The 72,089-nt window shown below is 36.3% G+C and overlaps 5 protein-coding genes across 6 annotated transcripts; all 5 read right to left on the minus strand.

Annotated features, from left to right (window-relative positions):
* Positions 1-3,375: 3,375 nt before the first annotated feature.
* Positions 3,376-5,016, minus strand: LOC110868760. 2 transcript variants are annotated; one of them, XR_002552743.2, is made up of 3 exons: positions 4,630-4,991; positions 4,279-4,403; positions 3,376-4,169 (listed from the first exon to the last, which is right to left on the minus strand). XR_002552743.2 is itself a non-coding variant. In XM_022118014.2 (3 exons), the coding sequence occupies exons 2-3, from the start codon at positions 4,601-4,603 to the stop codon at positions 3,682-3,684; spliced, it is 813 nt and encodes a 270-aa protein (XP_021973706.1). In that variant the 5' UTR covers positions 4,604-4,730; positions 4,822-5,016; the 3' UTR covers positions 3,376-3,681. The 2 variants fall into 2 exon arrangements, 1 of the variants encoding a protein (XP_021973706.1); XM_022118014.2 differs by having other exon boundaries at positions 4,279-4,730; positions 4,822-5,016.
* Positions 5,017-9,494: 4,478 nt separating this feature from the next.
* LOC110868761 (protein COBRA) lies at positions 9,495-13,932 on the minus strand. The gene is made up of 6 exons (XM_022118015.2): positions 13,722-13,932; positions 12,686-12,765; positions 11,461-11,917; positions 10,909-11,068; positions 10,069-10,346; positions 9,495-9,958 (listed from the first exon to the last, which is right to left on the minus strand). Exons 1-6 carry the CDS (start codon positions 13,810-13,812, stop codon positions 9,669-9,671), a joined length of 1,356 nt encoding a protein of 451 aa, XP_021973707.1. The 5' UTR covers positions 13,813-13,932; the 3' UTR covers positions 9,495-9,668.
* A 21,394-nt stretch (positions 13,933-35,326) lies between these two features.
* LOC110868762 (protein COBRA) lies at positions 35,327-37,275 on the minus strand. Its single transcript, XM_022118017.2, has 5 exons — positions 37,174-37,275; positions 36,430-36,509; positions 35,864-36,320; positions 35,640-35,791; positions 35,327-35,526 (listed from the first exon to the last, which is right to left on the minus strand). The coding sequence occupies exons 1-4, from the start codon at positions 37,262-37,264 to the stop codon at positions 35,652-35,654; spliced, it is 768 nt and encodes a 255-aa protein (XP_021973709.1). The 5' UTR covers positions 37,265-37,275; the 3' UTR covers positions 35,327-35,526; positions 35,640-35,651.
* Positions 37,276-40,547: 3,272 nt separating this feature from the next.
* LOC110867007 lies at positions 40,548-41,225 on the minus strand. The gene has a single exon (XM_022116156.1). The coding sequence runs from the start codon at positions 41,223-41,225 to the stop codon at positions 40,548-40,550; it is 678 nt and encodes a 225-aa protein (XP_021971848.1).
* A 205-nt stretch (positions 41,226-41,430) lies between these two features.
* Positions 41,431-45,942, minus strand: LOC110868763 (protein COBRA). The gene is made up of 5 exons (XM_022118018.2): positions 45,852-45,942; positions 45,103-45,182; positions 42,114-42,579; positions 41,817-41,979; positions 41,431-41,706 (listed from the first exon to the last, which is right to left on the minus strand). Exons 1-5 carry the CDS (start codon positions 45,940-45,942, stop codon positions 41,544-41,546), a joined length of 963 nt encoding a protein of 320 aa, XP_021973710.1. The 3' UTR covers positions 41,431-41,543.
* Between the last annotated feature and the right edge of the window lie 26,147 nt (positions 45,943-72,089).

The raw sequence follows: 72,089 nt of genomic DNA on the forward strand, positions 1-72,089 counted from the left end.
GAGCTAGGGTTTTCATGAACACAAAATCAAGAATTGATACAATCAAACTATCAATTAGGGTTTACAAGTATTACAATAATCAACAAACCATTACCTTGAATGATTCTAGAGAAAGAGAGGAATCAAGAGTGATGAATGTCTTGCCAATGATGATGGTGGTGATGATTGCCAAGGAATCAGAGAATTGCAAGTACGTGTTTTGTTTTGTTTTGTGTAGTGATTAGTGAAAAGGGATTAGGGTTAAGTATCTCTAAGATTTCACTAATTACCCTCTACCCCCCTAAGTATCATATTTTACACATGCACACCATCTCATGACAATCTCATAGTTTCACCACCAAGTTCATATATTTACCAAGTCTTTCACAATTAACAAACAACCATGCACAATCACACAATACGATTCATTACATCAAAACGTATACAATTCCAAAGCAATCAATTGTGCAAGTAAACAACTAAGTAATAAATGAACGTGCAATAAATGCTAAATAGGAAATCTTGGAAATTCGAGTTGTCACACATAATGTGTTTTTGAGCTAGGAATTGTCAGTATGAGGCCTTTAACCCATGCTTGATCAGTTGTGTCTACCATATCATGTAGAATTATTGGTTTACACAATGATGGAAAATATAAACGAAGGTTTATCGTGCATTATTTCATAGGATCCATTCTTGCAAATTTGGAATCCATTATTAATAGAAAATCACCGGATTTAAAGGTATACTTAGATGTTTATTAGTCATGTTAGGGTCTTGGGATTTATAACGAAGTCGTTCAGAGGTATAAATTAACATGTCGACATGTTCAAAAATCCTACCATACATCTTTAACTAAATCCGGGTTTATAATACTTTTGTCGTACCTGACACGTGTCGTTATTTAATTGGACGCGAATTTTCGAGGTGTTACAAGTTAGGATGAACTCTCAACTAATAGTATCGTACACCTCTCGATATCCACCTTTTGGATCATTGCTTCGGATTTAGTCTTTTTAAGCCATGATGTAATCTCATTCACCATTAGGGGCCCCTAATCAACCTCACCAACCCCTCCCAGACTCGACTCCATGTCCCCTAATCAACCCAATGGAAGGTTGGGGATTTTGGTGAAGAAATGTTCATGAAGAAGAGGGTCACCCTGTGGGCTCCCTCGTCTGGGCCTGTTGTTCCTCACTAAGGTGTTGAGCTTATGCCCAACATGACATCTCCCTTATTGACTAACCTACAAAGTGAAGACTTGGTCAAAGATGTTCATCTTCCCGTCCATGATCAACGCCCACAAGTCACTGTTTCGGCAGAGAGCCATGCGATGTGACCTCTCACTCACATTTAATGCCTCAAACGGTATTGGAGTTAAAGAAAATTTAAGAACATCATGGGCGGGTAGCTTGCTTGCATTAATGAGAAAGATCTCATAATATACTCAAAGGGGAACAACTCCCAGAATAGTGCCCGAATGTTCTTATTGTCCAGCATACCGTCTAGCGATCCCTGTAGGATCAGGCCCATCTCGAGCAAGGAGCCTCGTTCATATAAGCAATAGAAGTTATCATAAAAAATTCTCTGGTAACCGACAATTAACTCTCAAGAACATTGAATTCCCACGTTCAATTCTAAGATCTTAACCAAACATTCCGACCAAAATGTTAACTTAAATCCATATCAAGGCACGAGACTTCTCACGCTGGAGCTTGGTCACGGATCCCCTAGCCCTCCGTTAGTAGTCTGGGATTCCCCGGCAACGGACATGTCACCTGTTAGTAGTCTGGGATTCGACAATTCATTATTAAATAGTTGGTGGAATGTTTATATTTACATTGCCATCTCTAATCAACCAAACGTAATTTTTATAAAAACAGAAAAACCCCCTCCCCATCGAGATCTGGAATCCATTCATCCATGGTAAACTGCCCCTTTGTCATCAAACAATATTTCTCTGGTCGCATTGAGATGTTCATGTTCCGACGATTGTTCTATCGATGAAACAACAAAAGGACCAAAACGATGATTCTATATAAGTTAATGTATATTTATCACATTATTATTTTCTTCACCACATAGCATATCATGGCTAAGTTAAAAATTTTGGCTAATAAGAATTGTCTTGTTTTGCTAGCTCTTTCTTAGATGATGTCACTTCTGCATCACTTTCTCTTCATTCTTTTCTATGAGCAATAAATGAATTTGTTATTCCTTAGCAGCATGTTTCACACCGTGCTCTGCTTAATATGTTTAAAACACAATTTTCTATTATAACTTTACGTTTAATTAACACTTATTATAATCATCTATGTTATTAATCCACTTTACCATCATCCATCAACTTGGTTCATTCCCTAGTGACATCTCATCGTCACACACCAACGAGTTGTCTTATATGTTCTTGTTGCCCCGAGGATGTGGTTTAGTGGGCCAAGTTAGGCCCATGTAGAGCAGGCCCAAGCATCATGAAAAAATAATAATTAAAATAATAATGTAAAGCATGGTTTGATAGCCTTCAGATTTCTTTGCCTTGTATTCACTTTATTCATTCACTTTATTCTTATCTATATTCTCTTTTTTTATTATCATTTTCTTTTCTGTATATTCTTTTATTAAATTTAAACCACAATTAAAGAACATAAGAATGAACACACAAATGTTAAAGTATTTTTTCATTGCATCACTTCATACATAAAAGATATATAAGAAACAGTAATGACACTTACATATCACATAAGCTATTAACTAATAGTCGGAAGTAGAGAAATGAGATAAGATAGGCCGCAACCTTGTATCTTTAAAGCATGAGGAAGACTAAACACACACCTTCATGAGTTGTTCGAGCTTTTAAAACAATTGTGAGGAATTGTAAACTGACACTCAAGACACATAATAGGATGTGGGTGACCATCAATCTTATAAATGGTCCCAAACTTCACATTTAAAAACAAAAAGATTCCTTTTCTATAATGGGAATGGGAATAGATTTCCGTTTCACACTGACATATCAAAGGAACGCAAATAGAATGCATTGAGTGACTACACATGTCACAATGGTAGAAACAAGAATGAGGATTCAATTCCAACTCACATATTTCACAAAAGTATTCACTCTTGTGGTTTTCAATTGGGAAGTAACTCAAGTGCATTGGATGTTTGTCATAAGGGTGCCTAATTGTCTTAGGAAGCAACAAAGCCCACTCCGGATGTAAATATACATCACAAATGCTAGAAAAGAAACCCAACTTATATCTTTCATGATATGAAAAATTTCTGAAAGATAAGTGACACATAAGACAATATTTTTTTGAACATGCTCCCCTTGACTATTGAAAGAAGATGATTTGGGTGAGATTCATGTGTGATTTTTGAACCTGCTCCCCTTGAAAAAATCACACATGAATCTCACCCAAATCATCTTCTTTCAATAGTCAAGGGGAGCAGGTTCAAAAAATATTGTCTTATGTGTCACTTATCTCTCAGAAATTTTTCATATTGTGAAAGATATAAGTTGGGTTTCTGTTGTAGCATTTGTGATGTAAATTTACATTCGGAGTGTGCTTTGTTGCTTCCTAAGACAATTAGGCACCCTTATGACAAACATCCAATGCACTTGAGTTACTTCCCAATTGAAAACCACAAGAGTGAATACTTTTGTGAAATATGTGAGCTGGAATTGAATCCTCATTCTTGTTTCTACCATAAGTGGAAAACTCGACAATAAAATGTGTTGAAGGACACCCTTGAGCCATTTGACATTAGAACAAGGGTATATTGTGCGTGACCTGGGTGGTTTTCTACTTTTGTTGGCAACCGAATACACCATACATGAAGAGCAAAGTTGCATTTCTCATCTTCATTGGCACGACAAGTGTAGAACGACATCTCCATGATTGGTCTTACACACCCGTTGCATAATAGTTGTGTCTTTTTCATTGGGTTATGGCAAATGCTCAAGTCATTGATTTTTGAGGAGGTTGACCCAATGCTTTCTGTATTAACTAAAATTAAATCATGTTGATGATTGATATGTTGCATGCTTACCTCAGCAGTACCATAAGTTGTAGGTCCAATTTCTTTGGAAAACAAATGTTTGGGTATGCTATAAGTTAGATCATGAAAAGGGAGATGCAGAAGATCAGGATAGTCGACATCGTCAAAATTTTTAATAGTTTGACCTCTACCTGAAAGATTGGAAACATAATACTTGGTTAATATTTTTTGAATGGTTAACGGAATGAAGCGCATGTGTGTGTGTGTGTATATATATAAAGATAAAGAATTAGTAATTACCAATAGACAAAATGGACATAAATGGTTCTCTTCTTGATGTCGCACAATCTAGATGTACATAACAAATACATTTCTCGCATTTGTATATCCAAAGATTCTTGTCGTAAAACCAATTATTACAAACTCTGCATATAGGATGATATTTAGCCTTTTGTTTTGCCTCTGGGAAGGAATATGAAAGGGTGAGCGGTGGATTGTAGTCTTTTGAATTAACAAAGTTTTTGGTAGGAAAATACAATCCACACCACATGGATGGTGAAGTTAGGACATGTGGTACATAGATAGAAGATCCCATCCCATTGTGTTCCTTCCTTCCCACAAGCATTAGTGCATTACAATAACATGTGGTACCTTAATTTGTCTTTTACAACACACGCAACTCTGACTGAAGCCACACACAATGAGGGCAAGAGGATGTGGGTCTAATGTGTGTTTTAATGTTGTTTGGAGCTCTACACAAAGAGAGAAACTGCATGAATCATTAACACATTCATAGTAGTACCTATATATAATACCCATTGATATCTTCGTGGCACCGCTTACAAATACATGAAAACTCATCTTGTGTAACCAATTCCTTCTCCTCCTCATCGAATTCTTCTACACCGTCTTCATTCTCCTGCAAGTCAACAAGCTTCAAAGGATGCTCGTGCTCAAGATAGTTTTTATTATTAATCTCTTTTAAGATAAAGATACAATGCTAGGGAGGCTCATATGTTACTTATACCAAGGAAAAGGAAAAGGAAAAGAAAAAGGGTGGTATGTGATATTATTCTAGGAAATCCACTGTGGATCTGCTTTATTATTTTGTACATTAGCCTTTTTTTTTTAAATTTAAAGCAAACCCTTGAGAACAAGAAAAAAAGATTCTAGTTTTTCTTATAACGGCAAAAAGAAAAGATTCTATATGTTGTTTTCTTTATTCTATAAAGTTAACCAACAATACAGAATACTGTATACTGTATGGTGTTTTCCTTATTCTATATATAAGAAAGTGTAAAATACAATTAGGGTTAACGTACGATGCGTACGACCGGTAATATAATGTGCGTGATTTTTGTTGTAGAACATGCATCCGTTTCAATTAGTCTGGGATTGATCAATTTCGCCCTATTCGTTTAAATTTCTTTTTGTTTTAGTTCAAATTGGCCATTGTTCTGTCAGTTTCATGGAATTGGGTTCAAATTCATCGTTGATTTTGAAAAGTTTCATCAAAATGACGACTCGAAATCAAACAGTAGAACAGATGATGAAGGAACATGACCAAGCTTTGATTCAGACTGTAGAACAGAAGATGCATGAACATGACCAAGCTTTGATTCGATGGAGTCAGCGGTCAGTAACAATGGTATCAAACCGTAGAACAGGGGATGCGATTTTGAATTGGGAGTTAGTATATGCGTGATTAATGTTTTTCAACATGCGTGATTAGGGTTTTTGAGTTTATAACGTGCGTGATTTACAAATGAACGTGCGTAATTATAGGTCGTACCGGTTGCACGTTAAGAGCTATTGTACGTTAACCTTCCCCTTCTGTATATAAATGGATCAAAAATTTTCATGGCATCTCTTTAAGTCTTTAACTTTTTCTTTTAAATCTTATAATCTCATTGTCCTACTTTAATTATTGAGTAAATTGCCAAAATTTTCCTTGAGGTTTGGGTATTTATGTCATTTTCATGCAAAACAACTTTTTTTTTTTGTACCATATAGTCCTTCACCTTGGGGATTTTTTGTCATTTTCATCCAAACATCTGACTTTTTTTTTGCCAAAATCGTCCCTGAGATTTGGGATTTTTTGTCATTTTCATCCAATCGTTTCATAGTAAAAATAAAGGAAATTAGATGTTTTGATGAAAATGGCAAAAAATCCCAAAAGTGTAGGACTATATTGTACAAAAAAAAATGTGTTAGATGAAAATGACAAACATGCTCAAACCTCAGGAACGATTTTGGCAATTTACTCTTAATTATTTTTCTTAACCAATTTAAAGCTACTAGCTATTAGATTGAAATATCAATTAAAGCTATTTTTATTGAAATTTGAAACATAATTAAAATTAAATTAAAGCTACTATCAAATAGAAGCATAAATTAAAGCTACTACTAAATTGAAGCATAAATTAAAGCTTTGGTTAAACTAATTATAGCACAAGCTCAAACCTGGATGATACTTTTCTTTGATAAGGATAAATAAAATAATGTAGTGTTATCATTTGATTAGGATTCGTTGAGTGTAAGTAACTCCCCACTATTTAACCTACTAACTTGTGCAGCAAACTAAACATGTCGTTTGGGCTCTGGATCTTTGCCATTGTGAGTGGGTCATCTCCAATCCATCGGTTTTTAAAAAAAAATTATATTGGGATGTTAAAAAAAATTAAGAAATATCGTGTATTTAGCTTTTCTTTAAAGTTTAAATATTATAAGTTATTTGATTAATTATATTATTAGGGGTATTAATTTGGGTTGCAATCAAGGTTGCTCCACCAACCTGGTTGTCAACTTTGGTTGGCATGAATTACTTTTTTAATTACTCAAACTTTTGTCTTATTGATTATCAACCTAACACTAGATCACCAATGAACATAGCCTTATTGAACCATAGATCGATCCAAAGTTACTATTATTAAACTAAAACATAAATTACAGTTAGAGTAAACTGTCAAAATGGTCCCTGAGGTTTGGTCATTTTTACCACTTTAATCCAAAACTCAAATCTTTTGAATCTGGGTCTCTGTGGTTTCAATTTTGTTGTCATTTTCATCGAAAAGCAAAATCTGGTCAGGTTTTTTAGTTAACATCCAGTTTTTTTGTTTTTTTTTCCTCCCTTTTAATGAAGGGCAAAATTGTCAGATTTTTTTAATTGTTATAATAAAATGTTAAAAGACCATTTTGCCCTTCATTAAAAAGGAAGAAAAAGACAAAAAAAACTGGATGTTAACTGAAAAATCTGACCAGATTTTGATTTTGAATGAAAATGACAAAATTGAAACCACAGAGACCCAGATTCAAAAGGTTTGAGTTTTGTGTAAGATTAAATATATTATGTATTAATATTTAATCTATAGCAATTATAATCATTTACATTATATAGATCAAAATATATAACAACCTATTAAATAATTAGTTGGTAATTGTTGATGGACCATATTACCCTTATTAACTAATTAGGTTTCCTCCTGGGTGCTTATATAAGGAGACTTATGTGGAGGTTAAGGGGTTAGACAGTTACACAATTAGAGATACCCCATAAGCATAACATCATCACGTTCGACCTCTCTCTCCTACGGCCGATACCCTTTTCGGTTTAATCAGTCACCATCATCAGTCAGCAGTCTAAGGAGGAACCAGATCACCTTGACAAAGATGTCGAACTCCATGTCGTCTTCTCTCACTGGATTCTCCACTGCACTGTCTGCGGTGACAGGTATGTTTTCATGTTTTCCATTATGTTTAAAACAGAACTGATCCAACATTTTGGACTAAAGTGACAAAAGTCACTAAACCTCAGGCTCCATTTTGGCAGTTTACTGTTACAGTTATTGTAAAATTATAGAAACTATGAAATCGATGGAAATGCTAAGTGTGTTATCAAAATAATGAAATATGATTCTTAAAAATAATATTCGGATGATGTTAGACTGTAAAGCCAATGTTTTACATATTAATATGAACCAGCCGGTGATACCTGTTATACCGGATACTGGACACAACACCGATACGCTTAAGGCTGGTAAAACGAGGCGATGGCATAAGGTCTAAACTGCCAGTAAATCCAGTTATACACGCTTAAATCGTTAAACTGGTGTACAAGATCTTTAAAATTAATTTTTAAAGTTTAAAAATCGATATTCTGGTACACTCAGGGGCTGTTTGTTTCAGCTCTTAATGGGCTCTTAATGGTTCAAACCTCTTCACTACTTCAGCATTTAGTGGTTCAGATTGTTTGTTTCCTAAGCAGATGTCTGAATGGTTCAGTCATTTGACTCTGAATAGTTAAGCATTATAATGAGTCTGAATGGTTAAGACCTCTTATCCGAATCAGTGAGACATTTGCCTCTGAATGGTTAAACACTATACTAGCTCTTAATGGTTACCTCTCACTTGTTTAGCACTTAATGGTTCAAACCTCTTACGGGTTTAGCACTTACCCATTCCGAAATTATCAAACAGCCCCTCAATGACATAAATCTATTGTACATTTTTATTAAACAAACTTTGTTTGAAAATTGAGTACTTTTGGATTATTTTTTATTATGGATTCCGAATCAAGTACTTTTGGATAATTTTTTGAGTTAAAGTTGCATTTTATGGAATTATAGAGTTAACTAGTCAACCCGGTTAAACCGTCTGATACAACTTGGTTCAACCGGTTAAATCATTTCAGAGCCAAATTCGATATGATTTATAAAAACCGGTTTTTAAAACATTGTTTAGCGCTAGCGACCTCCACTCCTCCCTCCACTCTAGGGTTGTTTAAAAAGCTCGCGGCTTGGAGCTTGCTTGGAGCTCACTCGGATTTAGCTTCGAAAAAGCTCGCTCGATATGAATTGGCTCGTAACGAGCCGCATTGGCTCGATTTGGCTCGCTTGTTAGCTCGGCTCGGCTTGTAACGAGCCGGATTGGTTTGATTTGGCTCGCTTGTTAGCTTGGTTCGGTTTAGCTCGGATTATTTTACTTTACATATTTAATTTTTCTATACATATAATATTTTATAAGAAAGTGATTATCACTTGCATGTATTTAGGAATGTAATTGAATATCTATGACACATTTAGGGGTTAATTTCCATGCTAATTAGCTTATATTATATTTCGTTGAAATTTGGAAGCTACATGTTAAATTTTCTTTTTACATCTAAGCCTAAGCAAGCCAATGTTAAATTTTCTTTTTACATCTAAGCCTAAGCAAGCCAAGCTGAGCTCGAGCTTGTCTTAGCTCGGCTCTTGAACAACCCTACTCCACTCCTCCGATTCCAGATAACGATGTAATGGCTCAATTTTCAAGCTTTCAAATGCGAAAGAAGATAAATTTATTAGGTAAATATTAAACTTTTTTTATTACCGTGTTTTTTTTTTCATTTACATATTTACATTGTATGAATTTACGGTACAAAAATTGAGCGTTACCCTAGAACTTTGTTCCATATCCACCATTAACTTTTTTTTTATTACTATGCATTACAACTTAACACACCAATGTCACAACCAGAGTTATATGAATTCATAACCAAAATCGAATATTGAATTTAACTTATCATTTGCATGTTTTTTAATTATACAACTGTAAACAACACTATAACTTCAACTACTCTACAAGATAATACATGTAATACCAACAGGTGAATTCACCTACATATCAAACAAATCTTCAAGGTCTGCTGCTGCTCAAACATCAAACAAAACAAAGAAAACAGCCGAACACGCCATCAATAACGCAAGTAAAGAGAAGCTTAAACGCGAACCAGCATTCGGGAGATACGGGTATGCATCAGGTGGCGGCATCACACAGTTATCACCGTTGAAATAAATTCTTCGAGGAAACGCCCAACCCTTTTCGAACGTGAAAGTCGATTTATCTTTGCGAAATAGCAACTCTGACTGTACGTTCCCCAACGGTCCAGCTTGGTTCAGAAAATCGTTATAAAATTTAACCCCCCATAGCATAGCAGTATCATCTGTAAACATTTACAAAAAAAAAAAAAAAAAAAAAAAAAAAAAAAAGTAAGAAATATTGCTTTTCAAATTTTAATCGTCCAGAACACGATTACTATGAAGGTCAACTTACTTATAGAAGAATAAGGAGTCAACGGTTTGTAATTAAAACTGAATATTTGCGTAAGATTGTCGAAGTTGGGGTGTTGAACGACTAAATTCCACTGTGAGTAATTCATCCGGTAGTTGAAATTTGTAATGGTGACCTTCACACGCCAATATTCCTTGTAATTAAGCTTTACGTGCCAGTGAACCCGAATCGGGCACATATGTTTCGTGCATTGAACCAGGGGTGTAAAGCTGTTTTTACCAGGACCGTTAACAACTGACGCTAAATATGGCGAGTTCGGGCTGCAAAAACAATCGTAAAAAATGAAAAATTGTTACTCGATTGCCATTACATAATTAATAGAAGTATTCGGTTTTTAGCCAAACACACCAACTTTTTTCTTAAGAAAAAAGAGTAAAATGCCAGTTTCGTCCGTTGAGGTTTGGCCGGTTTTGCAACTTTCGTCCAAAGGTTTGTTTTTCCGCATTTGGATCCAAAAAGGTTTGAAATCTTGACATTTTCATTCGGCTCGTAAACTCCATCCACTTTTCTCCGTTAAGTCATGGGTATTTTCGTCTTTTTGTTAACTTAAAGGCAATTCGGTCTTTTGAATACTTGTACATTATGCTAAATGCTTGTACATAAAGTGAAAAAGACTGAATTGCCCTTTAAGTTAACAAAAAAGACGGAAATACCCCTGACCTATTGGAGAAAAATGGATGGAGTTAACGAGCTGGATGAAAATGGCAAGATTTCAAACCTTTTGGATCCGGATGCGGGAAAACAAACCTTTGGACGAAAGTCTCAAAACTGGTCAAACCTCAGGGACGAAAATGGCATTTTACTCATGAAAAAAGAACTTACTTTACACAACTACCCGGGTGAGTAGCGTTATTTTGGCATCCGCATGTGCATGTAGGGCAGGGTACGATCGTCTCGTTGTAGAAAGAAGAGAGCGATACACAACAAGTAGGCGTTTTCTGAGCCAAAAATTGTGAATATGTACACGTAACATTCCATGTCACTGCCAAAAAAAAGATGTTAGCACATTAAAATCTTGGTAAATTGCATTTTACGTCCTTTAACTTTCAGCAAAATTTCAGGCGCTATCCTTTAACTAACGAAATTACAGCGGATGTCCTTTATATTCTAATTTCTTTACAGGCGGTGTCCTTTCTCCCTAAAAAGATTACAAAAATAAAGGACATCCGCCGTAAAGAAATTAAAACATAAAGGACATCTGATGTAAAGAAATTAAAACATAAAGTACATCCGTTGTAATTTCGTTAGTTAAAGGACAATGCCTGAAATTTTGCTGAAACTTAAAGGACGTAAAATGCAATTTACCCTTAAAATCTTTTAAAATTAAAGGTACAATAGTTGAATAATATACTAGTTTTATTCAAGTATACTTACTCATAGCTTGAGTTACTCTTCTTCCATCTGCGGTAATGAACTTTGTCGGTTTACCAACGATAGCGGGTCCACAAGTATAGCCAGGGCCGGGTGCAAGCAAGGTGAAGTTTTTGGGCGGCTTGACGGTTTTGTTGGTGGTTCCGGCGGCACCAACGCTGACCTGGAATGAGCTGGCGTAGTTGTTGGGATCTTGGGCCCACGAGTTGATGACACCGCCCTTGCAGCAATTAGCGATCTGCTGATTGTAAGGGGTTCCGGGTAATAAGTCTACGATGGTTGGAGTTTTCTTGCAGCAATGCGGTTGTGCGCTTTTATATTTTGAACAGTCTCCTTGCTCGGTGGCTTGACTCCCCATCATGGACCATATTACCTCTTTTTTGGCCCAGGTCCAACCTAAGGTCCACCCTGGCGGTGAAATGTGGCGGTATTGCTGGAAGTTGTACATTGTAACAACTGCCTGCGAGAATAACGATATTAATGCAGCTTATATCAGTAGATAGTTAGATACTAGTAACTCTAAGATTGAATTCTAATATATTATTGGTGATTATGGACTCTAAGGGGGTGTTTGGAAGTGCAAAATGCAACATAACCAGAATAAGCCTATGTTGTCAAAGACGCAAGGCGCAGGCGAGGCGCATAGGCCTCGCATGGAGCCTAGGCACAAGGCGCAAAAAAAGCGAGGGCTTTTTTAAGAAAGACACCTATAGAGGAAAAAAATTAAAGGATATATTATGCTTTGAAAATTAACACAATTCTACATATAAAATAAAGAAACTATTATAAAAGCCATTTAATTTTGGTGTTTTAATTTTTAAAAAAGATTAGTATGGTCTGGTGGTGGCTGATTAGATTAAAAAGGACAAGGAGCACATCTTTATCCAATGGTTAAAAGGTTGACTTTTCAAGTCAGTTGAAACAATGGTTTACAGCTGTGAAAAAGCTGTAAAAAGCTTAAAAAATAGCATAAAAAAAGAAAGGAGCGCCTGACAGAATTAAGCCCACGTTTTTCTCTCGCTGTGCGTGGTTCCGGGCGCTCGCCTGAGCACTGTTTTTACAAAAAAGCCCAGATTTGCGCCTAAGCTACCACCAGGCGCTATAGCCTCTCCTCGCTGCGCCTGAGCGCCTAGGCGCACGCCCGGTGCGCTTTTGACAACATAGGAATAAGCAATGCCAAACACCCTCTTAAACGGAAAAAAAAAAAAAATCATTACTTGACACTTACCACATAACCATCAGGTGTCCAACTAATAATATCCCACTTGATTGTGATGTTTCCATTCGGGTCAAGTGCATCGTAGGCTTCTGCAAATTAACAAACAAAAAGGTCGATACTTGTTCACCGACCACCGTCGAAAAACAAAACTTTGGAAAAGATTTGAGAATGGAAAATCATTATATGAAGCAACACGACGTTAAAAAGGAGTAACTAATTATTCATTTATCCACTAGAAGAACCTCAACAGCCAGATCCCCCCCCCCCCCCCCCCATGTAACAATTTATTACACTAACATGATCTGATCATTAAAATGTCACAATTCACAAACCCTTATTCAATCAAGCCATAAAACTACAAATCTTGATCAACAAAGATCCAATCTTTATGATTAACAAACCATAAAACTTAAAATGCTAAAACACCCACTAATCAACTTTCCCCAATACATCACACCATCTAAACCACAAATCTAATAAAGCCCTCAAAATCTCCCACACCCATCACTCAGTTGACCCATTAAAGTCCAAGATTTAATCAAAGAACATCAAAGCTATAAAATTTAGCCAAACCCAGAAACCAAATTGAATAAAGATGCAAACTTGAAACTTCAAGAACTCAAATGTAAACAAACCCATCACTCAAATGACCCATTAAAGTCCAAGATTTGATCAAAGAACATCAAATCTACAAGAATTAAGCAAACCCCAGAAACCAAATTGAATAAAGATGCAAACTTGAAACTTCAAGAACTCAAATGTAAACAAGCCCATCACTCAAATGACCCATTAAAGTCCAAGATTTGATCAAAGAACATCAAATCTACAAGAATTAAGCAAACCCCAGAAACCAAATTGAATAAAAATGGAAACTTGAAACTTCAAGAACTCAAATATAAACAAGCCCATCACTCAAATGATCCATTAAAGTCCAAGATTTGGTCAAAGAACATGAAAGCTATAAAATTTAGCCAAACCCAGAAAGCAAGTTGAATAAAAATGGAAACTTTAACTTCAAGAACTCAAATGTAAACAAGTATCAAACCTGTGCAAGTGAAACTGAATGAAGAAAGCAAGATTGCAAGAAAAATGGTGGGAATTGAAATTCTGGTGAGAGATCTGAAGCAGGAATCCATTGCTTGTTGTTAAGATCTGCTAGATCTGTGAGCAATTGCAGCCAGCTTTCTTGATGGAGTGTGTATGAGTGAGAGAGAGAGAGACAGAGAGGGGGAATTCCTCTGTTTCGGAATGCAGTGATTTGGTGGTTATTAAAAGAAAAGGTCTACTCAATTACCCACTCCTTATTAAAGGGTGCTACTTTCTACACCCCCCTATTTACTTTTTTCACCCCCCTCCTCTCACATACTTACAGGTGGGGCCTGCGTGGGACCGACAGTTTTCCTCTCACAAAGGGGGGTGTAATCAGGAAGGAGGGGGGGTGTGTATAGAATGGGCCTTATTAAAATGTGGGCGTTTCGGAATGCGTAGCGGAAGGTTTTTTTTGGGCGTTTGTTTTTTTGGGGCGTTTTTATCCTAAAAACGCCCCTATAGTGTCTATCTCTCACCTTTGGGGGTGTTTTTTTCAACAAAATTGCTTTTGGCGTGCTTTTTTCCACGCCCTGATTCATTAGTTTTGGTCAATCACTCTTGATCTTTCTTTTGTTTGTCCAATAAGATTTTTTGATGGTTTTTTAATTTAATTTTATTACACATTTTTTAACATAATGCCCCATATTCCCACTATAACCATTTTAGCAAATGCCCCATATGTCCCATTACTTACTGAGATGTCACATGACGCAAAACGTCGGATAAGAGCATTACCACTACACATGATCTTAGTTTGGTGTAATTTGAATTATATTGTGCGTTGTATAATGTGCAATAACCATAAGATGTCTTTTTCTTGGAAGAAGCCAACATAATTTTAAAGGCAATTATTGAAATAAAGTTTAAATAAATGTATGTTCTATATATGATATCATCTTAAAAAAAGAAATTTAAGTTTATCACGTATTAATTAATTTTACAACTGTGTTGAAATTATGGTGAAGCTATATGCACACCGACTATTCCCTTGTTGATTTGCTGATTTTTAGGGTTAAATTTTAGGATGGGTTGTGTGGTCTCAAGCCTTTAGAGGCTTTATCACGTCACGTAAGTACCACGTAAGCGACACATAAACATAGCGCTTTATCATTAATTTGCACGGTTTGGAATAACGCCCTCTATAAAGTCATTTTTTATTATATCAAAAAAAAGAAAAAATAATAAATAAACTCAAATCTGATTGGTTCAAGTAGTGGGCCTCATCTCCTTTTCCTCTTCACGCCCGTTGTGGCTTTTGACTTTGGCGGAGGCCAAGGATAGCGCCCCTTTGGCGGAGACGGGGTGATGCAGGGGCGCGCTTAGATAGCAGGGGCTGCGAGACCATACCGAGTGGTCTTATCATTTTATGCCTAATTTTAACTTTAATCATTATATGTGATGTAAACTTGAAATCAAGAAATTGTTTATGTGACACGAATAAGTAAAATCAAAATACGGAAAATTTCATTTTTCGCTCTCTAAACTTACAAATTTACATATATTTCTAAACATAAATTTTAATGTATAATGCTTTTGAAGCATTATTTAAAGAAACAATTAAGTTTATAAGTTCTGAGGGGATATATGACATTGTCTCATCAAAATATACTAAACTTATCACATACTATACTTGTATCCCGATTTTAATAATTTAAAAAAATTAAATACTGATTTAGTTATCATAAGAACAGCTTTTATACTTCAAGATAACTTAAAAATAAAAAAAAAAGTACAAAGGTAAAAAAATAAATTTAATGTTTTGTTTTGCTTAAATTACCTGCTATATAAAAAGAAGAAAAAATTACAAATTAATTTATTTAAATAAGTTTTTTGTCACGGCATTACATTAACCCAAAAAGGTAATACGGAGAAAAAGAGCATGAGAAAAACTCCAACCACATGATCGATCTAAAGGGTACACAGCACACCTTGCCGACAATAACATTGATGGGGAATATATATTTTTTTTAATTCATATCCTAACTAACTAATTATTTTATTATTCTTTAACTTATAATATCTAATTTACTATTTATTAAATTAAAAACCAATTAAAATCTTGTAACTCGAATTTACTTTGAAAGAAAACTCGATTGTAATTTTTCTGGTTTATAAATAGAACTAGCACGGCTCGACTCAATGTATTATATTTTCAAGTTATTATAGATGTATAACTATTTTTTAGTATTGGATGTTGTTGGCTAGTCTACTCGTCATTTATTATTAGAGATGTATAAATAGAACTTGCTGCCCCAGTTTTCTGTTATTATCAATAGAAGTTTTGCCGTTTAAAAAAATTTATGTCCTAAATTTAGGATGATGCCCCATGCCAACATGCCCATACTAGATCTACCGATGTTCACATAGCTTGCTTGGCTTATTATTTATAAACCAAACCGAGTTGGTCTAGGTTAGTTCACAAACCAAACCAATGATAAATATCTAATAACCACCAATGAAATTGAGTTATTCATTAGAGCACATCAGAATTAAAAAAAAAAAAAAAGTAAAATATTCATTTTAAAATCTCATGTACGTATTCATCTATTATTTAGACTCTATTTTTATGTATTTGATACTCTTTGTTTTGTTTACATTGTATTTCCAATTCACAAGATTAAACAAAAGTAAATTTTCCGGCATTTAAAAGAGTCAAATAAATCAATGAGACGACTGATTAACCGCTCCGGCTATTAAAACATTATTTTATTTTTATTTTATATAGACTTTGAAATTAGTTTTAAGTTGATATATAATTTATGAATAATTGAACGGTAAACGGTGTTAGCTTGATTAGTGTCGGTGGATTTATTAAATAATAATTATTTAAAAAGACAGGACATGTCCAGCTAGTGGTAGCTTCCTCATCTTTTGGACCCTTTCAACCTTTTTTGTTGCAAAACTTCAATTGTAACGACATTTTTGTACTTCGTAATTTGACAGAATAATAGATGTATCGAAATTCAACATTTCATTTTGAAGAAAAACTAGAAAAATTAAATTATGAACATATAAGTGTCGGGTACGTGTTTTGTGTCGTTAAATTCTTTGGTTTTTAATTCGACAAAATTGATTGAAAATTGATGGAGCTAATCAGAACGGTAAAATATGACCAATCTGTATACAGTCGATGCACGTTTGTGTGTGATCGGACTCTACGTCATGGCGTAATCATTTTGGGTGTGTGATCGGACTCTACATCATGGCATAATCATTTCGTATCTTGTTAAGTTTGGATGATTGTTTAGGCATTCTTTGTCGGTGATAAAAAGAAGGTGTAGGATATGATATATTATGATCACACAAGTAATTATATCTATATTAAATTATTAATATGTTAGATATTATTTTACAAGATGTATACATAATGTTTTCTATTTTCTAAATTTGTTATAAATCTTTAGTAAGATGTACTATTAAGCTATGTTTCATCAAACAGGCCAAATTTTTTCGAGCTATTGTATCATCAAATAAAACTACGTCAAAAAAATATCATTTAAAACAAATAAAGATGTTAGGTAGATAATTTGCAATTTAAAACACATACATGTCCTTAGCGAGAATTTGTAATTATTGTTATTATCGGAACTAGTATCAGTATTTGTTTTTATGATTTTCTATCAACACTGGTACCAATATTGTTATTTACGGAGCCGGTAATGGTAGCCGTTTTTATGGTTCCAATGTAAAACGCATTCTTTTGCCCGTATCATGACTTTAAATCAAGTGTCAACACCATACCGATACTGTCACGAACGCAACAGATACCAGCCGAATAACGCGCGAGGAAATCTTGCTAGTTGATATTATTAATAGCAACAAAAATGCAGGGGGAACTTATATGGGTATTGATCGACCGGTCAACCCAGGAGCCAACGACCCGAAAGCCATCAATTCCGGAGAAGATACGTGAGTGGAGATGATGGTGTTTCTTTACTCGAGGACGAGTTATTTTCAAGCAGGGGAGAATGATGTCGATCTCGACCGTAAACCCACCCTAGATTCGGGTCCAAAACGAGTTGCATGATTTATGGGATTTAAAAAAAATCCCAGTGGGAGTTTTATTTGAATCTTTTAGTTGCCTAACTTATTAGAGTTAAATGCGTGGTTGGTTCTTGTGGTTTGCAGATATTGCAGAGTTGGTCCCAAGAGTTTAACAATTAGAGAGTTGGTCCCGATAGTTGTACTTTTTGCACTCGTTTAGTCCTTATCACTGACCTTTGTTAAATTTTCCAGTTAATTTTTGTTAAATGATCAAAGTACTCTTATTAAGAAAAACAAAAATAAATTATGGGTCCCACCCTACCACCACTTCTTCTCCCCCATACTACCACCACCACCATCATCTCACTTACACCACCAGTGAACACCCACCACCACCACGACCACGACCACCACCCTCTCCCATCCACCACCACTATCGTCCCCCCTCCACCACCACCGAACACCCACCACCACTGCCTCCACTCCACTATAATAGTCTCACCTCCACCACCGTCTCCCCACCACAACAACCGCCAACCCACAACAACAACCTTCACCGTCAACCAACCACGACAACCTCCACTGTTTGTTTCGTTTGATTCGACCATTAAGGTAATAACACGTGACCTCGGAAACGGCGGCGAGATCGTGAACCACTCACAGAGAAACGGACCTAAATGGTATGCGAAACGGATGTGGCGATGGTGTGTGGTGTGAGTGGCTGTGATGGTTTAAAAACAGAACTTCGGTTTTCTTTTGATTCGTTTGCTTCGGCTGTTAAGGTAATAATGCGTAACAATTGAAAAAAGGTTTGATGATGATTGATTTGAAGATTTGAAAACGACGACTCACATTCAATTCCGTGAATTCTGGCCTTGCCGGATCTGTTGATTACTTGTCATAGATGGATCAAAGAAAACGAGTAAATAGGGGCGCTTTTTTGTGATTCAAATTGAAGGTTAAAACGACCAAATCGTGGTTTATTTTGAGTCAAAACGGGATCGTCAGATTTTCTGCAATTTTGCTGGGAAAAACTACAGTCGAAGAAGTCAACAGGATAACAAGCTGGTTAAATGTTTCAAATCATTTTTATTATTTTAATTGTTCAGGGGCAATTATGTCATTTCACACACACTAAACTGAGAAATCTAACTTGGATTAATGATAAGACCACACGAGTGTAAAAATTACAATTGCCAGGATCAACTCTATAAGGGGACCCGGGGTGGTTCACTAGTGATAGATTCTAGTGATGGGAGCACCCAATCAAATCATGCCATGTAAGCACCCAATATTCTATCACTAGTGATAGAAATGTAGGAGGGGTGGTATCACTAGTGATGGGATTCCAATGTACAAGTATTAATGCACAATGTACAAGATACACATTCATCCCCTTACATATTCAACGCGTTATAGCCATCACTCGTTACACTTCATCACTCGTTATATTAGGGGAGGCGGCGGTGTTCCACGAGTGATAGGAATGTATCACGGTAGATAACGACTCCACCCCGTCCCCCCTAATTATTAAACCCTTGGTAACAACTCTGCAATATTTGCGAACCACAAGGATTAACCACGCATTTAACTCGATATATTATTTGCTTGGTTTCTGTGTTCTTGGTTTATCCTCTTTTTCTTTTTTTTTTTTTTTGAGAAAAGGAAATTTTATATATATAGTTTTTGAATGATGATAATAGCTATTTCAAATTTAAAATAACTAGAAATACAACCCGCCACAATGCGGCGGGGATTCTTTAGTTATAACTAAGTCGATTTAGGACGCGCACGTTATGTTGAACCTATCAAACGGGAAAAAAATAGACGATGTAAAAACATTTACCCACACACGCACGCACGTTGCGTCATGTTAACTCGCAAAATTTAGAACGAAACGTAAAAACGTTAAACCAAAGACGCATGTTGCGATGTGTTAAGTCACAAAATTTAGAACGAACCATAAAGCGAAAATTTTGCGGAAAATGAAAACTATAAAGGACCAAAGTTGAAAGTAAAAAAAGTTGTGAGGATAGATTAAAAAGTTTTGTGTTTAAGTAAGAAAACAAATAGTTTTGGGTTAAAAGTGATTTATGAAATACTTTTGGGTGAAAAGTAAAAAAATCAATTAAAAAAAAACCCAAAGCCAAGGTTACAAAAACCATATGCATAACCATTTTTTCTTTGAAAAACCCTCAAAGCCAAGATTACAACACATAAGTAAAAAAAAATGGTTAAATCGCAAAAGATGGAAACTTTTGAATAGAAGTGAAAAATCAAATTAATCAAAGTGGTTAAATTGTATAAGATGGAAACTTTTGAATTAAAAGTGAAAAATCAAATTAATCAAAAGGGGTTAAATTACCAAAATTGAAACTTTAAACTTAAATTGTCAAATATTAAAACTTTAGGGTTAAAAAGGAAACAAATATTAAAACTTTAAACTTAAATTGTCAAAGATTAAAACTTTAGGGTTAAAAAGGAAAATTTTAATTTTTTTTTGAAAAACACCCTAAACCAATGTTACAAGTCATATATGCATAAACATGTTGGTTCTTTATAATGTTTAAATATATAACTTTTTAATGTTTTTTTATATCAATATATTATTTTTAATATTTATTTTTAGCTTATAGCATATTTTATTTTTTTCTATTTATTTTTAGCTTTTAACGTATTTTCTTTTTTTTTCCTTTTCTAAAATCATATTTCCTTTATCATTTATTTTGTTTTCAATAATTATTTTTTTCTTTTTTAGATCATCTTTACTTTATCAATTAATTTAATATTTCTTTAATAACTTATGTTCGTTAATTTTTTTCTAAAATTAATTTGATATTTCTTTAATAATGTTTGTTCGTTAATTTTTTTTTTCTAAAAATTTAAGTACGTAGTTGTGCTTAATTTTTACCCTCGATTAGTATAAGTTTTATTAAAAATGAATTTATATTAAAAAATAAAGTATTTATTTGGTATCGTAAAATGATACGAGATAAACTGAACCGATTCTTATGGTTTGGCTTTCAAAACAACATGCTACATTTTCAAATAACGTCTGTTTTATATTATCATTTGATTTGTTTCGCCGCAACGCGTAACGGAAAAAAAAACTAGTTATATAGAACTATCAGGTTAACAAATCGCTAACTAGGAGAGAGAATATTACATGAAAAGCATTGGGTTGTTAACTCAAAGAGGCTAACGCAACTTATAGTTTTTTGAGTAAGCTTCCGTTTTGCTCCCTGTAGTTTGGTCACTTTAATGGTTTTGCTCCAAACCTTTAAAAATAGCCAGTTTACTTCTATTTAACTTATCTTCGTTTCACTCCCCGTCTCTAACTCTGTCTAAAATGTTTGTTAAATGTATGGGTATTATGGCAATTATATATATATATATATATATATATATATATATATATATATATATATATATATATATATATATATATATATATATATATTTAGTTGATTTCTAAAATCCATTTATTAATATAGATATTTATTTATATATATAAAATGAAAAACTCATCTCTCCCTCGTTCACCCCTCCCCCCTCTCTCTATAACTTTCGATGCAACCAATCACCACCACCACCTCACCAACCACCAGCACCCAACTGATCACCACCGCCTGCCGACCACCCCAACACCACCTCCTCCCCTTCGCTGGTATGAAATTTGAGTTCTCCCCAAAACAACCAGATCTGAATAGGGGATTTCTCCCCAAACAACTAGATCTGAAAATCGATTTCTCCTAAAGACCTGTGTGGTCTGATATTGTTGCTGGTTCACCTTCTTTGGCCACTGCAACTGACGTTGGTGCTTCAACCCCCCCCCCCGATTAACTTTCTAAGTTACTTGAAATTAAACTAAAAACCCTAATCAGGGTTTTGAATACAAGCATTGAGTAAAAAATGGATCAAATAAGAGAATTGAGATGTGAATCTGAGTTAGTGATGGTTATCGGTAAGTGGCCGGAATAAAGTGAGGTGTTACCGGAGAAACGGAGTCGGAGAGGAGAGAAAAAACAGGCGGCAAATGGGTTGATAATGTCGCTTTGTAAAAATCTGGTTCACCCGTCTCGAATAAACCCAATCAAAGGTAGGTGATGACGGTTTTTTCAGTGTCGGTGCGGCTGGCAGAGGTAGAGTCTTGAACCGGTTTTGCCGGTTTTTTCAGTGTTGGTGCGGCCAACGGAGGAGGTAGGTGATGACGACTGGATTTGAGTTACGGTGGTGACGGTTGGATTTGGGGTTGTGGTTGCAGTCGGACTTGTTACGGTTGGAGGTGGTGGTAGTGGTGTTTGATGGTGCTGGTGATGACCGGTCATTGTTACAAAAAGGGAGAAAGAGAGAGATACATAGTGATGAAGGTAGGAATGTTTTTTATTGATTATGATTAAAAACAATTAAATTCTTTTTATAAAGTTACTAAAACACCCTTCTCATTATATGTAAAATTACCAAATTGCCCTTATTTTTAACAAACATTTTGGATGGCGTTAGGGGCGGGGAGCAAAATGGTGATAAGCTTCATAGATCAGGGAGTAAAATGGCTATTTTTAAAGGTTTGGGGGCAAAACCGTTAAAACGACCAAACCACAGGGAGCAAAACGGAAGTTTACTCTAGTTTTTTTCTCACATAACTAGAAAACCACAAAACTGAAAACGGAAACAATGTCATCCAAAATAACAAAACTTTTAGTCCTTTTCGCGCTAAAGATTTCTTCATTTCTGACTCGCCAAATGATCTGCCAAGTCACAAACATAATCACCTCAATAACTTTTTTTATTCTCCTTCAACAACACATAAGAATCCAGCCATTGAATCATTGAAGTCAGTTTTTTATTAATAGGAAAAAGAACATTAATCCACCTCGAACAACATCTCAAATCTTAGACGGGAGGTTGAAAGACCCAAAAAATGTGATCAAAAGTCTCCACACAAAGTCGAGCAAAGAGGGCAAGAGATATGTTGGATTTCAAATCCTTTTTTACTGAAGTTCAATTTGGTAGACAAGTGATCTTGTAAAACTCTCCAAACATAGACACTAACCTTTCTAGTGGCATACTTATTCCATCTAGATAGGGAATATCCATCTGGAAGAACAATCCTATCAATAGCTAATCTGATGACTTTAACAAAATAAATCATTTTGACCATCAAAATCCCATTCCCACATATCCTCACCTCCAATGAGGTTCACCCCAGATAACATAGAAACAAGCTCATTAAAATGACATCCTTCAACCGCCCCTCTCACCTTGGACTATGCCATCAATTCCAACTTCACTTGTAGCGATCAAAAACTTTTAACATTTCTATCCGTTTCCAACAAATACAATCTCATGAGTCGGGATCTAAAAGCATCTTTGCCCACCCAAACATCCTTCCAAAACGAGATCAACTTAACATTTTTGACCATTTTTTCAACGGAGAAAGAGGAATAACACATCATAATTATTTAATTGTGAAACAATTTTAGAAATATTTACCCACCAAAACATTCTTTGTTGTTTATCTTATCTTTTGTTTATCATTAGCAACCTGAGTGTTATCTTGTATTTTGTTTATCGTTAGCAACCCGAGTGATCCACATGATGAAGATATTGAAAGACTTCAACAGAGGATACGGTACCTTGAATTACAACAGGAGACGCGTCTAGAGGAAACAGAGTCAGGGCAACAGCATCAGGGCCAATGAAGATAGGGGAGGAGAAACCTTTTAGCCATCAGTAAAGGCCACATGAGGAAACTGCATTATACACCATTATTGGCACGATGGATACGAGTATGAGGAGGATCCTTTCAATTTATACACGTATGATTTGTATTCCAATGTCGATGATTCTAAAGGTGATTTTGACTCGAAGAAGAGTCCTTTTCAAGTTGGAGAGGATGTTGCAGGGGAAATGATATGGGTATTGATCGACCCGTCGACCAAGGATCCAACGATCTGGAAGACATCAATCTAGAATAAAAGGTGTATCGGGAGTTCGAATTTCACTAAACACAACACCAGTTTGATTTGGATTCGTACGTGAGTGAAGATGATGGTGGCTTTAACTCGAAGAATGTCCTTTCCCATGTGTGTTTTTTCTTTTCTTTAATGTATAACGATCTATATGAGGATTTGAATTCGTATAAGTATTCTTGTATTTTAGTTTAGTTCTGAAGATCAAAAGCAGATTTTTTGAACAATTTAAGGTTAGTATCTCATTTCCTATCTCATTTTCTGATTTAGTATTATATACTAGAGTTTGTTGACAAATCAAGAAAGTTAAAAGAAATTTTGCAGAAGGAATAAGATGGTAAGAGAAAGTCAAGTTCAAAGATTTTTTTTAATCCAAGTGAAAGTGAAAGTGAAGGAAGAAAGCAAGTAAGAATCAAATCTTAGTGGTTCATATAACAAGCAAGAAACTGAATCCTGTGTGGTTCATAGTAAGTCAAAACGAATTTCAACAATTTGTATGATAAGTAGCAAGATCGAACCATTTTATTCATATAGAAAAAGCAAGATCGAATCATCGGGATTCAAATAGCAAGAAAGACCCGTGTACAATCAAAACCTGTGTGGAACAAATAAAAAATCTTTGTGGTACAAAAACCTTTGTAGTACAAAACCATTGTGGTGAAAGACCCATTGGTATGATTATAAATAAAGAAGCATGAGTGAAGAAAACAAATGCAAGAACGGACGAAGGTGCTATGTGTAACGTTCCGTACTTTCGTACTTTCTAATTTTAGAAACTTGTAATTGTATTCCATCTCAATCATTGTAATCCGAGACTTCGATCATAATGGAAATTCATATTTTAAAACTATCATGTCAAATTCGTGCCTATTTGTTATTCAATCAATCATCAAATACATGTTTATGTGTGAAACCGAGACATACTATACATTCGTAATGTCATTTTACATACATCATACTTGCACTATGCTTTAATACACTTTTCATACTTGAAAACATATTAAAATACAAGTTTCTAGCTTAAAATGCCATAAAAATCAAGTTCAGGGGCCAAAAGTAAAGATAAATCTATAAGTTTGGAATACCACATCCTCGCGTTGCGCGATGACGAACCCTTCCCTCGTTCTCGCGACGAGGCATAATTCGTAGAAAGTTGTTTAAACCATCCGGGTTGGTCACTGTCCCATCTCCATTCACCTCCAATCACCTTACAACCCCATTAAAAAACTAACTCTAATCATCCATTATAAAACCAAACCTCCCACACCTCCATTTCACTTTTCTCACACTCAAATCACTCTCTAAACTCTCTCAAGAATCTGAATTTGAAACTTTAGGGCAGATTACTCCCAAGTGTAAAAGTGGGCTTCAACTCACTTTATCATTCTCTTCTTCATGAATTCTTGCTTCATCTCACTTGGATAAACCTCTAGGAATGTAACCACAAGTTTACCATGGTAAACTAAGTTGGTACATCACCATTTGAGGTCCAAAGTTGAGTTTAATTTATGTTTTGATTAAGAATCTTTGTGTTAAACACTTTGTACAATGTTATTTGGATATCATTGCACCGAACCAAGTTGCCAACAAGTTTCATTGTTGTCACACCCCGACCCGCAGCGGATATGGTACGGGGCATGATGATTGTCCATAGCTCATGACACTATTATAAGTTTAATATTTAAAAGCATCAATTTTAAATTGTCACGCATAATCATAGAATGTGTTCATCAAAACTCATACAATATACAAAAGATAAATACTCATGTACAAATATCCCAATTATTACTAAGGCACATCCTATGTGTCATCAACTTCAAATCCTCTCAAAGTCAAGTACCTATATCATGCGTAAAAAGGTTTTGGGTCAACAAAATGTTAGTGAATAGATCTAGATTCTAAATAAAATGTTTTGCTTTATTAATTGATTTATTTTACTTAGAAATCTTTTAAAAATATATTTAACATGCAATTTCATGTGTTGTAGAAACATCCATAATCACCACAACCACAACAACAATCAACAAATAACCACAATCACAATATAGATACAATAGAAACAATAAGATTCAAAGACTACAACGTGCATTAGTCTCAAGCCCCAAAGAGCGAGTTTAATACTGGTGGCGATACTAGGCTACAACCCATGATCGTGGGGACCTAGTCAACCAGGTGGATCCACGCGAAACCTGTTGTAGGTCCACTTGGAGGATCAAGAAACCTACTTTCTTGTTGTTAGAACACAAATACAAGTGCGGAATCCTTGTATATATGCAACCAAAGCAAAGTATAAAGCACACACGTAACCAAAGATTCACTAATCTTGATTAAATGGAAGAGAACATACACAAACACATACATACAGTGTTTTACAGACTCACCAAGCTCTCTTAGTCTGTTCTGCACAACAATGCTGTCTTATATAGAGTCCCAGCCCAGTAACATCACGAAGGATGTTACTGGGCCCACGAAGAACATAGTTCTTCATTGATCATAACCACGAAGAACCAAACAGTGTACGAAGAACATTCTTCATGATGACCAATCTCCATGAAGAATGGGTTCTTCGTGGAGGCCTGCAAATAGCAAAGGTAAGACAGAATATAAGTGCAGAAAACAGATAAGGAACCCAAACATGTGCAGACTGCATTCATAGCAGTTGCATTACAAACAAACATACATAACTGTACAACTGTCTACCAAGTCAAGATAGGAGGATATCTTGACTTGGTCGACTCGACCAAAACAAACAGACTCGATAAAACGTAAAGACCGTTCCATTACATTACAACGCAAACAAAATAAGAATAAACGACATACACAAAAAGTGCATCAACACATGTGACACAAAGCGAGTAAACACATAGATACACATATATGCAATGATAGATACAATGAACGCGATACAAATAGTAACACATTGACTTTGCATGTTATTTAATCGCGTAGAAAACAATAGAAAACACGACACATGATACACCCCAAAAATATTTAATGTCTAAAAAAGGGAAGAGAAATAGATCTACTCACTGGTTACGAAGATATAACCACGAGAGTTACCACACGAAACGGGAGGAAACATCGAACGAATTATCCTAAAAATATGAATAAGGAAAATATACTGAACAACCAATAAATGAAACAATAAAATTACATATCCTATTCTTTGGGCTTTTGTCTAGATTAAATTACAAATCTAAACTACCATCAACTATTAAATAATTAGTTGTGACTAAATAATTTATGTAACCTACTCATTCTATTAAATACATAAGTTAACCCTCATTAGTCAATAATAATTTACATTAGTATCATTAGTCATAAAGATATATATTAATGTTATTTGTCATAAGTATATATTAATGTCATTAGTGACAAAAATATGTATTATTGTTACCAATCACAAAATATAAGCTAATATCATTAATGACTAAAAAAATATATCAAGTCCTAAATCAATATTTACAAATATGCAACCTTAACCAAAAGACATCTCTTACATAAATTACTAATTAGGAAACTTATAATATTAAGAAAAAGAAAAATATACATTTTTATATTATTTCATGGCAATATATTATCCAATAATTAGTAAAATAACCCATATTATATATATAGGTAGAGGATCCTGTAAAAAGTCCAACTTTTGTGAGAAGTGTGAGAAATAATTTGGGAATGACAAGTGTCCCTTATCTTAATTAATTCAAAAGGGTATATTAGTAATTGTCCATTCTTATCAATTAATTGATTTACAAAGATAACTGCCAAAAATATCAGGCGATATATTAGGGATGTGATTCGAATTCGATTTGTTCTATACATTAAATTGTTTACGGTAAGTTCTTGTTGTAGTGTTATATTCCCCAGTCAATAGTGTTATATTATGTACAAGTATCTTTAATCTCCTTTTCATAGTGTTTTATCCCCATCAATAGCGTTTTATTCTGTATAGTGTCTTACAGTAAACAGATAGTGTTATATCTTTCTATAGTGTTTTATCATGTAATATACTGTTCCTTTTCATAGTGTTTTATCCTCATCAATAGTGTTTTATTCTGTATAGTGTCTTACAGTAAACATATAGTGTTATATCTTCCTATAGTGTTTTATCATGTAATATACTGTTCCTTTTCATAGTGCTTTATCCCCCATCAACAGTGTTTTATTTATGTATAGTGTCTTACAGTAAACAGATAGTGTTATATCTTCCTATAGTGTTTTATCATGTAATATACTGTTCTTTATAGTGTTATAAAAAGTTGTTGTGAAGGAAATCGAAGAATTTATTTCAGTACGAGAAATTCACTGATTTTTTAGGAGATTGATAGGGGTTTTGAAACAGTTACCATAAATTCGCTGATTTATAGGAGATTGATGGGGATTTTGAAACAATTACCATATTTGAAACGTTGGAAAAGTCACTATTGGCCTTTAATTTTACATAAGGTCCTTCTAATTAAAACACAATTTACATTTTATACCCTATTGATCTCAACCATTAGATCAAATATCCAATGGCTTAAAACACTTCTTACCCTTCTCAAATTTTAAACACTTTTTACCATATCCCTACCCTATATATATATATATATATATATATAGTTCATTTGAGAAGAAAATTTAATCGAGAAGAAAAAGAACAAAGGGTATAATTGTAAAACATTAAATAGTTTTTCATTTATCTCATTTATTATCATCTTTGACTAATTAATTAGTCATAAAAACTATCATCCTTCACACTAATGCTCTTTTTACTACACACATCAAAAGTTACCCTACACCTTTCGAAATTTACCCTTCACATGTTGAAATTTATCCTACACAACTCTTAATTTATCATATTACACATTGTAATTTACCCTACACTCTAAATTATTTTATTTTACTTTTTTAAAAAAAATATATATTTTGAAGATAAGTTACAACTTTTAATGTAGTTAGCTATTAAAGAGAAATACTACTAATTAATGATCTTTGTAGGTTTACCATATTACCCTTATAGTAACATTAAATACTTATTTTAAATGAAGTAAAATGAAGCATTTTAATTGGTTGAAATTTCTTCTTTTTTCTTCTTTACATAAAGTTTCTTTTCATTTGAACTCTCCACTATATATATATATATATATATATATATAGAAAGTATAATGTACATTACAGCTTAACCTACAAAACGTACGCGACCAAATTACGCAAGTGCATTTGAAAATCACGCAAGTTGTAAATGGAAACCTAATCACGCATGGGACCAAAATTCTGCATTATTACGCATACATGTATGGTAATCACGCATGGCTTTTTTGTTCAATGTATAATCACGCATGTTATAAAGTTAATTACGCCTGTTGTGATGCCGTCGCGTACGTTTTGTAGGTTAAGCAGTTTTGTACGTTAACCTTTCCCTATATATATATATATATATATATATATATATATAGTGGAGGGTTCAAATGAGAAGAAATTTTTTGTAGGAATAAAAAAGAAGAAGTTTCAACCAATAAGAATGCTTCATTTTACTTCATTTAATATTTGCATTTAATTTTAATATAAGGATATATTTGTAAACTTACATAGATCATTAATTTGTAGTTTTCCTCTTTAATAGCTAATTACATTAAATTTGTAACTTATTTTTAAAAATATGTATTTTTTCAAAAAATAAAAAAAAATTAATTTAGAGTGTAGGACAAATTACTTGGTGTGTAGGATAAATTACGAGTTGTGTAGGATAAATTTAAATATGTGTATAATAAATTTCAAAATGTGTAGGATAACTTTTTATGTGTAGGAAAAAAAAATTAGTGTAGAGAATGATAATCTTTATAAGTAATTAATTACTTAAAGATAGTAACAAATGAGATGAATGAAAAACTAGTTAACAATTTACAATTGTACCCTTTGTTCTTTTTCTTCTCAATTAAATTTTCTTCTCAAATGAACCTCCCCCTATATATATATATATATATATATATATATATATATATATATATATATATATTTGTGTAAAAGTCATCTTTTTCTTATATTTAGTTTTAAACCATCAATTTTATATAATTTTTCCATGAATCATGAAAGCCAACGCAAATTCCATAACCCATTTATTTTATCAACAAAGAGTTCCCTGTATCATGAAATCCCTTAAATTCCATAATCTATTTTTGTTTTAAAAATTGAGAAACACAAATTCTTAATTTTTATATTTAAAAGAAATCAAATTTTATATCAAACTCTATAAGACATGATAGAGACAATTTTTTCATAAGAAACATATGTAACACCTAGAAATTCACAAGAAACACGATTTGATAATCATGTTGATAACCCACATCCTTAGCCCATCATTATCTAAACAAAACCAATAATAAAAGCCCCAAATTTCTAAAACTAGACTCTAAAAAATAAGAAATAGGATTTACATAAATATTGCCTCTGTCTCATGAATGGATAGTGGGGTTTTAGAGAACTCTAGAAATTAAAAGAAATAAGTTTTAAGATTACCTACTTGATGAAGAAATGAATAAAATGGCAAATAGAAAAGTCCTAAGCTTTTGGTGATGCTCCTTGTCCAAAATGCAAAGTTGGAAGACAACGAGTAGATGGAGAATCCGAATTTGGTTGTGTATTTTGGCTCAGAGATTATGCATAGAAAGTTGTAGCCTAAAGAAAAAATGCAATTGGTGAATTGTTTTGATTTTTAATTAGCCTAGTAATGGGGTGTTTAAGTGCCATTAAATTGGCAATAACATTAAATTGGCAATAACACTAATCATCAAGACCCAATTAAATGGGATAGCGGGCAAGCCAAAAGGTTGAGAAATGAAGGATTCTAGAGATTAATAATATTATCAATTTAATTATTATACTTAGCATATTATAACAATAAATAACCACTAAAATTCACAAGTAATAATAAAGAATTTCATACTTTCATTTATTACGGCCCGAGTTCAGTTTTACAAACGAGTTATTATAGATCAAGTGTCCAACCGGGATTTTTTTATAAAATTATCATTTTTAAATCTTGAAAATATTCACGTTAATGAAATCATTATGCGACAAAATATAAATAATAAATTACAAACATTCGTCTTTATATTTGTTACTGTTAGGATCTGATTTTTAAAATGGGTTGGTTTTTCTAAGATCCGATTTTTTAGATCTTATAATTGTTGGGGGACTTGTGTTAAGGTTTGAATCCAGAAACTTCGAGGATATACACCTCCTATTCTATCAAACTAAGTCACCAAACAACTTTCAAGTAAACAAAGTGAACAAACTACACCAAGTCTTCAAACACTATCCTTGTTTGAAATGCACTCGTCTAGTTTAACTCACTTAGTTGTTTTGGTGAATTAGAGGTTTATTTTGTTCATTATAATTTATTCATGACCATCCGAATCATCCTTGAGATAACTTGTGTTTTGCTGAATCCACAAGTATAAGGGATTTTAATCCTACCTATGCATGACCATACTTGACAAGCCTAACATTTTACTATATATATATATATATATAAATATATATATATATATATATATATATATATATATATATATATATATATATATATATATTATACATACCGAACCATAATATCAACCAAATCATGGTTGAATGTTATGAGTTATGGTAGATATCATCTAGAGTAAATTACAAGTTTTGTCCTTTATCTTTACATCAAATTTCAGGCGCTGTCATTTAGCCAAAAAGTTGTCAGGCGGTGTCCTTTACGTTTCAAAATCTTGCAAGTTTTGTCCTTTAAGCCAAACCATGTTAGAATTTTCAGTTAAAATACCCCATGTGCAAGGCACATGAGGGTAAAATGGTCATTCTCTCTCACCCCTTTCAATTCCCTTCTTTATATCCCATACCAACCCCTCAAATCATCTCATAAACACACTCGCTGTCCCTCTTCTTTCACAGTTAGGGTTTTTAGCACAAATCAAAGGCGATCAGCAGAAGCAATGTCTCAAGACAGCAATGTCTCAAGACGATGATGGATGGTATGTTCGTAACAGTCTTGACAATGAACACCTCACATCCTCTACAAATGTCAACAAAGTCTAAAACGCTACGTGCGTCTATACATATCAACAAATCAAGAAAATCTGTACAGATAGATTAAAACACAAATCAAAATTGAAAATAGTTACATAACGAATAACGTTAAACCGACTGACCTCTGAATTCTGATGTGTTGAAGAAACATGGAATTGAGGTATGAAGGATAAGTATTGGAAATGGATCTGGAAGCATCGGATTTCGAATCACCCAATCATCCGAAATGAAGAAGAGAGAGAAGAGCATCCCCAAAACCAAAAATATCAAAACCCCCCCAAAAATTAGATGTAACAGGTGGTGGTGGTGCTATATTCATCATCAAATCCTCAATCATCCGAAATCAAGTTCACCAACACGGCAACACCCTTCGACAACAACCACCATCGGCCACCATTGCTTGGCGGCCATAAATCAATTCCACCACCGGCGGTCACCACCAATACGACGGAGCAAGCACCAAAGTCCACCGAAACCCTAGATCTGTCGTTGGCAGCACTGTCGCCTCTGTCGCTCATCTCCGCCGCAACCCATCGTACACCACCACCCCTGTGACACCCACCAAATGTCATTGAACACCACTACCCCTGCCCTTCCACCGGAGTACCGCTGTTGAGTACTACATCTCCACCAGAGTACCCCTGCCCTTCCACTGGAGTACTGCATCACCTCCGCAGAACTCTCTTTTGGATCATGAAACAAACATTAATCATTGACTACTGATCAATATTTAGAATTGGCCATATAGTTGTTCCATCTGCAAATGGAGAGAGAAGAGAGAGAGAGAGAGAGAATGAGGGAGGAAGAACTTTTATTATTTGTTTTTATTTTGTACACAATAGCCCCTTAATATTAGTTGTTGTACATAATAGTCCCTAAAGAGATGAAAAGACAACAATGCCCTCATGTGCAAGGCACATGACCAGAGTTAACCAAAAAATCTATCTGGGTTTGGCCTAAAGGACATAACGTGCAAGATTTTGGAACATTAAGGACAAAACTCGTAAACATTTGCGCTAAAGGACAGCGCCTGCAATTTGGTGTAAACATAAAGGACAAAACTTGTAATTTACTCTATCATCTATGTTCTTGATTTCTCAAATTGGATTCTAATAGGTGATTTGGTACCTATGAAAGCACACTAACGTATAGTGTCTCAGTTGAGTGTCTAGACAAGATGTAATTTTCTTGTATACATACTTTCTAGTAACTAAAGTCCCGAATCCAAATCCATCAACAATCCCATGAACTAACACACATTCGTTTCCCCCATTGTAGGATAACTTCAGTGTCCAAATCTTCAAGTCTCACCAACTCACGTTTGTGGAAGCTTTGCAACCAATGAATATACTCGAAACCCCTTTTATGCTTTAATCACTTTTTGAGGTGTAACATGTGTAAAATAAACAATCTCACTTATGCACACAATCAAACTTATGAAATCACTCAATCCACCAAACATGTTATTTGTTATGCTTAGGTTATCCATGCTAGATATTCATTTATGTAACTACTTGTCATTAACTTGGCTAGCATACCTTAACATGTATAGTGTTATGTGATTAGCACACTGCCCATTTTCGTGGTCTATGTTAAGCATTCAATCAATACAACCTTATTCAATGCGCGATAAGATTATGCTCGTGGAATCTTTGGTTTGACACTTAGGTTGTGCATGCTAGTATGTAATTCAACTTAGTATACTAATTGCCATGTTGGATTTGAGAACCATTTTATTGTATGCTATGTAAAACTAAACTTGTATGATCACCGACCTATTTGTGTTGACGGAAACTTTAATATATGTTGCAAGAAATTAGCTTGATGCACGCAAATCTACTTAGGGTGGATTCGAAACACACAAAATTTTTATGTTATGTATTTCCTTTCGTTTGTTTATGTTCAAGTTGCAAAATGATGTACTTTCCATTTCAAGACAATGTATTTCGGTTTAGTATGAAATGAAATATCGTTTACTTAAATTATTGTCACAATTAGTATGTTATGAAGTCTTAAACAATCTCATTTTGTCTTATTGCGGTGTGACACTATGAATGCGAATATTATGGACGCAAAAGCATACAAATGCACAAAGTGGAAAGATATGGAGGAAGAGAAGGAACAAGAAGCTCATCTTGTGTGGAATAAAAAGAACTAACATTGTAAATACATGGAAAGAAAATTAAAGACTTTCCTTAGATTATGTTTAGTTTAATAGGGAGTATTTGGTAGGTAAACCAACTATAGAAGTCAAATATGTCACTATTAGAAAGTATAGTTTGAGTCATACATACATGCATGCATACATACATGCATGCATACATACATACATGCATGCATGCATACATACGTAGTACGTAGTACGTACATACATACAAATGTGTATATATATGTGTGTGTAATAGTCAAGGGGTAGTATTGTAAAGTTTATAAGTTAGAAACTATTTACGTCATTTGTATTAAGGTTGTCAAAAGAATGCGACGTTTCATCGATCCCTATGATCTATATATACATGCTGTGTATTCATTTTAAATAAGGGAGAGAGTGAGAGATGTTCAATTAATTCAAGTTGTGTTTAAGAATTCATCCTTGTTTACTTCCATGCGATCATTGTGTTAATTTGATGATTGAATGTCGTTCTTGATTCGATTAGGGCAAATAATGGTATCAAAGCCAAGTTTAAATCAATCACTTAGAGGGAAAAGGAAATTACCGACGACCGGGCGAGTTATAGTCACTGTTGCAATACAAGAGTATACCTCATCATGGACTTCTTGCTAGATAAGAGCCGGTTGTGTTTGGGCATCTTTCTTCATGTAGTCCTTCCACTACACACAGGGTCGGCCCAAGTCCAAGTATTTTGAGGCTTGGGCTTTAAGCCTCCAACTTAAAAAAAATTATATATGATATTTGGGTTGGGCTAAACTTATCTTTATACATATAAAAAATATATAAAAATACAAAAAAAAATTAAATTAACTTTGCCAATAATAAACCTTTAAGTTTATTTTGCCGGTTCCAAGCCCGGGTAAAGGAGCGTTTTTCTCAAATAGTGTTTTTTTTTTTGTTTTTTTTTTGAAAAGAGGCCTCGAGTTTTTAATTCGCTTTAGGCCACCAAAATGGTTGAGCCGGCCCTCACTACACAAGATCAACATCATTTTCATTACATCATGTTGTCACAAAGTCCCAAAGATCTTGAGATAGTAGCATAGTCTTCACCCAGATACTCCAAAATTCGTATTCCTCACCTTTGATAATTGGAAGAGCGGCTTACGCCATACTTGATCCATTACTTGCCATTTCACTAAATGATTTGCAGTAAATTGACTCAAGAGTCAAAAATGGAAAATGTATTCACTATCTCAAAGATTACCAAAGGGAGGCGCAGTGGCGCACCATATATATATAAAATTAACAAGCTATTACCCCTAACTAACCTTACTAATATTAATACTCTAACATGCAGATACAATATAATCTCACACTTGCAAAACAGTAAGCTCTAATACCACAATTTTGGATCAGGGTTTACACACACTGTCACACTTGTTAGAATGCTAGAATAAGTTAAGTTTATTCATCACTCAGTAAAGTTTAAATATCGAATACGATTACAAAAGGTAATGAAATAGACTAAAACAACATTATTAAGATTACTTCAACTGCAATTAAACAGCCAGGATATCAATGGCCACATGATTTGAATTATTCTCCAACAAGTATCACCATCAACATATGGTGAGCTTCTGCGAAAACAATTGTAAGAAAAAAACGTTATTCGATTGCAATAAAAGAATTAAACATAAGTAATTACATTTTAGACGAATACACAAATTGTTTAATAATAATAATAACTTACTTTACTCAACTTCTAAGCATTGTTACGACATCCACATGTACATGTATTGCAGGGAACAATTGTCCCGTTGTAGAAAGATTTGAGAGATGAACAACAAGAAGGGGGTTTTCCAGCCAAACGTAGCGAATATGTACATATAACATTCCATGTCACTGCAAAAACAAGAGTTTATGAGTTGAATAGTTTAATAGTTAAGTTTATGATTATAATTTAAGTAAACTTACTCATTGCTTGAGTTACTCTTCTTCCATCTGGAGTAATGAACTTTGTTGGTTTACCAACAATAGCGGGTCCACAGGTGTAGCCAGGTCCGGGTGCAAGCAAGGTGAAGTTTTTAGGTAACTTGACCGTTTTGTTGGTGGTTCCGGCTATGCCAACACTAAGCTGGAATGAGCTGATATAGTTGTTGGGATCTAGGCCCCGTACGCTAAGAACACCTCCTTTACAACAATTCGCAATCTGCTGATTGTAAGGGGCCCCTGGTAACAAATCTACGACGGTTGGAGTTTTCTTGCAGGAGTGTGGTACTGCACCTTTAAATACTGAACAGTCTCCTTGCTCGGTGGCTTGACCGCCCAACATGGACCATATTACCTCTTTCTTGGCCCAGGTCCAACCTAAGGTCCACCCAGGAGGTGAAATGTAGCGGTATTGCTCGAAGTTGTATATTGTAACAACGGCCTACCGATAAAATTATAAAAATGCAGTTTATATGAAACAACTTAATAAGTGGAATAAGCAATCCCAAACATTCTTTAAACCTAAAAAAACATTATTATTTGACACTTACAACATAACCATCAGGGGTCCAATTCATAACATCCCACTTGATTGTGATGTTTCCATTTGGGTCTTGTGCATCGTAGGCTTCTGCTAATTAACAAACAATCATTTATCTTGAGTAAAGCTTATTATTCTTCACTTATTTCAAGAAGGAAAATTGGTTTTTAATAAACCAATCTTTGTCCCGTTGGTAAATAATAATCTTACCTACGTAATTGGTATACAATAATTCTACCTATCAACATGTTGGTACTCAATGAACTTCGGTTAATTTTTTTTAACTGAAGTTAGTTTTTAAGTTTTATTTATTACACAAACAGTCCCTGTAGTTGTAATTTACTAGTTTTAACTATTTAAAAACTAGTAAATTACAGTCCCTTGAGGTTTTTTTGTTTTATAAAATAGTTAAAACTAGTAAATTACAACTACAGGGACTTTTTGTGTAATAAATAAAACTTAAAAATTAACTTCAGTTAAAAAAAATTAACGGAAGTTCATTGAGTACCAACATGTTGATAGGTAGGATTATTGTATACCAATTACGTAGGTAAGATTATTATTTACCAACGGGACAAAGGTTGGTTTATTAAAAACCAATTTTCCTTTCAAGAAAATTAAAATATACAAAGCAATTTTTGCATAGTATCATTTTGTTATACTAACTTGATTTGATCATTGATATCTTGATCAACAAATATCTAATCTTTTTTATTAGAAACTTCAAGAACTTAAATGTAAACAAGATTCAAACCTGTGAGAGTGAAGCTGAATGAAGAAAGCAAGATGGCAACAAAAATGGTGGAAATTGAAATTTTGGTGAGAGATGTTAAGCAGTAATCCATTGAAGACAGTTTTGTTAAGCTAGTGTGAAGAGAAAAAGAGAGGCCTTCTCTATTTAACACAATAATAACAAAGCAGTGATTTGGCTGTTAGTCAAAGAAAAGGTCAACCCAATGACCCATTCATTATTAAATAATAGAAGGGCGTTCGTTTGGTGAAATTTGGCCATTTCCATAACATATTTTATATGCTTGTTCCAGAACAGCTTAAATTAAGCTGCTTAATGGACGACAGTAATCCTAATCAGTAATCATGCTATTAAACCAGCATGTTGTGTCGGGACGCGTTTGGAATATGGTACGTATCGCACATCATGACAACCTAAATAAAATCATAATATGAACCAAAATGATATGCACATGTGTTTGGTCTGTTGCGTAGCGGCTCGGCTCTGAATATCGAAACCTAACGAAGAAAAAGTTTCACTTAGACACTTAGTTTAAGACTCAATTTTATATGCTTGTATATATTGAGCATTGTATTTAAAATTTATGCGTTAAAATATATTTTATATTCATAACTTATTAATGGTATATATTAATTTCTATTTATTTTATTATCTCTTAAACAATTTATAAATAAAGCTAAAAACAAAAAACAAAAAACAAAAAAAGGAAGATACAGAAAGAAAAGAACAACAAAGAAAATACAAAATGAAAAGAAAAGATAAAAGAAAGAGGGGTGGGGGGAGCGTAGAAAATTCGGTCGTTATTGTTTTGAGTTCGTTATCATATGATTCATATCCTCATAGCCGGTAAATAATAAAGGTAAACAAGAAGGATAAAAAAAATTAAAATGGAAAGGGAAAAGTAAAACCAACCAACAGGATTCGAACTCGAACACCTTGAAGCGCCATAACTTACAATAACTGGTCTATTTTAACACCACTATTAAAGGGTCTGATCCTAGGCCATGTGTAGTCATAAAGTTCCTTTGGGGGCGTTATACGAAACGTGGCACGCCATGTCACTCAGGGGCTTTTTGGGGCATTATATCACTAGAGCGCATAGTCATAAAGACCCTACCCATCATTACCTTTTCTATTAATTATTTTATTTTTATTGAATGAAAATAAAAATGGCAGCAACATCTCCTCCTTCACGCCGCGAAGATCATCACACCAGCAACCAAAACCCACCCCATAGCGCCGCATGTTTCGGACTGGAGAGTATGCATGGTCTTGAGTCTATTTAATGTAAACTTTTGCAATGAATGAAAGTGTGGGTTTTGAAGCAACAAAGTTTCATCTTCGTGAGTTTGTTCTTTTGGGTGATTATTGCTTAAAACCCAACAATTAGATTGGAATTCAGGCCGTTATCAGCTCTAATCCTTTTTAAGATTTTCCCATATTTTGTCTTGACCATGTTATAAAAGGTGATTAGAAAATGAGCTACCTTAGACTTGTATTTCATAAGAAACTAGGATTTTTGCCCGCCGTGCGTTGCGGCGGCGCGCGGCGGGTGGAGACATATAGTAAGACAAAACACGATTCGTAAAACGCAGTGCGTAAAAGACAATTAAAAAAAGTGTAAATCACAAAGGAAGACACAAAGCGTACAACACAATGCCAAAGACATTTCGAAAAACACAATGTATTGGCATTTGCAAAAGTAGGAGTTGTAGTCTAGGGGTTACAATTGCAGTTTTTTTTTTAAAGTTTGGCGGGTGTAAAATGGAGTAATAGTGCAAGGGGTAAAAAACAAAGTCTAAAAAAGACAACGTGTAAAAGTATAGAAGTGGTGTCGGATGTGTAAGAGTTAAGGGGTGTTGGTGGAAATGTAAAAGAAGAGGGTTGGTGGCGTAACTGTGTAAGAGCTAAGGGGTGATGGTGGAAAACCAAAATAGACGGTTGGTGCTGGCAAAGTTTGAAAGATGGGGTTGTGGTTTTTTGGAAATCCAAAGTAGAAGGTTTAAGGACTAAATTTGTCATTTTATGAAACTTTGAAGATACCAAAGTCAAGGGGCTAAAATTGCATAATCGTGAAAGTACGGGGGCAGGGAGGCAAAGCCGGTGGGAAACCCGCGTGCGTTGCAGCGCGAGTACATTGCAAACATCGAATAGATTAGTCGAAGCGTTATGTAATGCGTTAAACATGTGAAAACACACATTTTGACGAATCCAATTTAACTCAATAGCATTGTAGCTGGATAAAAATGTAAAGTATATCGTATTTATATGTGACCCGACTCATACATAGGAAACGTACAAAAAAGCATAAAATGTGTATCAAGGGAAAAATAACACGTGTAATAAAAAGTGATATTCATATCAACGGAAAAAATTATACTCTTAGCGTGTTGCGGTAGGGGCGAAACGTAGAATTGGAAACGTACATAAAACAATCAAAAAACAAAATATATTTGACCTGACTTGTTCCCCAAAAAAGTTTACATCGAAACGTATACCAACTCGAATTTATACCGACACATAAATTTTAATATTCATAATACAACCCGCGGGCGATGCGTCGTGGGCACATTGCAAACAGATAATACCCAAACTCATGTCTTGAGCAAACCATATGAAAGCGCATGTCTTGACGTATTCAGTTTAACTCAATGTATGGTTGAATCCAAACGTTTTGTTTTTTAAAAAAGAAATTTAGTGAACGAAAATAATTAAAAAAAGCAATAAGCTAAATCTATACAGATATACGGTACAACGATAAAGTTGAAACATTATAAAATTTTGAGATTAAACCTCAATGGTCTAATATTGCAATGTAATTGAAGTTTAACTTGGAAAGGAAATGGACTCAAAACACAATTTAACAAAACTAAATGCAAAGGGCTAAAATGTATTTTACTCAAAGTATGGGTGAAAAATTGAAGTTTAACTTAAAGGAAAGAGACTCAAAACGCAATTTAACAAAACTAAAAGCAAGGGGACAAAATGTATTTTACTCAAACTATGGGTGAAAATAGGAAATGTTGAAATGGACTCAAAACGCAATTTAAAAAAAAAACTAAAAGCAAGGGGCCAAAATGTATTTTACTCAAAGTATTGTATGAAAAAGGGTTATTGCGATTTGCGAATTATTTAACTTCTAATTGCACCGATTTGTGAAGAAAATATAGTACTTTATATTGTTTTTATGTTTTTGTTTTGTAGGTATCAAGACGACACATGGGAATTGAGCGAATGGGAAACCTTGCAATTGGCTGGAATCAAAGAAGACAATTGCATGTGGGCTTGAATGTAGACAAAGTCGGGTTTCCACCGACTTTGTCCTTTAAGATTGTATAATAATACCCAAACTCCTATGCTATAATCATCAACAATTGTTAAGAAGTAATGTGCACCTTTAGATGAGGCTGTTTTGTACAATCAGACATTTTTATTGAGCTGGTTGATAACGGTGAACGAGTTTGTTTGGCTCTCATACAGGAATCACAAAAACCATTAAAGGAACGAGTTTGTTTGGCATTTGGGCGTGTAGTAGTTGCAATTTCACGTCGCTTTTCACCCTCTGATACAAGATGATACGCAACTCCAAGGCTCGGTGTTGGTTTTGTCACTTTTGTGGTTAATATTTGTGTCTTCATAGTGTTAAAAACTTCATCGAGTCCCATGAGGAATTCATACAAGTGTTCCTTTTCCCTATTTTCAATAAGTTGTTTGGCTGCTGCACAAGTACACTTTGGATCAGGAGAAACAAAGTGAATTTCCTCCCAAATTCCCTTCAATTTTGTGTAGTATGCGGACACCGTCATGTTGTCTTGATGTGTTTGAGCAAGAACACGTCTTAACTCGTACGCCCTTGGTGCACATTCTGTGCCGAATCTCTCTGCTAAGTCAGACCAGATCTGTTTAGCGGTTTTGGCGTATCGAATGCTACATCGGATCTCTTTGTTCATGGCTGTGCTCAGCCATCCTTTAATCATTGCGTTGCAGCGTCTCGATGATTCGTAATTATCAGTTCCTTCTTCAGGCGTAGGGATTGTCCCATCGACGATTCCCATCTTGTTTTTAGCCAGGATTGCTCATCTCATCTACCCATTCGGCGTAGTTTCCGTCGTGAAGTGGTTCAGTTACGTGAAGCTGACCTGGGCAATCAGATGGGTGTATGTAGAATGGAGACTTGAACTCGACGTTTTGAGGGCTGTTCGGATCATCTCTTTGTTGTTTGCAAACATGGTATCACAAGTCAATCATTGCCATATTATGTAATATTCAACAACATCAATGACCAATATTTCAAAATAACAATAATGTGACCAGCAGGTGAATTAACCAACATATGAAAGATGAATTGTATGCGTAAAATCATCAATGGGTGCTCAAACATAAACAAAAACAAAGAAAACAGACAAACTCATCGTTAACAACGTAAGAAAAGCGAAGCTTAAACGTGTGCTCGCATTTAGGGGATTCTGATATGGAGAATAAGGAGGCATAGATGGAGGCATCACACAGTTATCACCATTAAAATACGGTGAGTCTCTGCAAAAACATGTGTGAAAAAAGCGATATTTGATTACAATTATGAGTTTAACATAAGTAATAGTTTGTAGACATAGACACAAATTGTTTTATGAAAAATACGAACTTACTTCACACAACTTTCTGGGTGAGAAACGTTATTTTTGCATCCACATGTACATGAATAACAAGGTACAAATGTCTCGTTTATGTAACGAACGGGAGATGTACAACAAGCAGGAGGAGGTTTCCCGACCAGAAATTGTGAATATGTGCATGTAACATTCCATGTCACTGAAAAAATAAAAACAGTTCAGTATCACCAATTAACAATGGATGGTAACCACTTTGACCGACATATATGAACGCGGGTGATACTCATTTATCTTGTAGGAGTACGTTTATGAGTTGAAATTAAGTATACTTACTAATAGCTTGAGTGACTCTTCTTCCATCCGAGGTAATGAACTTTGTTTGTTTACCAACGATAGCAGGCCCGCAGGTGTGGCCAGGATTGTGTGGATCAAGAAACGTGAAGTTTCTAGGGACCTTGATCGTGTAGTTGGTGGTTCCAGTGTTACCAACAGTAATCTGGAATGAGCTGATATAATTTTCAGGATCGAGGCCCCGTACACTCATAACACCTCCTTTACAACAATTTGCAACCTGCTGGTTATAAGGGACATCTGGTAACAAATCAACAGTAGTTGGAGTTTTCTTGCAGGAATGTGGTATTCCTGTTGCACTTGTATAGCTTGAACAGTTTCCTTGCTCAGTGGCTTGAGCACCAAACATGTACCATATAACCTCTTTTTTGGCCCAACTCCAACTTAAGGTCCACCCAGGGTGTGAAATGTAACGGTATTTCTGGAAGTTGTATATTGTAACAAAGGCCTACCGAAAAAATATATGTTATATGAGATTATGTAACAATAAAGGTTAGATGTAACGAAGCACAATGCAGAAAATATGTTTGGGTTTGCTTAACAAAACATAATAATCAGATTATGAGTGTTTCTAAATTTCTCCTACGTAAGGATTTACGAGGTAAAGTTGGTAGAACGAAAGACTCGAAACGGTTGTATCATGTATGATAAGCAATGGCGAACATCTATCCGGCCGCTACAAACATCATGAACTGATGCTTGGAGCACAGCAATGCAACACCTAAGGAATATGAAGTTACGTGTATCATGTTCATGAACATCTTTATTATTTGGAATATTGGATTTTAATAATTCTAAGTATTCGTCGTTGGCCCCCAACAGTCTCAGTTTCAAAAATAACCACCAGCAGTCCTAACTAATGACATATTGGCCACCAATGAACGCTGACTAAAAGAACCCTAACGCTGTTAGTCTCCGGTCGCCCGAAAACCGTTTTTGGCCAGAAAAAGGTTTCTAAAGGTCCGATCTAAGGTTACAAAGAGGTTTGAGACAAATATGTTGAGTTTTTTGGCCAAAAAGAAGTTTTCCGGCGACTTGAATAATTGGGGCTTTTACTAACAAAAATGTTCCTAAATGCGCATAATAAGGTTACAAAGAGGTTTGAGACGAAAATATGAAGTTTTTTTTGGCCAAAAATGAGTTTTCTGTCCAAAAACGTTTTTTCGGTGACAGAAGACTAACGGCGTTACGGGTTCTGTTAGTCAGAATCCATTGGAGGCCAATATGTTAATAAGTGGGACTGACATTGGTTATTTTTAAAGTTAGGATTGTTGACGGCAATGATGAATAATTGGGATTATCAAAATCCAATATTCCTTATTATTTTAAAACTAGAATTGAGACCCGCCGCAATGCGGCGGGGATTATTTAGTTATGACTAAGTCGATCTAGGACCCGTACGTTATGTTAAACCTGTCAAACGGGGAAAAAATAGACGATGTAAAAACGTTCACCCACACACGCATGTTGCGTCATGTTAACTCGCAAAATTTAGAACGAAACATAAAAAAGTTAAACCAAAGACGCACGTTGCGATGTGTTAAGTCACAAAATTTAGAACCAAGCATAAAGCGAAAAATTTGCAGAAAATGAAAATTGTAAAGGACCAAAGTTGAAATTAAAAAAAGTTGTGAGGATAGATTGCAAAAAATAAAAAGTTTTGGGTTAAAAGTAAAAAACAAATAGTTTTGGGTTAAAAGTAATTTATGAAATACTTTTGGTGAAAAGTAAAAAAAAATCAATTTTTTTTTGAAACCCCCAAAGCCAAGGTTACGACAACCATATGCATAACGATTTTTTCTTTGGAAAACCCCCAAAGCACACGTCGTGTTGCGGCGGGGCGTGAAACGGTGTCAAATAGTACTAATGTCACACAACCGTTATCGACCACCAACACTGACTCGACCTAGGGTCTGCGTGTTGCGACGAACCTGTCAAACATGAAAAAATAGATGTAAAACGTTGAACCACACATGTACGTTGCGTCGTATTAACTTGCAAAATTTGAAACAAAACATAAAAAAATTAAACCACATTTGTACGTTGCGTCGTATTAACTCGAAAAATTAAGAACTATACGTAAACCGAAAATTTGACAAAGATGAAAAGTATAAGTGACAAAAGTTGTGAAGTTAAATTGCAAATAATGAAAAGTTTTGGGTTAAAGTTAAAAAAACAAATTATGTAGGGTTAAAATTGGAAAAGGTAAAAAATTTGGGTTAAAAGTAATGAAATGTTTGGGTTAAAGTTAAAAAAACAAATTATATAGGGTTAAAATTACAAAAGATAAAAACCTTTGAGTTAAAATTAAGAAAGCAAGTTTTTTTTTTAAAAAAAACTCTCAAAGCACATGTTACAAGTGATTATGCACAAAAAGTTTGCTTATTTATATATGGTATAATAACTATTCTTTCAAAAACAATAAGAAAAAACTTGTCAAACCCGCAAACTAAATAGTCAAAACTGGCTGTTCCAGCCGTACCAACCAATCCATCTAAGTCTAATTCGGTTTTGTTTTTAAAAGCACGGTTAGCGGTTCAGCCCAAAATTCTGTCAAAACTCAAAACAACCAACTGGACCTTTCAGTTTGATTAAAAAACCAATAAATTCTGTAATTTCTACTAATTTTATTAATAACTGTAATAGCTTGTTACTTCAAATAATTTGTAACTAGTTTACTAACTTTTAAAAAATAAAATAAAAAATATTTGTAAAAATTCTTCAAGCTAAACTAACTTAGACTTATTTCAATATATTTTAAATATAATATAATATTATTATATTATACTAAAAATACAAATAGCTTATACTAAAATAATAATTTAGTTATTGAATATTAACGTCAAACGTATGACCCAACATGGATAATTCATAATTGCAAGTACAGATACACCGTTGAGTTTTTTCTATTTTACAAATTATTGGTGATATTTAATAATCTACATGACTGGTAAGACAATGGACATCTTACCACATAACCGTCAGGAGTCCAACTAATAACATCCCACTTGATTGTAATGTTTCCATCTGGGTCTTGTGCATAATAAGCTTCTGCAAATTCACAAACAAAATATGGAGGCACATAACTTACAAAATGGCAAACTGATCATCACATGAATCAATACGAGATCTGAATTATACAAAACTTTAATAAAGGAGTAATTAATCAAGTTAATTAAAAATATAATGGCATTATATTATTTCAATAAAGATCTACTGATCTTTATCTACAAAGCAATTATCCACTTGGGAATAGCCCAGTGGTGTTAGTGAGTTTAAATAGAACTTAGGATAGGAGAGATCAGGGTTCAATCTCCATGGTGTGAAAGTTTAGAAATTTGCATAGTACCAGTTTATCACTTTATTATACTAACTAGGTTAGATTAATTAGTTGGTAATAAAAATTTTAGGAGTTATATTTTTTTATGTTTTATTAGTATTACTTTTTTTAGTTAAAAATAGCATACGCAAAGGTGAAATAAGAAAAGCGGAAAAAAAGACTCTTACGCTCACAGAATTGTGACACGTGCGCAACCAGTTACTTATCTATTAGGGAAGGCTTGAATTGATGATTGAAAATAATCTTTGATCAACAAGATCTAATCTATCTGATTTGAAAACCCTAATCAAAACTATGGAATTAAGGAAAACCCATAAATCAAATTGATTATATATGGCAAGTAGAAACTTCAAGAACTCAAATGTAAACAAGATTCAAACCTGTGTAAGTGAAGCTGAATGAAGAAAGCAAGATGGCCAGAAAAATGGTGGAAGTTAAAATTCTGGTGAGAGATCTGAAGCAGTAATCCATTGCTTGTTGTTGGGATTTACCAAATCAAACAGCAGTTTTTATATTAAAGTCAAACATGGTAGTCATAAATGGAGTTTATGATCTGTATTTGCATGCATGCATGTTGTAAATAAAATATGTTTAAAGACCAATGAAATAGAATTAGATCACATGCTCAACTTAATTGTTCTTATATTTCATGATTTTAATCCAAGTGTTGTTAAACTTATGGTTCATTTTAAGCATGATCATGTTCAGTGGCGGAGCTAGAAACTTTTTCTTATGGTGTCATTTTTATGGATACCTATAGTAACCCAGAGTCGAATTTTTTGGATCGGTATGATAATTCTATTAAAGTTTACGGGTCGAAACATAAATCGCTTATAGAAAAATATAATTATTATTAAACTTACCTATGGTAAATCTACTAAAGTTCAAGGGTATATGTAAATCGTTTATCAAAAAATTATTATAGTTTAGAGGTTATGTGATAACTTTATAAATGTTCAGGGTTAGAAACGTAAATTAATTATAAAAAAAGACAATAATATTATAGCCTTATAATTATGAATTATACTATTAAATGACCAAATATAGATTTATTACTATTCACGTTTTGAATTGTTATAGAGTAGAATGGCAACTTGAAAAAAAAAAACCTCTTTTTCATTATAACAAACAAGTGCAAGCATCATTCAGATGATGATCAAACATCTGGTTCAGTTAGGTTAAACAATTGAAACAAAACCAATTAGACATGGACCTATAATGCTTACTAAACAACTGAAACAAAACCAATCAAACATGGGCCTATAATGCTTACTAGACTAGAAAAAAAAAATTAAGCATGGACCTCTAATGATTTAAAGTATACCAATTAAATTTAAGTAACTTCTTAATTTTTGAACTATATATTTGTTTATAAAATAATTCTTTTAGAAAAAAACAAAACAATGGTGTTGTTTGTAAAAAGACAATGGTGTCGCTCGTAAAAAACAATGGTGTCGCTTGAATTTTTCCTATTATACATTGTATTTGCTACACAAAATTCAATGGTGTCGGACGACACCGTTGTTCAAAGTGTGGCTCCGCCACTGATCATGTTATTACTTATTAGACACATGAGTGCTAAATTACTAAGGGTTTTAGGAGTGGTTAAACACTTTGGAGTGGCAAACCAAAAAACCGACCAAAAGTGTTTAAACTTTGGTGAAGAGTGTTGGCAATGGTTTAGACACTTGGTGAAGTGGTAAACTATTTAAAAAAAAGGAAAAATGTGTGATTGGTTGAGATAGGAATGGATCCCACCCCACAATACCCTCTCTCTCTCTCAATCATCTTCCCCGCTCGGCTTCCCCTCCCCGCACCACACCCTTCACCGACTCGGCAAAGTGTCGGCGGCAGTGTTTGCCGATCGGCAAAACCGTTTGCCGACCACTTTGCCGCTCCACTGCTAGCACCCTAATGTGTGTTTCTGCAATTGTGCTACAACAGGCATCTCAAGCCGCACGTCTAAATTTTAGATGGGCCAGGTCTTGGAAATATTTTAAAGGGGCCTAAATGTATTTTAACTTATTGGATCTTAATTGAGTGGGGGCTTTTTTTCCCTCATTGGGCACCCTTTTCAAGTTTCAATTTTAGGTTCAGTTCAGGAGTTTTTAGTGGTGCACAAACTGGCTATTAGGCCATACCCTCTCAGTTAGGGTATGTAACCCAAGCTACAGAATTCGTTAGAGATAACACGTCTGCAATTATTTGCAGAGTGTTAGCATCTCCTTGCACTACAAGAAAAAGGACCAATAATGGCGACACTATTAGCGGCGGCAGCCAATATGTCACTGTTATGGCCTTATCCGCACCCGGTGTCCCACGTTAAACCCTAGCCACACGTTTCTTATCATCATCCAACGGGGGTTTGTCCAGGTTAATAGCGGCGACACATTTCATCAATAGGGGTGACAGGTTGTCGCCCCTATTGGTCCGTCGAATAAACAGCCAAAAAAGCGCCAGTTCTTCCCTCCTTCCACTTTCCCCAAAACCTTTCATCTCTCCTCTCACGGGTTCTTCTCCAAATCGGCATAATCTCTTCATTTTTACGAATTTCTACTTCAAATCGGTTAGTATTGTTAGTTTTATGTTGAATTTCTTGTTTATTTTGTTATATATGTTGTTAATTTCTTGATTCTTGGTGTATGTTCGGGTGTATGCTAGAGAATTTCTCCACCGGCACCACCTCGTCTCCACGGCCACCACCTCATCTCCACCGTCACCACCTCTTCTCCTCCTTCAAAATAAGGTTAGTGTATGTTTATTTTTGTTCAAAGATGTGAATGTTGGTAAATGTATGTTAGGATGTATGTTAGCTTGGTGAAAATGTTTAGGCTGAAAATGTGGGAAGAAAGAGACAGAATCACAATGTCAAATTAGAATGTATGTTGAAAATGTATGTTGGGAAGATAGGCTGAAAGGATGGATGTTGCCACTATTGATGAAAAGAAAATAGAAATCAAAATGTCAAATTAACTAATCATATTTTGTTTGTAAAAACTATCATTTTAAATGTTTTATCTTTTAATAAAAAGAAAATCAGCTGAATAAATGGATCACAAACTTTGTTGGAAAATAAGTGAAAATAGCATTTTTCACAAATATAGGAAAATGATTTTTTCCTATTTTGGACTAGAAATAAATATAATAAAATGAGCAGGTTTTATGTATTTATTTGTGGGTTTGTGTTCTATGTTGGAAGAGCTTCGCAACGAACTAAACCACGTCCAAAACCGAGCTAAGATGAATGAGATATCAATGCTCAAAGTTGGGTGTTTGGAACATTCAATGTTGAAACTAAAGGGAAAGTAGCACCTTGTCCCACATAGGAGGAGAGATGGAACTTAAATGAGTATTTAAGGTGGAACTCTCCATCCTTATTGTTTCATGGAAGCACACACTAGTGTCCTCGCGAAGGGTGCGGAGCACCCTAACTCACAATCGCACACGCGCGCGCGCGTGGCGTGGGCGATGAGGCGCAATGTGGCGCTTTGATGGCGCACTTTGCACTTCGCACGCTCGCATCGCCGCTTGAGAGCCGCCTTTGTATTTTTGACCGCGCGCGCGTGGTGAAGCACAAGGGTTGCAAGGACCAAGTGGTAGGTGATGCGGCGCATGACGTGGCAGTCATGCGCGCACGTATAGGCTCACAGGTGACGTGGCGCATGAGCGCCCATGGACATGGGCCAGTGTGGCGCACGCGCGCATGGCAGTGAGCCAAGATGCCGCACCGCGCATGGGCGTGCGGACCTGGGCGCGCGCGCGCAGAAGCTTCCAGCATTGAATGACTGGGCAGTTTCAGTCCAGCTTCGTAACTGACGAGTTAATACGCTTTGACTGAGAATTAAATTGCATTGAAGACGTTTAATGCAATTTAAACCTCTCATTTAATTCGTTTTGACTGTTTCAACCTAGGAGCTGTATAAATACAGCTCCATACCCACACCAGGAACAACAACAGCAAACAACTCTCTCCCTACTACTTATCATCTTCTTCTTGCAAGCTTCAAGGTAACCTTCGGGTTGTAGGCGAATTCCGGCAGTACTACTGCTCCGGCTGTTGTACCCTGGGAAACAAAACGAGTACTCCTGGGAGACTCGGAATTTGTTTTAAGGGAAGCGTGTGTTCACGTGCCTCAGCCACTCTGCTTCTACTCCTTTCTTGTATTTTTGGTTTAATTTCAGTTGTATTCGTATTAGTATTTTAGCTTTCCAATTTCTGTATTGTAATCTTTTTAATAAAATTTGTTTTATTTTATTTATTTACGCGAACGGTTCCTACAAACTTTAGCATACTTTCTTATAACTATATTAGATTCATCATAGTTTACAAAGAGTTTCTGAAATGACAGTAACGATGACAATGGACAACGACAGCGTTAGCGTTTTTAAAATCTTCAGTTTCAAGGATATTATCAAAATAGAAATGTCATGCTCTAGTTCTTAAACGAACTTGATTCCTATCTTGCGGCGAAGGAAAGCAAGCCGCAACCGACGATGACGATGACGACCTTTTTGACAAGGATGATGAGGATGGCGATGAGTAATTAGGATTATCTACTTGTAGTTTTCGAATGTTATTTTTCGGATATTTTAGGATGTTATTGTACAAATACGTTTTATGCGATTTTAGTATGTAAAGTATTATGTTTGTTTAGTTTGTTTGTGTTGCGTAAAACTGGAAAGTTGGTAGGTTTGTTTATTACTGGAAATACTGCAAATGCAAAAAAGATTAAAAAAAATTGACTTTTAGCGGAATACAAACCATTAACGAAGACACTTTTAGCGAAGACACGTGTCGCCGCTAAAAGTCCGTATCATTAGCGGCGACAGCAATCAATAGCGGCGATAAACGGTCCTTTACTGGCCAACCTTTAGCGGCGACCTTTTACCGGCGACAGGTCGCCGCTATTACCTTTAGCGGCGCTGATCAGGGCTTTTAGCTATTGGTCGATTTTCTTGTAGTGTTGTACCTTGATTGTTTCATCTCAAGCTAACTTCTCCGTAAACATACAAACAAGTACACCATAATCCTCTAACCTATCTCTATGTTGAGCCACGTATTTGGAAAAATTAACTACTTATAGTAAGTGTGATATGATATTCTCATCCCTATCCCACTAAGATATTGTATGGGTTGTTCTATTTCCACACCCCTATAATCTTATTTTCACATCCCAATTTGTATACGGGCCGTATATAATTATACGGGCCGTATAGAATGTTTATGCACAGAATTTAATGAGTGGAATGTTTTTTTGTTTTTATATGTATACGGGCCGTATATTATGTACGGGTCGTATACATACTTGCATATTGTTTCGAAGGTTGGACAAGGGTTTTTAGTTTTGAAATCTGTATACGGGCCGTATAATGTTATACGGCCCATATAGCAAGAAAGGTTAATTTTTTGTTGAAATCGCGAAACTGTTTGTTGTATATATCGGATTATGTTAGGAGTTTGTAGTTAAACGTATTTATTATGTTTAATAAGTTTCCTCTTTGTAAAACGATAAATATGTATAGAAAAGTTAATTTTTTGTTGCAATCGGGAAACCGTTTAATAAATTTTGAAAATTTTAAAATAGTGTTCTATATATCGCATTATGTTACGAGTTTGTAGTTAAACGTATTTATTATGTTTCATAGGTTTCCACTTTGTAAAACAATAAATATGTATAGAATAGTTAATTTTTTGTTGCAATCAGGAAACTGTTTAATAAGTTTTGTAAATTTTAAAATAGTATTGTATATATCGAATTATGTTACGAGTCGAGTTTATAGTTAAACGTATTTATAATGTTTAGTAAGTTTCCAGTATGTAAAACGATAAATATGTGATATGATTATGATAAACTACGACAACAATTATTAAACAAACAAGTTAACATCTAAACATAAGATTAATATTTATAATGTTTTACATCTAAAACAAAACAAAGATAAACTTTTACAAAATTTCAAACGTTAAATAACAAAAAAAAAATAATAATAATACAAAAAAGCAGCTACGGCGGTGGTGGTGGTGGTGGTGCTGCGCCAGCTCGTGGAGGTAGGGGCGCGGCAGAATGCATAGCCACAATCGCCTCGACCATCCACCGTACATCCTCTCTCACTTCAGCTAAATCCCCCTGACTGCAGCTAAATCCCCTCTGACTGCAGCTACATCCGACTCGACCTGAACGAGTCTCTCCTCCACCCCTGGTGGAGGCATCACACGCTGTCTCACGCTGCGTCGAACGTACGGGCGGTCACCCCGTAACTCCTCCGCAGCTACCTGTGATCGATCGCCAGCATGACCGACCCCCTCTCCGTCGCCTCCCTCTCCGTCGCCTCCATCTCCCTCCCCCTCGCCTCCCTCTCCATCGTCTCCCTCCTCATCACCACCCTCATCACCACCCTCTCCACGGGGTCCCTCACCCACACCATAAGCCTAAACCAGCTGCCCTCCCTCGAGCTCGCGAGCCAAACCCATCGATAGGGCTGTGTCCCTCCCAACCCTGTCAAGCTGGCGTGTCAGGGTCATATCACTTGCCACCTGCGGGGACAGGAGGCGAAAGAAACCCTTCGCCAGACGGGTGACGAAGGCCCCACAGCTGATGTGGGAAGAGGGTCGCTTAAAAGCGTAGTCGGCGAGATATGCGGCCAACTTGTACGCCAAGTTGGCCCTCCCGCCGCTAAGTAAGTCGTGCAAGAAGAATAGGTCATTTTGGGTGACCCATTCCCTGCTATCATGACGACCGGCGATCGTCCCGGCGATACACCGATGTAGGTATCGGTGTAACGGGTCGTAAAGATCAGTCGCCCGTGCCTTCGGGGGTCGCTGCTTCGGTTTCGCGAACTCCCCGAACCAATAGTGCGCCAATACGGCCACAACACGTCAGTGTGCGTGCTGACTGGCGCATCAAAAAATGCGCGGGACCTTGAGTCCTCCTGTGAGTACAGACCCAAGGCAACAGCGAACTGAGGAAGTGTCATCCTCTAACTCTTGCCGCAAATAGAAAAAGCTACGGCCTTTGTCGTTAAAAAATGCTGAAAACCCCCACCCCGGGTGTCCGTAAATGAAAAGGTAGTTAAAAACTCTAAAGTAATCTCCCTGTGGGCCCGCTCTGCGGCGGCATCAAATAAGCGGTCCCACGGGGAGTTAGCTGGCATGAGCTCCCGGACCCGACCGATCGCTCAAGTATCGGTCAAAAACTGAAAATCTATGGTCCGAGGCGCATCCAGCACCATCTCCCGTAATTTGCCCAAAACCCTATAGGCAACCGTACCTCGGGGGATATCTCTAACAAACTGCCCCGTCTCAGTAAAATCGGGCACAACCTCCTCCTCCTGTCCACGTCCACGTCCCCGTCCGCGTCCACGTCCACGGCCCCGACCCTGACCCTGACCTCGACCTCTACGGGCCGCACCAGCTGCTGATGACTCAGCCATATCGTCTGTAACAAATAACAATTACAACTTAGCAATCACTATACGATTATCGTTAATGTATTATACGAATACTGTTCTTGTATACGAACGTATTGTGCATATCATATACGCTCGTACAATGTTTGAATATTCAACAAGTATACGACTGTATACATTATATACGCTCGTATAACCTTTGAATATTCAAACAGGTATACGACCGTATATAAATATACGATCGTATAATGTATGAATATTCAAAGGTTATACGAGCGTATATAATGTATACGATCGACAAACCTTTGATTATTCAAGTGTATACGGTCGTATAAATTGTATACGATCGTATACAGTTTGAACAATCAAACATTATACGATCGTATACAATTTATACGACCGTATACACTTGAATAATCAGTTACATTTTTCTGTTTCAATTTTTTTTTTCAAATTGAATTATACAATCGTAATCGTTATGCCTATCTACGCTTTACTATACAAGACCATAATCTAACATGTTACGGAATTTGAAAGTTTACTATACGAAAACGTACCGTATAGGAAGAACGAGAAGAAAACGCCAAAAACGCCGAAGAACGCTGTCCAAGAACGATTCGAGAGAAAACCGAGAGAATTTTTTGTGGAATGTTGAGGCCGTATGGTGGAAATGAGGTCGTATAAAACTTATACGATCTTTTTTCCTGTGTATACGGGCCGTATAAGTGTATACGGCTCGTATACATTAATTTAATTTATTATAATTCTGTCGTATACTTAATATACGATCACTGTATACGAGGCGTATATTTTTATACGGCCCGTATACAATTCAGTATTTTTCATTTATTTTCAATTACTATATGCGGAATTGACGAAAATACGGTCGGTATGCGTTAACGTTGATTCGTTTAAACGTTTTTTCAAATTCAATTTCAACAAGTTGCCAAAACATTTATATAACGTGTATGTTGATCATTACAAATTGTCAAAACATGTAAATAACATTTTATATTCACAACATCCCTATATCTATGTAATCCCTGGTCCTATATTCATCAACGATCGTATTATATTGGTCAATACGTTCCTTGTAATAGTGATACCAACTTTCTGCTGGCGTATTCCGTGTCGGTTGTCGCCAGTATCCTGATGGGGTTGGCATTGGATATTCCCCTTCTAATCTGACGTGAATAAAATGGTTCCTATTTACATGTACAAGCGCAACCGTTCGATGCGGAATACTTTCTTCGGCTGTTGTGAACATGGGAAAAAATGAAGCACAACCAAGGTCACTTAATAAGAGACAAATGACATTCCACCGGTTTGCTATCAGAATCCCCGTGAATGGCATTTGTAGCCACTTATGTTCAGGTGCTCCGACTATTTGGTCGGACCAAACTAATGATTCCAGAACTTGTTGATACTGAACTTCATTTATGATTTTCCAATATTCGTGGAACCGGTTGCACTCATCATGAAGATTCTGCCGTATGAATGGCCACTGCCACTCTTTAAGCGATAAGCCGACCGCTATAGATCGAAACCCACAATTACCATCACCCTGCACATTTTGTATGTGACTGAGGTGTGGATAGAAGCACGGTGGAATGAACTTTTGGTAGTGCAAGAACATATTAACTTGTCCGACAGGCAGCAAAGGTAAATCTGGTGGCTCTTCCTTTGATTTTGCGACCTTGTTTTTCGTTTTCGAATTCTTAGCGCTTTTCGCAATCTCGCCGAAGAACATAGGTGTTTCAGTACAATAACTTTGTGACTCGACAAACGAGCTGTGCCTGGTAGGTTCGATCGCTGACTCTTGTGTGCCAAACCCATCTTGTGAATCACTATACTGGTCCTGCGTTGTAAAAAAGCTGTGTCTAGAAGGCTCCGTAAACGAATCATCCTTCCTTTGTTGCTGAGCTTTTAAAGTTGGACGACCCCGTGTGTTTTTTTGCACAACTGGTTGTCTAAGCTTCGTCTTATTGAGTTGTACCAAATCCTTCATCTTTTGAATCAAGTTTTTCTTGAGTTCTCTCGGCTGAGCACTTAAATGTTGTTTGAGAAGCGCAAATTCGCCGTCTAAGTCGAAAGAGTCCACCTTGCTCGGTTCCACTATGGAGTCCAAATTTAACTTTCTCCAAAAAGGGTCTATCAACTCCAACGGGATCATTTCACCTAAGAAACATATCAACAAACAACATAAAACGTCAATAAGATTTTGCGTGATGAAAGGCTATGATTATAAAATGTGGTTGGTCGAATAATGTATTACCATTCGTTGTATACGGTTCCAACCGACACGCGCACGGCAACCCACAACTTGTATACAAACGGCACGCGCATTTACGGTTATATAACATTAATTTTTCTATTTCATTTACTTCGTCTGATATCAACTCTAGGCAGGCATGTGAAACCTTCTTAAGTAGGAGATTAAATATTGGTTTGTTATGATGACCCAATGTTCGGCTCCTACTTGTTTCAATGCTGCCTTTGATTTCTGTCACCTGGTTTCTTATGAGCTTATCGATAAGTGGTACCACTTTCTCCAGGGTGTAATTTGAGTCGCCTAGGTACTGCTTCAAAAGGGCATGTTGACCCTCTGCCCTGTTCGTTGTACGTTGACCGAAGTTCAGATGTTGGTCGCTCCAGAACGAAACAAACCGGTCTCTATATGGTTGTAACCAGATTGAATCCAAATAGTTCATAATCTCTGTAATCAAAGTCAATTGCAGTTAAGACAAGTCAAATAAATACGATTATTAAGCAAAAATTATATAAAACTTACCGTCGGTTTTTTTGCGTGGCAAGTTTGATCGTATTCGCTCGTACCAGTAGTTGTAGTCATGATCGGTCGTTGAGTTAATTAGCTTGCCCCACTTGTAAAGAAACCTTTCCCATTTATCATCTGTTTTAAAGCTTTTCCTGCAATGTTTGAAGATGTTTTGCTGTATGTGCCACCTACACAATGAATGTCTAGCCCTGGGAAACACGGTTGCACATGCGTTCATTAGGGCGCGATCTCTATCCGTTACTATTACACGGGGTTCCATAACACTGTCTAATGAGTGTTTCAACCTCTGTAGAACCCATGTGAAGTTTTCCTGTTTCTCGTTGCTTACGAACGCATGAGCAATGCAAAACGACATCAACGTGGATGTAACGCCGATAATCTAGACTAGCGGCATTTTGTACCGATTCGTCTTGTAGGTGGCGTCTATAAGCAACACATGCGGGAAGGCGCGCCACAACATGTTCGACTCCGGGTGGATGAAGAAAACATCCTCGACCCGTTCGCCGTTTTCTATGGTAAAAAACAAACCCAACCTTCCCCAACCGGTCGAAAAGTATCTGGATTGGAGTCTCGCCGACTTGTTCCATTCGACCCAATTTGGCCCGAGCGTTGTATATGGTGTTTCTTGTTGAGACATTATGGGGGTTCTGTTCTTTAATGGCGGCAAGAATGTCTCGTGGTTTTATGTTCTGATGCGTCATTTGCTCCACCGTCCTCTCTTCTGATGGAGTCAGCCTCATTAGGGACGGATGACCCTCTGGATACAGAAATGGTTCGTGGTTATCTTTAGCTTCATCAACCTTTAGTTCCCAATAACCTAACCTCTTTTTGTATGCCCCGATCAGTTGGAACTTGCAACCGGTTTTCCTGGTCCCGCTGCGTCTGACCGTGGCTGTTGATTTGTACTCGCCGGCACAATCGCACGTAAGCCAGATTTTTAACGGCTGACCGCTACCCTGTTTATCGTAGGTGTTGCGTTTGGTGACGAGGGCGTAGCCATTTACGCGTCCAACGTCTCTACACCACTCTACCAATTCATCCATGCTAGCGAATTTCTAACGAAAACACTTATATGTGTCAATTAATGATTAACCAATCGGTTTAGCTTTAGTATAAACGGGTTCGGGTCAGTTTCAGTTGAACCTGCGAACCCGTTTGGGTTAACGGGTCGGGTTCGGGTCAACATGGTCGGGTTGGCGGCTTGACCCGTTACACATTTATACAATATTATGTTTTTTAACAATATATTTTACGTCATAAATTAACCCATGAAAGTTCGGGTCGTGTTCGGGTTGTTATGTATGATACGATTTTCGGGTTCGGGTCGAGTTCGGGTTTGTGTAAAATTTTCAGGTTCAGGTCGGGTTGAACCCACCAACCCGCGAACACGACCAGTTGAGCAACCCTAATCTAAGGTTTTAATAAAAACAACATCAAACGTAAAAACACTAAAATAGTTAACATAGAACAAATAAACGTATAATTAAATGTTATACCTGCTTGTTTTGAAACTCACTACGTTCCTGGTCAGCATTTGGACCTTCCGGCGGTCCATCACTTATGGGAGGAGACTGAGAACTATCAGTCGGTGGTCCAAAACTAACAGGAGGGGCTTCAAAATTAACCGGGTGTTGCGATGGATAATAACCAGCATAATTAGGCTGAATTGCATCCAAACCCCAACTATCCTGACCTGCATCCGACGCAAGAATGGGATCGAACGGAGCATTCAGATCAAACATGCCCGCTTTGTTATCTTCATTGTTATCATAACCCCCCTGATTCGCCTCGTTATCAAACACATTAAAAAAGTTACCCCAACCCGACATTATAGCGTAAATAATTTGAATACAGAGAAAAATAGAAGAAACGAATAGAAGTTGAATGAAAATGAATGAAATTAGTGTCGTTTATATAGAGAATTTTACGGAATATTACATCGTTTCAAATGATTAACACGCGAATCGAGGAATCTAACGTCGAATCAAATAACTCGCACGAATATCGAGGAATCTAACGTCTAATCACATAAATCGCACGAGAATCGAGGAATATAACATCGAATCAGAGAATCTTATGTCTACTCGCACATGAATCGAGGAATAATACGTCGCGTCAAATAGTAATAAAACAATAAAATAAAGGAAATTCATTGTATATGAGCCATATAGATATATACGACCCGTATAAAGTAGTCGTATACTATATATATGACCACAGTATCATCTTATTTACACATGGTTTATACAGGCCGTATAAGGTTATACGGCCCGTATAGAATAAAGTGAACTGACAAAGGCTGCTGGCACAGCCTTTGTCGGTTCACTTTATTCTATACGGCCGTATAACCTTATACGGCCCGTATAAACCATGTGTAAATAAGATGATACCATGTGGATTTATTAGGACCCTATTGTATATAAAAACTTGCAAAACAAAGGAAACATCGTCTAAGGGTAAGAGGGGCACTCCCCTCTTAGGGAGTCCCCTCTCTTACGCAAGGCTAATCAGCACGCGCCACGTCAACTCCCTTCTTAAACTCCCCTCACACCCTCAATTTGATGGCGGCACTCCTCTCTTAGGGGACTTGCTTTTTTATTCAAAAAGAAAAAAAGAAAAAAAAGAAAATAATTTGATTGGTTGAAAAGCTTGTGGGCCACCCTCTCCCTCTATCCCTTCACGGGGTAACCTCCCACCGATCCCATTCACCGAATTGGGTCACCGCAGGGATGACGGCGGTGTTCCCGCTAGCGGAATTGGGTCACCACAGGCACTCCCCGCTGGTGCCCCGTATACCCTAATTAGGATTAATGGGTGTGTTCTTTCTTAAAAGTTAAAAAAGGGTATACACTTACTACTTCATAGAGAACCCATGTTTTTCTTGTCACATATATATTAAAAGAACATGTAAAGAAAGTTATAAATTCAATATTAATTAACTATAATACAATTAACAAAGTTTGTGAATAATGTTCCTACTTTTGAATTTAGACTCTATATTCGAGTTTTGTGTCTTTATATATTTATGTATGTGTCGGTAAAAATTTAAGTTGATTTAAGCTTCGACGTAAATTTTTCCCGGAAATGAATTTGGTCAAATATAATATGTTCTTATGCTTATTATTTTGTACGTTTTCAATTGATCTACGTTTTGACGTAAATTTTATGTTTATTAAAGTGAAGCAAACTAGCATGAATATAACGAGCAAATATGACAATAGGCGATATGTTACGGGGAAGAAGCCATTGATCTTCTTCGTGAAGATGATTTCCGACACAAAAAACCCCGAGAGTTGGAAACTACATAGCTCCGGTCTATTAATAACATAAAAGAATACAAATGTCAGCTTTGATCGATCGAGAGCTATGTGTTACATTGGTAATTGCAGTAATTGCGAGTGTGTTGTGGGTATCTCTTTTTTCTAACTCGGTCAGACCTAGCCAAATTTACCCATGTTGATTTGACTGCTAGGAAACTCATTATAACTATAAGCCTAAATTTCACTCATTATTCATTATAAGCGGCAAAGTTGAAACATCAGGTCAGTCTCCTCTCTTCTAGCTTACTCTTCCTTTTGCTTAAACTTAGTTTTCTCTGGCGAATTTCACAAATGGTCAAGAAAAATCTCCGATCATCCAATGTTTTTGAGTTCATTGATCAGAGGATCCTGGAATCTTCTGAGGCGGAACTTTGTTCCTTTGACGATCGGTGCATTACCCACCTAGTAGCCTCCCGAGTTCTATAGGAAAACGACGTTGTCCGACCCCATGATCCCACCACCAAGTTTGACCTCAATTCCAGTGTTTGGTCTATTTTCCGTACTACCCTTTCTCCATTGGCTTCACATTTCCATTCACACCTTTTGTGAATGAGTTCTTCAGGATCACCAAAATCTATTACTCCTAGGTTAAACCTTTGTTGTGGATGATCCTCTACATCCTTGACAAGCTTAATCGAACCCACTCCTTAGACATCAATGTGTCCGAGCTTGCTACTGTTTATGAGTTAAGAACCCATGGTGCTTCCCGTTTTACACTTCAAATTAAGCATGGCCAAACCCCTCTTGTTTCAAAAACCAAACAAAATGACCAAGGTTAGAAGACCCGACTCTTTTTTGTTCATAGAGATTCGATTCTTGATGGCCACCCTTTATAATGTACTGGATATTCGGTGAATTTGGTTTTCGGGATTATGAAAGTTGAAGTCACTGTACATTCATTGGGTGTAGTATATGACATTTCTCTCATCTATACATAGCTTACTTGAATATGATCTCTTTCTCTAGTCCTTGACATCCTACTACATCTTAAAATTTAATAACCAACTTATTATTAAGAGTAAACTACAATTTTAGTCCTTGGGGTTGACACCAGATTGCACGTTGAGCCCCCACTTTTCTAATTTGAACAATCAAGTACCCAACGTTGCTCATTGAAATAATTGAGTCCCTGCTAGGATGCTAACAAAATAGGTTAGTTAACCATTAGTTGACCGGGGCAAAATTGTCTTTTTTATATTGAATGTTAGGGGGTATTATTGTCTTTTGCATCACTAATATTATTAGTTTAAAAATCATATCAAATCTCATTTATACCACATCCAATTCCTCTTTTCAGGTCTTCCCCAGTTGACCATCAGATATTCATCATCTCCAGTTCATCATCTCGCCTACCACCACCACCACCATCTCACCTCCTAGTACATCATCCGGCTAGACCTGAAACATCAACACCACCAGATCATTATCTCACCTACCACCCCATCTTCGCCCCGCCTGTGTTTCCGTCGGAAAAAGGGTCTTCATCTTGCATAGCACCACCATCTTCACTTTCTAAAATACCCATTTCAAGATTCACAATACCTATATCTTCAATCTTCAAAAAAATCGTTTGATTACACAGACGGATTTAGGTGGTCCAAACCCCAAACTGAGACAACGAAGAATCAAGTGTTTTCGCTCGAGGATTCCATTCTTGCTTGGTTGGTTCGGCCCTTGTTCCTGTAACTCGAATCCTAGCCCGGTATATCCCTTTTTAGTTTTACACCATTGTGAACCTTCCGCCTTTTTTACTCTCTGATCGAGGTTCTCGGCATTGAAAAATCTTCGTAAACTAAATCACACGTGTATATGTTGACATTTAAAAGATATACAGTCAAGAAAATCAAGAGCAATTGTGATATATATGCGGATTAGACACCAAAAAGTAAATACTCAAAAAATGGCAACAATTTAAGGAATGTATTTAGTGAGGGCATCAGATTCCTAATTGATGGAGAAAGGTCTGGTGGCAAGAAAAGCTGCTTCCAAGAGGTTGTCAAGTGTTTTCGCTCGACGATTCCATTCTTGGGTGATTGGTTTGGCCCTTGTTCAGTTTGGCCCTTGTTCAGGTAACTCGAATCCTAGCCCGGTATATCCCGTTTTAGTTTTACAGCATTGTGAACCTTACGCCTTTTTTACTCTATGATAGAGGTTCTCAGCATTGAAAAATCTTCGTAAACTAATTCACACGTGTATATGTTGGCATTTAAGAGATATACAGTCAAGAAAATCAAGAGCAATGGTAATATATACGCGGATTAGACACCAAAAAATAAACACTCAAAAAATGGCAACAATTTAAGGAATGTGTTTACTGATGGCATCAGATTCCTAATTGATGGAGAAAGGTCTGGTGGCAAGAAAAGCTGCTTCCAGGAGGTTGTTAAGTGTTTTCGCTTGACGATTCCATTCTTGGGTGGTTGGTTTGGCCTTTGTTCCTGTAACTCGAATCCTATCCCAGTATTTCCCTGTCACACCCCGATTTCCACACGTTTCACCGGTGGGCCCGGTGGGGATTACCGTGACGAAGTTGGCAACAATATAGTCAAACCACACAATATTAAATGCACAGAGGAAGCATAAAGATAGATATATTTCAACTATCGAATGTAATATCCAAGTATCACAAGTAGTCGAAATGAATCCACAGGGGATCAAAATAAAAATAGAAATATTGTTCAACAGATAGTGGCATCCCAAGCTTGCGAGACTCTAACGATGCTAAGGAGTGGCCAGCCTATTTCGTACAGAACCTGCATTTAATCTTTTTGAGGAGAATACGTCAGTTTACACTGGTAAATACATTCAACCGACACTTTTGTAAAAGGTTTAATAAAATTGATTTGAATGCACAAGGCACAAACTCTTTATAACTTGGGATAATTAATCAATTAATCTTGTAAAAGAATTACATGTTCACTATGCGTTCGGTCACCCGGGTCGTGCCGGGTTTAAGGTTAATAGACACGCCACAAAGCATAAAGCCGTGGCGGGAAAACCAACGGTTATACCTTTAATAATATAGACACATTGTCGGGTGTATGCTTACACCCGCGTGTCGAGGTCGTGGCCATTTCGTAAAATGATGCCAAGGATATCCGGGACATGGTCATTAAGCTCCAAAAGGCGTCAAGCCAACAAAACCAATTTTTAAACGGGTCACATTGAAAACACCCAACTACTAATGAGTTGGGGTCAATTGCCCGACCAAGCGGTATTTTTATATACCGTAACCCAAGCCCGTATAACGGAAAATAAGTTAAAAGTATTTACCTGAGCAAGTAATAACCTCAATAAACAAATGCAAGTATCTTTTACTGGTCTCCTATTCTGGAACGAAGGTTTATAACAACCTATTAGAATCCTAACGGGTCTTTAATTTAGCCTTAGCTTAGACCGGTCAGTTTCAAAGGATAATTACGGTTTAATCGCGTGAAAGGCGAAAACCGGAAATGGAATGTGGTTTGGACCCAACAAGTTCGAAGACTTGTTTTATATGGGTATAATAACCACATTCTGGATTTTGAAATAAAAACGATAAGGTTTGACCCGTTTCGGCTAGTCTATGTAAACTAGTTACATAAACCGAACCGTGCGCGCAAAAGACGTAACGGGTAACCGTAAGAGTCCTACACAGGTTTCCTAAGTTATTATGCTCTAAATAGGTTGTGGTATCAGTAGGATACCTTCCATTACGCCCATAACAAGTTTAAATCCAATATACGCCCCGTAGGGGTATTTCGGTCATTTTAAAGATTATAAAAGAGGTTTCCGAGTTCTACAGGAAATCTGAGTTTTCCGAACAGTTTATAAAGTCCAAAATACTCTATTTATTATTTAAAACCAGTAGCAACTGGAATCGGGTCAAAATACCTTGTAGAACTCAAGTTATGTCCGAAAAGGGTATATTCGGTATTTACCGAATCGATGCCATAATCACAGGTTATGAGCAGGTTAAAAATAATTAAAAATCTTTAAAAATCCTAAAATATTATCTTACATCAGTGTGTAAAAGGTTTGGTGTCGAAATTTGGGTTTAGATAGGCTTTACGCTAAATGCGCCGTTTAATTACTAAAGTTTTCCGTAATTGCGCTATTTAGCATAACTCCTATTCTAGACTTCGGATTGACGTGAAATTTTAGGGACATGCTTAGAAATCATTAACTAAGGTTATTGTCCTTTCACATGTCCAAAATTATCGGTTTATAGTAAAAAGAGCGTTATGGTCAACTTTTAAGCATTTAACGGAAATGTGCAAAAGACTCGGACAAACGATGAACCGGTCACAGAGGGTTATACCATCATGTAACCTGGTCCTAAGAGAGTCCTAAGGCATATCTAAATCATACCATAACGGGTCAGAACTGAAATCAAAGCAAAATTTAAAGTTTTGCGACTTTCGGTTCCGAAGCGGGTCAAAACAGTAAATGGTCGGATCAAACAAGCTTAGACCAATTATAATACTTATTATCATGTTTTGTGAGTGTCAAAACAGGTTACACACCATCTACATTACTGATTATGCATAAAATCAAAAGTTAGCATTCTGTTGACTTTTTCTAAGCAACTTTGACTCGACATTTGGACTAGTTAGAATGGGAATCAGAGGGTGCCCTTTTAGGGGTTTAAAGCCCACATGATTACCAACATATAACTACCTTTATTTCGATTAAACACTGGACCATTTGTGATTAACCGTTAAGTCAATCGTTAATTACGACGGATTGACTTTTAAGCTATAACTAAGCAAAACTTAACCAAGAAAAGGTGGAGCACACTTACAAGAGTCCTATGCACGACCAGGGATGCTAAGAGAGAGTGCTTGAGCTCCAGAAGTGATCAAGAAAGCAGTTGAAGGTGTGAAGAACAATGTCGCTACTTATGGTCCTTTTATACTAGTTTAGGATGCATAAGATCATCACAACAAGGCCTACAAGTGTTCTTGGATGATCAACAACTGTCCCTGAGTGCTAGGGGACGTTTAGGGGGCGCCCATGCTCTCATTATTGCTCAATAAGTCGGTTAAAACACCAAACAGTGCTTCTGTCCGACTTTTCTGCATCTGGGAGGCTGACGCGGCCCGCGTTAATGATCAGGTAACCTTTACGCGGGTCGCCTGAATCTCAATGTCAGAGCCCATATCTATACTGTCAGCGCGGCCCGCGTAAGATCCCTTATTACATTTACGCGGTCCGCCTGAGACCTAAAAGTAAGATTTTTCAAATCTTTTTAATTATTGCACTGGCCTTTGGCGTTTCGAAGGGGTAACTTTGCGTTTTGGGCCTCGTTAATTTACGTATAAGGGCCCCGTGGCTTTTACCCAACTTATTAACCCTTGGTTAATTTATTATTACCCGAAAAGTCATAACTTTCTATGTTTGACGCTTTTAACCCCTCGCATACGAATTTGATCATAACTTTCTCGTTTTATAATGGAACCTTGCGAAATTTATATCGTACATTCTAGTAATTTACTGTTACAAAGTCTCGGGTTTGTTAAAGGGTCACTCAGAGGTATAACTTAAACATGTTGACACATTTAACCCTTGTAGTTTGTAATCTCTCACTTTCTTCCATATTTCGTTCCGTACGATCCATGATTTATTCGTTTGAAGGTACGAGCATCATTTAGGGTTACTATACAGTATATTTATCCCTCGTTGACATTTTGAACCCTCGGATTCACATACTTTCAATGTTTGTCAACTTTAGTCCTTATTTAATATTTAATACCACGTGTAAACTTATGACACGTGTCAATACATTATTGGACGCAAAAAAATTCCGAGGTGTTACATCCTCACCCCCTTAAAAGAAATCTCGACCTCGAGATTTATTGAAATAAATGAGGGTACTTTTCTTTCATCGTGGACTCTACCTCCCACGTATACTCGGGACCTCTACGGGCATCCCATTTTACCTTCACTATCGGTATATACTTCCTGCGAAGCTTCTTAACCTGTCGATCCACGATCGACACAGGTTTTTCAACGAACTTTAAGCTCTCGTCGATGTGTACATCTGTATGCGGTATAACCAGTGATTCATCAGCGAAACACTTCTTCAAGTTACAGATGTGAAACACATTGTGGATACCACTGAGCTCTTCCGGTAAGTTTAATTTGTAGGCAACCGATCCGACACGTTTGATTACCTCGAAAGGTCCAATATATCTCGGGCTTAGCTTGCCTTTCTTACCGAATCGCATCACCCCCTTCCAGGGTGATACCTTAAGTAATACCTTGTCGCCTACTTCGAAATTGAAAGGCTTACGCTTCAAATCTACGTAGCTTTTCTGCCTATCTCGGGCAGCTTTCAATCGATCACGAATTTGGACAATCTTGTCCGTTGTTTCAAATATTATATCAGGTCCTGTCATCTGGACATCTCCCACTTCTGCCCAACAAACGGGCGTTCTACACTTTCTACCATATAGGGCTTCAAAAGGTACAGCCTTAATACTCGTATGGTAGCTGTTGTTATAGGAGAACTCGACCAACGGTAGGTGGTTATCCCAACTACCACCTAAGTCGATCGCACATGCACAGAGCATGTCTTCCAATGTTTGGATTGTACGCTCACTCTGTCCATCCGTCTGAGGGTGGTAAGCCGTACTGAAATTCAAACGTGTGCCCAAAGATTGTTGGAAAATTTTCCAACAATGTGACGTGTATCTGGTATCTCTATCAGAGATGATAGACACAGGCACGCCGTGAAGGGCTACAATCTTATCTACAAACAACTGGGCTAGTATATCGGAGCTATGAGTCTCCTTTATGGGTAGGAAATGTGCTGACTTGGTCAGTCTATCAACTATTACCCATATTGTATCGTTTCCCTTCTTTGTCTTTGGCAACTTGGTGATGAAATCCAACGTCTCGAAGACCTCCATAAACAGGAACCCATATCCTCCCATTTAATCTCAAAATTCCGTCTTTGCCATAGGATAACTGCTCTTCAGTTACTCCTAGCTTTTCGTTAGGATAGTTAGCTTCTGACACAGCTTCTTTCTGTGCAGCTAACAATCTCCCATTCAGGTTATTCTTGATTATGCTCTTGGCATTGATCCTTAGGTTTCACTCTTTCTTTTCTGCTCAAGGCATCTGCGACTACGTTGGCCTTGCCTGGATGGTATCTTATTTCACAGTCATAATCGTTCAGAGTTTCCATCCAACGTCGCTGTCTCATATTCAAATCTTTCTGATTGAATAGGTGCTGAAGGCTTTTGTGATCAGAATAGATCACAAATTTAATGCCATACAAGTAATGCCTCCAAAGCTTTAGTGCAAATACAACGGCACCCAACTCCAAGTCATGGGTGGTGTAGTTCTTTTCATGCACTTTTAATTGTCGTGACGCATAGGCAATCACCTTGCCCCTCTGCATAAGCACACAACCCATACCGGTGTGCGATGCATCACAATATACGACAAATTCTTCCATTCCTTCCGGCAATGTCAACACTGGAGCATTGCTCAGCTTTTGTTTGAGGATATCAAAAGCTTCTTGCTGCTTAGGACCTAGGAAACTGCGAATCTCCGTAGGTGTCTTCGGCTCCTGCCAATTCATGACGGCTTCAACTTTGGCGGTGATGCGTGTCTAGTGTAATATATTTTAGGTATATATTTTCAGCCCTTTTTACACTTTTAGCCAAGTTTTTAATTTATAAAACACGATATTCACTAACACTAAACACACATATGGGCAAGTGCACCCATCGTGGACGTAGTATAGTGTTGGTAAGATACCGAGGTCGTCCAAGGACACAAGAGCTTTTAGTACCGGTTTATCCTCAACGTCTAACCAAATCAAAATGTTAGAAAAGATTTTTTTTTAACTAAGAAAATAAAAACTAACTAAATGCTGAAAAATAAAATAAAAATAAAAACAGATAGACAAGTGTCACACCCCGATTTCCACGTGTCTCACCGGTGGGCCCGGTGGGGGATTACCGTGACGTAGTTGGCAACAATATAGTCAAACCACACAATATATGAATGCACAGCGGAAGCATAAAGATAATTATATTTCAACCATTGTTTGTAATATCAAATGTATTACGAATAGTCGAAAAGTATCCACAGGGGATCAAATAAAATATAAGTATTGTTCAACAGACGTAGGCATCTTAAGCTTGCGAGACTCTTTATGATGCTAAGGAGAAATATCCAGCTAATTACGCTTAGTACCTGCATTTAGTCTTTTTGGGAAAAATACGTCAGTTTACACTGGTAAATACATTCAACTGACACTTTTGTAAAATGTTTATTTAAAATTGATTTGAATGCACAAGGCACAAACTCTTTTATAACTTGGGAGAATTATTTAAATTTATAATCTTGTTAACGGATTACATGTTCCTTATGCGTTCAGTAGCCCGGATCTTGTCCGGGTTAAAGATTAATAGACACACCACATCAACTATTTATTCACTGACGAGTGTACGCCTACACTCCGCGCTTAGGTCGTGGCCATTTCGTAAAATGCTGCCAGGGATATCCGGGACATGGTCATTAACCCCCCAAAGGCTTTTAAGTAACAAGACTGTTTAAACGAGCCGATCAAATTTATTCAATTACCCACTCAACGGTGGAGAGTTTGATGCCCGATCAAGCGGTATGCTATATACCGTAACCCAAGCCCGTATAACGGAAAATAAGTTAAAAGTATTTACCTTTGCAAGTATAAATCCTTAATCGAATAAATTGCAAATAGCTTTTACTGGTCTCCTATTCTGGAACGAAGGTTTAAAATAACCTATTAGAATCCTAACGGGTCTTTAATTTAGCCGTAGCTTAGACCGGTCAGTTTCAAAGGATAGTTACGGTTTAATCGCGTGAAAGGCGAAAACCGTGAATGGAATGTGATTTGGACCCAACAAGTTTGAAGACTTGTTTTATATGGGTATAATAACCACACTCTGGATTTTGGGGTCAAAACAATATGGTTTGACCCGTTTCGGCTAGTTTATGTAAACTAGTTACATAAGCCGAACCGTGCGCGCAAAAGGCGTAACGGGTAACCGTAAGAGTCCTACACTGGTTTCCTAAGTCAATATGCTTTAAAGAGGTTGTGGTATCAGTAGGATACCTTCCATAATGCCCGTAACGAGTTTAAATCCTTTTTATGCCCCGTAGGGGTATTTCGGTCATTTTAAAGATTTATAGAAGAGGTTTCTGAGTTCTACAGGAAATCTGAGTTTCCCGAACAGTTTATAAAGTCTAAAATACTTTATTTATTATTTAAAATCAGTAGCAACTGGAATCGGGTCAAGAGACCTTGTAGAACTCAAGTTATGGTCGAAAAGGTATATTCGGTAATTACCGAACCGTTGCCATAACCGCAGGTTATGAGCAGGTTAAAAATAATTAAAAATCTTTAAAAATCCCAAAATATTATTTTACATCAGTGTGTAAAAGGTTTGGTGTCGAAATCTAGGTTTAGATAGGCGTTATGCTAATTGCGCTATTTAATTACTAAAGTTTCCGTAATTTGCGCTATTTAGCATAACTCCTATTCTGGACCTCGGATTGACGTGAAATTCTAGGGTCATGCTTAGAAATCAGTAACCAAGGTTATGGTCCTTTCACATGTCCGAAATTCTCGTTTTAAATTAAAAAGGGCGTTACGGTCGACTTTTAAGCATTTAACGGAAAGGTGTAAAAGACTCGGACAAACAACGAACCGGTCACAGAGGGTTATACCATCATGTAACCTGGTCCTAAGAGAGTCCTAAGGCATATCTAAATCATACTTTAACTGTCACACCCCGGCCGCGTATAACATGCAACCGCGGCGGAAACGCCGGGGAGTGTTGTGGACAGAATTAATTGTTATACAACCATGGAAATTAAAGTTAAATTTTATTTATTAAACAAGGGTAGTACATTGTCTTAAACAGGAAAACAAAGAGTTTATAACATAGTTAACTAAGTCTATCTTCAGTTTTAGTCTCTAAGGCACAGGTCCGCCCTAGTATCGTGATCAACATCCTATGGAACAGCTCCTGAAAACACATGTGAAAGTAGGTACGTCAGCATAAAAATGCCTGTGAGATACATAGGTTTTGTGAAAGTGGGATTCATGACTTGAGTTTTAAAGAATGTTTAATAACAGTCAGTCATGAACCTTGTAATTTGTCTTGCTTTGTAAACCGTTTGAAAAACGATAACATCAAATGATATGTATAGATAAGTGCAAGGTTAAACGAGTAACCAAGTAAAATGAGTTGAATATAATAAGTTGTTTTGTAAGACAATGTTTTATGAAAAGTATGTAATTTGTATAAAATGTTATGTGTCTAAACTGAAATGATTTAGATAACGCTAAGATATGTAATATTATACAAACATTTATATATAGGAAGTACCAGCGGCGTATCCACCATGTTTGCATCATATTACATACTCCACGTTACTCAAACCATTTACCCAAACCAATCCACCATGTAAATTGTTCATGTATAAACCAAATGTCAAGTGTTATTGTGTAAACCGTGTCAAATGTTTATGTGCAATGTAGACCACCAAATGTGAGTGTCAATGTCAACGTGTTTATGTTCAATGTAAATCATGTAATGTGTATCCCAAAATGTATCATGTATGGTAAGCGAAATGTATCAACTTAAACCATATGTAAAATGCACAAAACAAGTCGTTGAAGTAAAACGTGGTTTAAATCAACGTTATGTTCTGTGGAAAAGTGCATGCTCTATTGATATTAACATTTATGCGGTATTGTAAACTATGCATACATCTAAGCCTTGAGACTGCGGCGATAAACCTTCAAACAAATTAAAGGTTTATCTAAGTTATGTATATCGAATTCGGTCATTCCTTCCAATCCTATCAAACCCAGGATTTCAGAAACGGGAGTTGTCAATTCCTATGGTACCACTTCCTACTAACGAACGGCGTAGCTAATGTTAATGAATGTATTGTCCCATGTTAAACAAACCAAATGTCATAACAAAATGAAGGCATGTGATGTAAACAATTGTACTAAGTATGCTAAGTAAACATACGAAGCAGAAATGTTCATGTAAATCAATGTGTCCATATGCTGAGTAAACATATGCAACAGAAATGTTCATGTAAATCAATGTGTCTATATGCTGAGTAAACATATGCAACAGAAATGTTCATGTAAATCAATGTGTCCATATGCTGAGTAAACATATGCAACAGAAATGTTCATGTAAATCAATGTGTCCATATGCTGAGTAAACATATGCAACAGAAATGTAATGTAAATCAAATGTACTAAGTACGCACACAATGGGCATACATAGCATGAAATGTAATGAAATCGTGTACTATAATGTACTAACAACATAGCAGGCATATGATGTGAAAACATGGAAAGCATGAAAGTAACAGATAGGCACATGTGTTTCACCCCAAAACAGTTTGGAAAAACAGTAAAAGATGGGGTTCTATGTACTCACCTGAGATTGCTTTGGAGTTCTTGTATAATAACCAGATAATGCTAAAGATCACGGAATATCAAACGGCACCTAATAGGTAGCTATGTCAATATACCGGACCAAATCGGAAGGATCGGATAGTATGCGGGTTCGTAAACCAAACGAGTATAGAGACTCGTGTAACATGGTTTAACAAAGCCTACATACTAAAATGAAACCTAACCTAAGTGCTTGCGACCCATCACGACCCGTTTAGGTAGCTTATGCTACCTTACGCGTCGTTCGCGTAGAACGCGTCTGGAACGCCTAACATCGTGACCGCAAGGTATAACCTCGGAAGGTTATAGCTATGGTCACCTAATGTGTTTGGTCGGATCCTACTGATCGACCAAATGGGTCGGGTTCGAAAGTATAAGCGATGGTTTAGATCGCTTACCTTACGACCCTATATACGCACTATACTAAAAGTGACGAGCTAAGCAAGTTAGAACATGCTTAACTAAGTTTAGAAAACAGGTTTGGCATCAAAACAAACGGCTTTGATGCTTACGAGTAGTTTGGTTACAAAATACGCAAGAATGCGCATTTTGGCTGAAACTACGACTCGTCACTGAGCCTAGATAACGTGGTGATCAGTAGGTATAGTCACTACGGACTATAACCATCGTGATCACGCTCACGTTATGAAGTTCTAATGAACTTCGCATCGACCATAAACTGGTCAATGCAGAAAGTCAAACAATGTTCGACTTTCGGACTCGAAAAGCGAATAAAAGAACGAAAGAATACTTACGGAGGGTCCCCGAATGCTAATCTAGACCAAAATGGCTCAGGTATGAAACAATGGTTCCAACTTAGAGCCTTAAGATCAGATTGTGTGGGTTTTGAGCAAAATGGGGGGGGTATTTATAGGAAAAGTGGAACCATTAGGATTGTTTCTTGGATTTCGTGCCACGATCTTGTCCGTCCACTTGTCACAATGTTGTGGTAAGTCAGAGGTTGCCCCTCATTTGCTGGAAGAGGTAAGGGCCATTTGGTCTTTCGAAACTTGAAGAGCCAATCAGCATTTAATGTGGGTTCTGCTGTACTGGGGACTCCTTACGGACCGTATGGCTTATGGCTTACGGTCCGTAAACCCCTAGTTTGGCAGAATTGCAGTTTTGGTCCCTGCAGCACCAAAACTTGGTATTTGATGCGTTTTTGGCACGTTTAAGCCCCGTTAACCTCATTTCAAAGATCTAAAATGATGTTAAAGTATAGGGAACTGAAAATGTACTCAAAAATATCTCGGATGTTGGTTCGTTTGGCCGCACGGTCGCGATGTTCGGTTAATTACGACGGAATGCGCATAAGCGCGAAAGACGATCCAAATTGCGCGACGAATGGATTTTTCTCATGCCAAACACTAAGGCATAATACTAGGATGCTTACATAAATTTTTGGATGTCCGGATGTATTCAGAACGTAAGTTATGCGCGAAAGTGCAAACTTGTGCACTTTTTGACACTTTTAACCCCTGAATGATCCAAAAGTTTGTTTTAGCATACCAAACCCCTCAAAGCCTATTTCTAAGCTATGTAAAGGATATTTATGGTATGTTTAACTTATGTACATGTTCCGGAATGTTCGTTACAATTTAAATTGGCATACTTTCGCAGTTTGTCAAGT

Source organism: Helianthus annuus, chromosome 7, assembly GCF_002127325.2.
Source record: "Helianthus annuus cultivar XRQ/B chromosome 7, HanXRQr2.0-SUNRISE, whole genome shotgun sequence".
NCBI lineage: Eukaryota > Viridiplantae > Streptophyta > Magnoliopsida > Asterales > Asteraceae > Helianthus > Helianthus annuus.

Coding starts and splice junctions, on each gene's coding strand:
- LOC110868760 (XM_022118014.2), bottom strand. CDS start 4,603: ATGCTTGTGGGAAGGAAGGAACACAATGGGATGGGATCTTCTATCTAT. Junction 4,170..4,278: donor TATGTCCATTTTGTCTATTG/GTAATTACTAAT, acceptor CCAATCTTTCAG/GTAGAGGTCAAACTATTAAA.
- LOC110868761 (XM_022118015.2), bottom strand. CDS start 13,812: ATGGATTCCTGCTTCAGATCTCTCACCAGAATTTCAATTCCCACCATT. Junction 12,766..13,721: donor ATTCAGTTTCACTTGCACAG/GTTTGATACTTG, acceptor GTTAATTTGCAG/AAGCCTACGATGCACTTGAC. Junction 11,918..12,685: donor GGACACCTGATGGTTATGTG/GTAAGTGTCAAG, acceptor TTATTCTCGCAG/GCAGTTGTTACAATGTACAA.
- LOC110868762 (XM_022118017.2), bottom strand. CDS start 37,264: ATGGATTACTGCTTAACATCTCTCACCAAAATTTCAATTTCCACCATT. Junction 36,321..36,429: donor GGACCCCTGATGGTTATGTT/GTAAGTGTCAAA, acceptor TTTTATCGGTAG/GCCGTTGTTACAATATACAA. Junction 35,792..35,863: donor AAGAGTAACTCAAGCAATGA/GTAAGTTTACTT, acceptor TTGTTTTTGCAG/TGACATGGAATGTTATATGT.
- LOC110867007 (XM_022116156.1), bottom strand. CDS start 41,225: ATGGGAATCGTCGATGGGACAATCCCTACGCCTGAAGAAGGAACTGAT.
- LOC110868763 (XM_022118018.2), bottom strand. CDS start 45,942: ATGGATTACTGCTTCAGATCTCTCACCAGAATTTTAACTTCCACCATT. Junction 41,980..42,113: donor AAGAGTCACTCAAGCTATTA/GTAAGTATACTT, acceptor TTATTTTTTCAG/TGACATGGAATGTTACATGC. Junction 41,707..41,816: donor CACCCAGAAAGTTGTGTGAA/GTAAGTTCGTAT, acceptor ATGTTTTTGCAG/AGACTCACCGTATTTTAATG.